This window comes from Rhododendron vialii, chromosome 6a, assembly GCF_030253575.1.
Source record: "Rhododendron vialii isolate Sample 1 chromosome 6a, ASM3025357v1".
NCBI lineage: Eukaryota > Viridiplantae > Streptophyta > Magnoliopsida > Ericales > Ericaceae > Rhododendron > Rhododendron vialii.
In genome coordinates, this window is record NC_080562.1 from 4,547,105 (window position 1) to 4,618,044 (window position 70,940).

At 38.1% G+C, this 70,940-nt stretch overlaps 6 protein-coding genes across 8 annotated transcripts; 3 read left to right on the forward strand and 3 right to left on the reverse strand.

Annotated features, from left to right (window-relative positions):
* Positions 1–3,628: 3,628 nt before the first annotated feature.
* LOC131331075 (calcium uniporter protein 4, mitochondrial-like) lies at positions 3,629–6,060 on the forward strand. Its single transcript, XM_058364898.1, has 2 exons — positions 3,629–4,326; positions 5,095–6,060. Exons 1-2 carry the CDS (start codon positions 3,751–3,753, stop codon positions 5,584–5,586), a joined length of 1,068 nt encoding a protein of 355 aa, XP_058220881.1. The 5' UTR covers positions 3,629–3,750; the 3' UTR covers positions 5,587–6,060.
* A 12,410-nt stretch (positions 6,061–18,470) lies between these two features.
* On the forward strand, positions 18,471–29,044 carry LOC131331077 (uncharacterized). The gene is made up of 17 exons (XM_058364900.1): positions 18,471–19,018; positions 21,619–21,972; positions 22,077–22,217; positions 22,753–22,885; positions 23,021–23,134; positions 23,691–23,764; positions 23,846–23,920; positions 24,093–24,185; positions 24,352–24,412; positions 24,740–25,072; positions 25,603–25,729; positions 25,813–25,912; positions 26,373–26,442; positions 26,528–26,680; positions 26,768–26,863; positions 27,446–27,765; positions 28,466–29,044. The coding sequence occupies exons 1-17, from the start codon at positions 18,926–18,928 to the stop codon at positions 28,676–28,678; spliced, it is 2,550 nt and encodes an 849-aa protein (XP_058220883.1). The 5' UTR covers positions 18,471–18,925; the 3' UTR covers positions 28,679–29,044.
* Positions 29,045–30,142: 1,098 nt separating this feature from the next.
* Positions 30,143–32,359, reverse strand: LOC131331076 (pathogenesis-related thaumatin-like protein 3.5). The gene is made up of 3 exons (XM_058364899.1): positions 32,165–32,359; positions 31,103–31,448; positions 30,143–30,653 (listed from the first exon to the last, which is right to left on the reverse strand). The coding sequence occupies exons 1-3, from the start codon at positions 32,229–32,231 to the stop codon at positions 30,314–30,316; spliced, it is 753 nt and encodes a 250-aa protein (XP_058220882.1). The 5' UTR covers positions 32,232–32,359; the 3' UTR covers positions 30,143–30,313.
* Positions 32,360–37,848: 5,489 nt separating this feature from the next.
* Positions 37,849–42,188, reverse strand: LOC131331078 (probable 1-acyl-sn-glycerol-3-phosphate acyltransferase 4). 3 transcript variants are annotated; one of them, XM_058364902.1, is made up of 4 exons: positions 42,071–42,188; positions 40,212–40,820; positions 39,752–39,882; positions 37,849–38,392 (listed from the first exon to the last, which is right to left on the reverse strand). In XM_058364902.1, exons 2-4 carry the CDS (start codon positions 40,781–40,783, stop codon positions 37,944–37,946), a joined length of 1,152 nt encoding a protein of 383 aa, XP_058220885.1. In that variant the 5' UTR covers positions 40,784–40,820; positions 42,071–42,188; the 3' UTR covers positions 37,849–37,943. The 3 variants fall into 3 exon arrangements, with proteins under 3 accessions (XP_058220885.1, XP_058220886.1, XP_058220884.1); XM_058364903.1 differs by lacking the exon at positions 42,071–42,188 and adding an exon at positions 41,859–41,970 and having other exon boundaries at positions 40,212–40,830; XM_058364901.1 differs by lacking the exon at positions 42,071–42,188 and adding an exon at positions 41,502–41,751 and having other exon boundaries at positions 40,212–40,830.
* Positions 42,189–51,853: 9,665 nt separating this feature from the next.
* On the forward strand, positions 51,854–53,461 carry LOC131331080 (probable galacturonosyltransferase-like 1). Its single transcript, XM_058364904.1, has one exon. It carries the CDS (start codon positions 51,918–51,920, stop codon positions 53,058–53,060), a length of 1,143 nt encoding a protein of 380 aa, XP_058220887.1. The 5' UTR covers positions 51,854–51,917; the 3' UTR covers positions 53,061–53,461.
* Positions 53,462–62,989: 9,528 nt separating this feature from the next.
* LOC131331082 (probable vacuolar amino acid transporter YPQ1) lies at positions 62,990–69,143 on the reverse strand. Its single transcript, XM_058364913.1, has 12 exons — positions 68,845–69,143; positions 68,591–68,633; positions 66,145–66,171; positions 65,743–65,838; positions 65,514–65,620; positions 65,066–65,231; positions 64,861–64,962; positions 64,467–64,565; positions 64,314–64,334; positions 63,917–63,975; positions 63,701–63,791; positions 62,990–63,242 (listed from the first exon to the last, which is right to left on the reverse strand). Exons 1-12 carry the CDS (start codon positions 69,072–69,074, stop codon positions 63,171–63,173), a joined length of 1,113 nt encoding a protein of 370 aa, XP_058220896.1. The 5' UTR covers positions 69,075–69,143; the 3' UTR covers positions 62,990–63,170.
* Between the last annotated feature and the right edge of the window lie 1,797 nt (positions 69,144–70,940).

Sequence of the window (70,940 nt, forward strand, 5' to 3'; positions counted from 1 at the left end):
GAAATATTGTAATACAAAATCATTAACAAAACTAGCTCGGACGACATTCTAAAACTTGTCGATGTTCATGTTCATTTAAAACATATTTTAAAAATTTTGTATGAGATTTTGTGCTCATTTTTACCTAATTTAACATAAAATGCGCGTTATAAACTTTTGTAATTAGTAATACACGCCTTAATTTTGTTTGATCTTATTGTGATTGACTATAAAAATAAATTTTTACCATTATAATTAACAAGTGCCCCCACTACACTACATTCCTGAATCCGTCCCGGCCTAAGAGGTACACCATTCCATATCACTCTACACTTGAGCTCTGTACTTTTTCCATCTCTTTCTTCTTCTTTTTTATCAGTGCTTTTCCATCTCTTTCAAGGACTTACTTAACTATCAAAGTGCCTCTCCGGTTGTCACCAGTCGGAAAGGTACCAACGGTGGTTCCTTGTCTTATAGGTCGAAGTTGTAATCAGGTCGAGATCAAGCGAAGACTCGAATCCAAGAGAAGCGAAGGAGATCCAATCAGACCAGACACCCCACCACAAAAACCAAACTTGGTTTCTATATTTGAAATTTTGAATCTTGAATTTGTGGTGAAACAGGAAAGAAAATGAGTTCAACATTGTCAAGTGGCTAAAATGGCCTATGACGACAGACAAATAAGACGGTAGAGTTCCAAATGGGATTGAAGAGAAGTAAGTAGTAGTTTATTCGAAATGCCATCCTTCCCTCTGTTTACAATTCCAATTCGATTGGATTGATGCTCCTAACGGTACATCTATATATAGAATCTATTCATCAACTGATCAAAGGTTCAGCAATCATGGTTTATAAAAAACTGTATAAATTGTGAGCCCGAGGTGCAGCAACGGACACATGGGGTGCCAGAGTGCACCTAGACCCCTGCACAACTCCAAAAATATTTGAATTACATGAAGTAGTTTTTCACGCTAATTTGGAAAAAGTTGTATGACCCTGTAAATCATTGGGAAAATATAAGGGAGATTACGTACAATTTTTTCCAAATATAGTGGAGATCATGTAATCTCACACTTGTTAGTCGATTATGTACAATTTCGTTTCTTCGTCAGAGTTAGCAAGCGATCTATAATTATAGAATGTACTTTTTGTTATAAAGTAGAAATACATGTGGTCCAAGTCCTCGTTAAGTCTGAATCCTTAATCCGCCACTGATGGGAGGGGTTGAGTGGTTATACAGAGAGAAGGTAAAGAAGAATTTGATCCGTGGAGAATTCTTGTTAACAAATTGTGATATAAATAGAAAAGATATTATCCTACTAGCGAATCATCAAAAGTGGGAGGGAATGTCTAAATAGACAGAACCCAATGGCCTCCACATCATTCGGCAAATCAGACAATGTTTTGTCTCTAAAAAATTCTCATCTTAGCCCCACGCAAAACAAAACAAAACAAAACAAAACAAAAAAAGCAATGTTACATGCACAGTTTTAAAACGCAATTTCGGACACAATTGTGTTTAGAACCATTAGATGCACACAAGTCCAACAGTTTTGGACACGATTATGTCTGAAATTGTGTTTGGAATAGGAATGGCAACGGGGCGGGGCAGGTTTTTGCATACCCCGACCCGAAAATCATTTCCTGACCCCGGCCCCGCCCCGACCCTGACCGGGTTTTTTTGGTACCCCCGTTCCCGCCCCGATCGAGGATCGGGTTTACCCACCCCGCCCTGCCATGTAAAAATTAAAAAAATTAAAGTATAAGTAAAAAAGTAAAAAAAAAATGCTAAATAAGAGTAAAAATTATCCAAAAAATAAAACTTTTGAAATTATTTTTGTGTCTTTTGGTATCGCGGTTTTATCTAAACTTTTAATTGCAATCAATGTTTTAGATACTTCATTCCATTTCTTTATGTGTAGAATTTATTATAAATATTCTAAGAAAGCTTTTTAAAAAATCCACTAAACACCAATAAATGTCAATTTTTATTTCTTTTTTAAATTTAATTAGGCGACTTGACAGTGAAGATAAATTATTTTTTGGATTAATGCTAAAAAAAATGAAAGGCTGTGTATATAAGTATATATACATATATAAATAAAATATATATAAATACGCCGGGTCGGGGTCGGGTTTATGGGTGGGGCACTTTCGCCCCGAATCCGGGCGGGTTTGGAAATTTTTACCCCGACCCGATACCCGAAAATGGGATGGAAAACCCGCTCTGTTCAGGGCGCGCGGGAAGGGTACGATTGCCATCCCTAGTTTAGAACCGTTGGATGCTCATGGATCCAACGGTTCCGGACAAAATTATGTTGTTACTAGACTTTTTTAATAAATAGTATTGCACTTATTTAGATTCAAAGGTTTGCTTTAACCTAGTAAGTGTAGATATGTAATTGTAGCTTACCTCTAGGCTATAATCTATGCAATTGTAGCTCATCAAAGGCATTTCCATAGTTAAGCTACAATTAGTCGGGCCCCGTTTCACTAAGAAAAATAGGTATTTATTTTTTGATTTAAATGTGATGTATTGTGAAAGAATGATCTGTCACGTAAAATGTAAAATAAGTACTTAAAAAATAATAATGTTAGCAGAATGAAGCCTCAATTACGTACCTTGCATTATCACTATGCCAACCAACATAAATTCCATGCATTTGTGAAATGATAATGAAAGGAAATGAAAAAGAAAATAAAGCTAAAAAGCCTAAATTCTTCTCCCTTTACCCAGTTGAGAATGAAAGAATAAGAAACCAAACGGTTCTGGATATTCTTATCCCTTGACGCGTTTAGTTTTACTAATGAAAAAGAATTTTACTAATGAAAAAGAATAACACGAGTTAAATACTGTAATACTAGTACTAGTAAATTTTCTGAGTTGTGATATGAGCAAGAGCCGTGCTAGAGGTACAGCAAAATTGGTACAAACAGCTTGCACAGATCCGTTTTGGATCCGTTTTGGGTCCCGCAAAAATGATCTGAGCCCCTCATTTTGTTCAAAATTTAATTTTTAGGATCCCTGTAAAAAATCATCTCAATCCGATATCGGTAAGGGTGTTTACGAATCACCCAACTTTGCTTCAGAATTTGGGCAGATTCTGAAGCAAAGTTGGGTGATTCATAAACACCCTTACCAATATCGGATTAAGATGATTTTTTACAGGAATCCTAAAAATTAAATTTTGAACAAAATGAGGGACTCCGATCATCTTTGCGGAACCCGAAACAGATCCAAAACGGATCTGTGCAAGCTGTTTGTACCAGTTTTGCTGTACTCATATCATTTCTGTATGAGCAAATACGAAGGACGACAGCTCATACACAGAATTTTTTGTGGAGTCCACCTCGAGTCCCTTAAAGATATTTTCGAATCACTCATTTTTCTTAAGATATTTTTCTATGAGTTTCGGTGAGGGTTTATTCAAAATTCATGGGGCGAAACAAATTGGTTTGCCCTAGGAATTCTAAAAAAGGCATTACCGATATCCTGTGAGCGATTCGGATCATCTTTGTAGGATTCGAGTTCATCCCCGCAAAAATGCGTGTGCATGATCTGTACCCCTTGTCAGTGCAAACCAACTTTTCCTAATTTTATTTCCGTTTGTCTGCGTTTACATTACACCCAAATCAGCGCATCTCTCGCATTTATGACGGAAATATTCTCTTTCTGAGTCTCTCTCCGTCACCCTATATATATAGAGAGAATTCAGCCTCCCCTGAATCATCGGAGCGCTCTCTCTCTCTCTCTCTCTCTCTCTCTCATCAATGGCGCTTCGAAGAGCACTATCCAAGCGTTTATTCAACAAAAACAGAGACTCCTCTCCACCCCTAGCCCTCAACCATTCCCCTAATCCGTCTCCAAATGCTGCTAAAACAAACTTCCACCGCGAGTTCCTCACCTCGCCGGAGCACTCCGCCGACACCGGCTTCTTCCGACGCTTCCTCCAGCGCCGGCGCATAAACCAATCGACGGCCCCACCACCGGTCTTCCTCTCCATCCCCGTCGGGGAAAAACTGAAGGAGACGCTGAGATCCATCAACGTGGCCGGCGAACGGCTCCGCCTCAACGGGCTGAGCCCTCCGCTGCCGTCGCCGGCGACGGATTCGGTTGATGGAGTGTCGGTGAAGGATGCAAAGAGGATTTTGATGTTTTCGAAGCTGGAGAGGTTGAGATCGGCGATTAGAGAGATGCCGACGAACTCGATTTCGTACGGGGAGTTTGTGAAGACTTGTGTGGATTTCTGTGAGAATCGAGAGGAAGGTTTGGAATTTGCGAGGATGCTGGATGAGGGAGGGAACGTCATCGTTTTGGGCGACGTCGTGTTCCTTCGGCCGGAACAGGTATATCGGAGGTTTCGCACGTCTTGCCCTTTACATTCTGGGCATGATAGGATAACATGATCCTCTTTTGACAAGAACACGAAAATGATTTTAACACGAACACGAAAATGACCGATATGCTCTAATAACATGAAAGTAAAATGAGACAAATAGGAGATGGACTTGCATAATTTGAAAAGGACGGCGATAATTTATCCGCTAGTTAACATTGTTGTGAATATGGGATTAGATTGTCCAAATGTTAAGTCACAAAATTTGCGTACGCGAGCGTAGAAACGTCTTTGCCATTACATAATTCTCTAATATGTAGCATTTCTCTCGTCAAAATCTTGCCCCAAAAAATGTATAGTTCCTGCATAATTTCGCGTAGAGCATCACAAATGGTTGTCCAAGCCATTTTTTCAAAACAAAAACCAACTTCTTGTTTTAGTATCCCTACATTTTAGCAAATTCTGATAAAATTTTATTCTACTGATGTCAAAACCATTTTTAGCTCAACACATCTTATTCATCAAGTTGTTTAAATCTTGGTTGGGAGATTTTTCTCAAATAGGGTTGTTTTTGAACTAAAGAATTAAGCCATTGGAGCATTTCTTAGACTTATTAAAGAAAAATGGCTTTAGCAACCGAAATGGCTATGTGCAAAAAAAAATATTTTGATCCTGCATTGGATTTTGATCCTGCATTGGATTATTATCTGAATATGAGATATTTCTAATTAATCCCATTGCTTTAATCTAACTTGTGAATCTGAACAATTGATTACAGGTCGCGAAATCAATGGACCAAATAATTTTCCAGTCCATAGCCATCCCAAACGATCCAAGAAGGGAAGAACTTGAACAGTTGGAGAAGCAAAAGGCTCAAATCGACAAGAAAGCCCAAGAACTTGTTCGAGCGGAACTCTACTGTGGGCTGGGCTTCATTATTTTACAGACGCTGGGCTTCATGAGACTAACCTTTTGGGAACTAAGTTGGGACGTGATGGAGCCCATTTGTTTCTTTGTCACCTCGGCCCACTTTGCCCTCGCGTATGGATTTTTCCTCAGGTCGTCGAAAGAGCCTTCTTTCGAAGGCTACTTTCAACGTCGTTTCAAGGTGAAGCAAGAAAAACTCATGAAGGTTCACAACTTTGATGTCGAAAAGTACAACGGGCTTTGCAGCGCCTTCTATCCTAATTATGTCAACGTTACCAACAACAGGCATTGTACGGGGTCAGATTGTGTGGAAGGCCCAATTTTTTATGGAGTGCATCGGTGATACTAGTAGTAGATGGAAAAACAAATCCTCGAGAATCAAACATAGAGAGCGAAAGAGACCTCGCGTGATTTTAGTAGCAGTTTGAAAGATTGACCGATTGGGACAATCTCCAGATCTATGCTTATTTTAACTTATTACTACTAGCCTAGTGTTTCTGTGAGGTGTCATGTTAATTTGGGCTATATGGCATCACTAGAAGAATAATACTATTATCAAATACTGTTAGGCCCGTTTGTCTTGACCCGATTTCTCATGGGTTGTTGGACATTAGGAGATGGGCCTAGTACCCAGGTGTTTTAAGACTACATTTTGCGGATTGGACAAATATTTTGGGACGGAAGAAGTATTTTTAACATGGGATGCGGACTAGATTTGAGCAAGAAAGTGTAATAAAATAACCAACAAAATTGGAGGGGTTGAGCCAAGAGCGTTTATATGGCGTCTTTAATGGAAAAAAAAATCAAGTTGGGGGAAGATGTATTTATCTACTATTACGACATATCATGTATTTCATTGCTTATCTTGCATGGAAACAACTTTATGAAATCATATCCCTCACTCCCTTCGTTCTTAAATGATAAGTTTACAATAAAAAAAACGTGTAATTTTTTAACCAAAAAATAAAGTACTTTTGGATATAAAATTTTAAATTACTTAACATTAAATACTATATGTCTTTTCGAAGCAGACTGCCATTTAGGAACATAGAGAATATAATTAATCACAGAAATCGATCAAATTGAATTTGCAATTAATAACTCCGTAAATTGATTTTGTGCCGCACAATTTGAGTGTGAATTCAACCATTGGGGGCGCAGAACTCCTGCATTATATTTTCTGTAATTTGGTGTCAAAAGATTTAAAAGATATACACAAAAGTTATTATTTTGGGACTAGATTTTTGTGATTTATAAGTGAAGTAAAAACTTCGTGACCTAAGAAGTTCATTTTTTTTTTTTTTTTTTGAACGGTCAAAGAATAAGAGGATAAAGGGAAATCATTCCATGTTCTTGGAGCATTACTGTGTGTGTGATAAGAGAGTGGATCAACGCTCCTAAGATTAAAATGGAAAAATGCACCTAGGGTTGCAAACGACTGTTCGCAAGCAACTCGGGACTTAGCTTATGGGCTCAACTCGGCTCGACACATTAGTAAATGAGTCGAGCTCGAGCTTTAAGCTTATTTAGTAAGAAAGAGTGAAGCTCGCGTTAATTATTTGTAACTCAACTCATTTACAAAAAAGCTCGACTCACTTATAAAGGCTTGTCTCATTTATAGAGATTCACTTAGCTCGGCCCGGCTTTTGTTAGCAGCCCTGCTCTTACTAATTTATACCGGGCTCTTATTCATGCCGGCCCGTTGATTGGAAATTGGTTCAAATTGGGCCTAATTTGAACAAAAGTCATCGTGGGCCAGTAGGTGGCAACCACTAACCCAAATCCGTAGTGAGAGAATGAAGTCTCAAAAATGTTCGAGTACTTAATAAGAGTACAAAAAATGCTTCAATACGCATCCTACTACTACTCGACTTGTTCGAAATATGATGTATAACGAATTCAAGATTTCAAATTAAGTTTGAACATGTTTTTGAAGTTCGTTAAGATTTCAAACCAAGTGAACAAACTAGCTATTACTCGACTTGTTCGACTTATTATATATAGCGAATTCAAGTTACTCGAGATAGACTCTTGTTTGGCCTGAGTAAAGCTCGTTTAAGATCGGCTCATCTTGTAAACAAGCCAGGCTTAAACATATTTTTAAATCTCGTTAAATTTTCAAATCAGGCTTGATCAATCACCTGCTCGGCTTGTTTGGCTTGTTTAGCACTCATAGTTACGCCTCTTGAGGTAAAATGTTACGCCTCTTTGTGATGAAATTTTTCGCCTGATCTTATTTCTCTTTGCGGTAAATGTGTACTTATCGTATACCCAAACCAAAAGGAGTTATTTTAGCTTTGCCCCAGACTACAGATATTTGCTTGCCTTAACAATTGCAATAATTCAGCAACTAAATTTTTATCCAACCCCAGTCTATAGTTTTCGTTTCGAATGAAAAACCCAACTATGATAAATTTTGTATAGGAGAGATTTCAATATGCACTTGTGAACTGTAGCCTCCTCTTTCTAAAAAACAGAAGCACCTCTCTCTAATCCTAAAACAGCTGCCACATTACTTCTTCTCATTTCCCTCATTTCCCTTGGGTTTATACCCAAATATGGGCGGCGGGAGGGGAGGGATCAATCATTGCCTTCAAATTTGGTTTAATTTCCCTTCCCCCTTCTCCACCAAAACCACTTGCTATTCGCCGCCGCTCCGCTTCTAGCCACGTTTGTAGTTGTATGGTCGCCGGTGGCTTCATGGGTCGCTGACTTGGAAGCTTGATCGATAGGGGACTAGCAAGGCAATAGAAGGGCTACTCAATAACGGAGGGGAGTGTATTTTTTTGCTTTATTTCATTTTTTGTCCGGACTTAGTCCGGTTTCTATCCGGATTTAGTCCGGTGGTTTGTTGGTCATGTGCTTGGTATGAGTTTTATTTTCTGTGAATTTGATCTCCCTAGGCGAGTTTGAAATAGGGCTGCACTAAGGGTCATCATTTGGCCCGAAGGCCCGCGGCCCGCCCTAAGCCCGCCCGGCCCATCGGGCTTTTCACGGGCTCGGGCTGGCCCAGCCCATAGTTTGTAATGGGCAGGCTCGGGCCTTTAAATTTTTACTCGGCCCGCCCGTAGGCCCGGCCCGTGAGCCCGGCCCGTGAGCCCGCCCGGTAGCCCGCCCGTGGTACCCGTCCAAAAGCCCGCCCACTAGCCCCAAATCCCACAAAATCCTTTCTTTTTTCCCTTTCCCAAGGAAATTTAAACCCGTCCGGTGGCCCGCCCGGTTTTTGGCCCGCTAGCCTGTCAATTGGGCTAGCCCGCGGGCCGGGCTTGGGCTTCAATTTATAGTAGGTAGTCCGGCCCGCAAAAAAGAAAAAGCCCGATCGGCCCAGCCCGTGGGTTGGCTTGGGTAGTACATTGGCGGCCGGGCCCGGCCCGATGATGACCCTTAGGCTGCACATACTGTGCTCTGACTGCCCTCTCTAATGGTTTGTCCGGTCTGTGGACACCCATTTACCTCCATGGGGTTCCTCTCTATTGTGTAGACTTTTGTCTTACAGTTGAATACAACTTCTCGCATTTGCCAAAAAAAAAAAAAACTTTAGCCTCAATTTCAAACTGGGTCTAGCATAATTTTTAGTCATGATTCACAATAATCTACTTATTGCCTTTTTTAATAATCGGCCAGGGTAGCTTGACCGCACCTCGACTAATTTCAAAACCTTAAAGTTAACGACCAAACAAATCCGTCAATGGCCACAAGTTTTGGAACGTTTGGTCTCTGCGGGAATACTTAACCTAATTATTAATTACGAGAAAAGTGTATGAAAAAAGTGTCTCAATGTTTAGCTAGCTAGGTCTTTGTTTGGTTTTTTATTTTTATTTTTTATCCTTAGGTCTTTGTTTGGTTGAAATTAAACTACGGAGAAACTTTAACTATTATTATTCATTTAATTCTTTAATTACTATAGAGCCGATTTCATAAAGGAGAAGTGGTGAATCTTTTTTGTTTTTTTTTTTTGGGTAATGGAGAATCTCCATATATATCCAACCTAGTAACCTCCTTTTCATGAACTATATTGTCTCCATCTACCAAAATGCCTTATTCCAACTATAGTGATATTACTGTGATACGACTTTATATAATATATTCGTGCATGCGTAGACACTTGATACAAATTCGAGAATCAAGTTGTACTCGCGGGCTTTATGTGGAGCTTAGAGTATGCACATAAACGGCGCCCTCAAATGAAAACATGTTAGTGGGAAAAAAAAAAATTATTAATGATTTAATATAGAATTGAGTACCCGAAAAATAATTGAACATCAATCTTTTGCTATTTAAACTCAAAGTGGATGATTTTTTTAAACACGCTTTACTTTATTGCTCCAACCACCAAATTTAAATTCAACCCATATATATATACCTAATTTTATAGTCCTTCGGACCTTCCCAACGCATAAGTATCTCAGAGCTCATTTGTTTTTTGTTTTGTTTTTTTTCCCCTCATTATTTCGGAATACTTGAATGTTCTAACACACATTAGTGGGACCCACTTTATGCAACAAAAGTTGGGGCGTGCGTAAACTGGCCCAGACGCTTGTATTGTCAAAAAGAAAACTATTTCTAAATATTAAAACTTGTTGAGTGGAATTATAAAAAATTTACACGTTTTCAATGTACTTAAATGAAGTTCACGATTGGAACATTTTAATGCAACCCTTCGTATATGGATATATCTAGTTTGCTATATTGATAACCCTGACAAATATTTCTGGAGTCGCCAATGTATATATGTCATGAGGTCGAAATCTTATTTTAGTCAGCAGTCGAAGTTCAGATTTGTATATTGTTCTACGTTTATGCAACTGTGATTCCCTTCAACATAATGGCCGGCCGCTTTAGGTTTATTTTCATCTTCTCCCCTTCTGAAATCTGACAAATGAAGGGTAAGGAAGCACCAAGAATGATTGATTTACATTCTCCTCACACCAGAAGTTCAAACAACCCCCAATTTCAAAATCATTAATTTCCTTGTGCTTATCCTCCTAAGAAAAGGTCATCTCTCTCTCTCTCTCTCTCTCTCTGTATGGAAGATATGCCAACTCCATATATACTCTGGGCCATTGCAATTGAGTAGGAAAGAAAATCATTGAGTGGTTAGGTGCCCACCCCCATAACCCACAAATAAAAATCCACGACAAATAGAGACCCACATGCAGATTTGGAAGTAGGAAGCTTCAGCGACATTTTTGGACCAACTGACCCACTTCCATCTGCTTTTGATTTTGGTATCCAAATCATTCTTTGATCAAGACTAGATTACCCCTAACATCCCTTTTATATATATTGGTGTGAAGTTCTGCCAAGAAATTGGAACAAAATATATTTGCTGCGAAAATTACTCAGAATGAATAATCCATGCATGTTATTGGGGGGAAAATTATTGGCGTCACATATGGCCGTGTCTCAAACCCCTTTTTCACCATACAGTAGGGTGGAGTCTGAGAAAAAATGTGTAGGCTTAACTCCAACGCATGTGTGGTGGTGCCGTATGAAGACTGAATAACGTTATCAAGTATGAAGCATGACAATGGTGTACGATAAGCTATTGACTTGTAACTCCGAAATGTTTATTGTAGCCATATGAAAAACGTGGATGCGACAACATGATTCCGTTTTGGAGGGAAATTGCAAAGTCTATGAACTAATTACTTCACATGGAGTGAACCATGTAATCTAGTATCCCGTTCACCTCATAATTTTAGTTTCTTACGAAATTAAAAGTCGCATCTTATTTAGACAAGAAAAAACTTCTGGGATAATAATTTAATTTGTTTGTACCAATTGAAGATTGAATTGGTTTTTCAAATAGTTTTGACATTACCAGCCTAGGTTCCTTTGCAAATTCCTAATGACGTGAGGCTCTTAGGAAATTTTGGACTGCAATATTGGGTGTTTCTTTTGATAATCGGATGCATGTTTGAATTAACTTGCATACACTTCGACTAATTTCGAGATTCTAATACTGACAGTCGGGCAAACTTCCTGTGGCCTCAAGATTTAAAATATTTGGTCTTCGAGGAATTCGAACTTACAAACTTTTTGGGAACCAAGCCCTCGAGTTGCTTTTCCATGTTCATTCGACCAAATCCATTATAATGAGTGTTTTTATTGAAAATGGAAAGAAAATAAATTCAAAATTGCTTTGGATTAAAAATTCCACTTTTGAACATGCGACCTTGTACCTTTCCCATGAACAAAAGTTATACCAAATAAAGAAATTTATTTTATTCAAGTGCCTACTGCGCACTCAACCACTCGTGGGTGATATGTGAAAAAAATTTCAGTGCCAAGCGGGTACCACGTGATGTCTATTCGCGCATTGAAACCGTCTATTGCGTGTTTGAACGTACGACTCAAATTTGGAGAGAGAAAATGTTGGGGTGAGAGGAGAGAGAGAATTTCAATTTGAATCGTCCAAAATGTATTGAACGGCTAAGATGCGCCGAACGAATACCACGCGGAATGTACCCGCACGGCACTGAAAAATCCCTCCAGTACTACAAGAGATACTTGCACGCAAATAGTGCGCAAGGGTCTGACGAGTTTAATCCAACTAAATCATCCACTGTTCCAACCACTTTCCCTTTTGCATGTCAGTGCTCTTAAACTAACAATCTCCACCAACTAAACAAGATTCAGATCTCGATGTATCCGTTATCGAATTTCAATGAAATTTTCATTTGCGATGCAGAAGAAAAAGTAGAGCGGGTTCGATTTGGATTAGGAACCTAACTCCCAAAATTTCCCAATCTAGACCAATCTGCATCTTTTTCCAATTTGAATATCCCGCAAACCGTACGCATCTGTCCACGACTGAATCTGTCATTGCGTACAAAGTCTTTAACATAGGTCACGTTTAGTTATCGGGCATGTCATTGCATACGAAGTCTTTTAACATAGGTCACGTTTAGTTAGCGGGTATGATGAGATCATATGGTCTATTTTAATACTTAAATAGGAATTACGTATCCCGTGGAATAACCTACCGTAATTATTTTAACCGATTATATCTGATATCTGTATGAAATGGTTATTCCATCTTCAAAGCATAAAACCTTTGACCGCATCACTCAATTCAATAGTTGATATATTACTCTCAAAATTGCATAATCGGGTTTCGAAGAAATAATTTAACTAGTTCCACATTTTTTTTATCTCCCAAATAATACTGTGATAGGAATTCGTACCACAATAGTACTTTTAAGTTAGTTGGGCCTGTCGAATTTCTTCAATCAAAATCCTAAACACGTATGAATAGATGGATAATACCCATACATCATTTGCGGTGATGCAATTGAAAAGTTAGGCCAAACTCATGATGATTTCATTTTGCTTTATGGGCGATTGAGGGCTAACAGAATTATGGAGAGAATTAGGACCATGCAGTATAAAAACTAAAAAGGGATTTGGAATCTATATTTCATAGGTCACTTCTAGAAATGATCATGCATGCTTATGCAATGTGCACTACTCTTGTTACCAGTTCTTCATGAGAAAGGATAGTGGATGCACCAAATCCATGTGAGTGTGATGTGATAACAAACTCTCTGAAGCGAACGAATGTTGGAAATGACTATTCAGTCCTTGATGGACAGACTCAGGATTTGGAACAAATTCATAGAATTCGGGACAAACGGATCCTTTTAATTCCTTAACTAATGTAAATCCTTTGTATTATAATGATTCTTTTTTTTTTTTTAAAGTTTTGCAGTTTGCCCCTTTATAATTTACATCTTTGGTTCGGTAGAAAAAAATGGATAACTTTTTATTCAAAGATTTTCAATGTCCGTGAAGTTATCTATGTAAGATGGATATGTTTGAGTAGATATTATCTTACTCTTTGTATATTCTGCAATGAATCGCAAAGTGCTAAAAGACCCACTTTTGTACGGATGGAATGTAACTCTTGATCAATCTTCTTAATTAAAATCATCATATCTACATGTAAGTTAACGTCTAAAGCTGGTATAGCATTGCATCAAAGATGAACTCTTTAATTATGACCCAGCCTTCCAAGTTGGGGTTCCCTAGACAAAGATGCTTGGCCTTAAGCTAGTGTTTGGTAGTAATATTGTAAAATTATTTAGAACCCTATGCGCAGCCGGTTGACTTTTCCTAAAGCCTAAAAGTAGTCCCCAAAGTATTCACAAAGATGAACTCTTTAATTATGACCCAGCCTTCCAAGTTGTGAACCTTACTTTTTTGGCCTGAAGACATGTCCCTTGCCTGGCCTAATTAATTAACATCTCTATCTCTAGCTAGTCTTTTTATATGAGTGCTACAAGACATATATTACTAGTAATTAAGGACACTTTCAAAGATTCTTTACTTGTTTAGATCCTATAGCTTGATTTATTTTACCATCCACTTTAGTCCAGAACCATAGAGGGTCATCTGCATATCTAAACCCTAACCACAGTAACAGTTTCTCAACTCCCCTCCCTCCCCTCGGGTTTCTACCTTAATCGGGGCGGCGGAGAAGGGGTTTCCCTCTCTCCCTCTCTCTGCGAGGGGTTCCCCTCTATGCCGCTTCTCTCTCCATCTCCGCCTCCCTCCCTCAACCGACTCCTCCCCGTCATGTCTATCGCTGAGGACCTCAATCCTGTAGCTTGGTTCTGCCGCTGTGGTTCTTAGTCCATGGAGTAGCTTGCGCCGTTGCAAATCTGCTTAGGACAACAAGGTTTCGATTTTGGCGAGTTGGTTTGGTTCTGATGGTTTTCCTTTTCTAGCTTTCTTGTTTGTTTTCGTTATATAGTTGTGTTTTCTTCCCTCTGGGGTCTTCCTCAACCCTCATGAGTGCATCTGGTTTAGTTGTTTGATGTGTTTGGTATGAGTGAGTTGGTGTGTGGAGTACTGCATCTCTACAGATTTGCGTATGAGGTTTGGAGTGTACATGTTTATGCCCTGCAGTCTATTCGCCTATTTGACTATTCTCTCCTTATCCAAGGAAGAATGTGTCCTTTATTGTAATCTCTTTGTTATCAATGAAACTTCTAAACTTTAGGCAAAAAAAAAATCTGCATATTTTCAAATGACAGTGATGAAGCGATTTACATAAACTATAGAAGAATGTAACAACAATTGATGAACACTTCAACTCTCAATAGGCACATGCACATTTAATTAATTCAAGTAACTCAAAAGGGAGAATATGTATTGATCTTACTTTAGTCGCAGAATTTGGTCGCCAAAGATGCATTTTAATTCTTGTATACATGGAGGAAAGATTTCGAGTTCTAAATCTTTCAATCCCAATAATTGCTGTTATTGATATCCTTAGCAATACAAGGGTGTCTAAATGCTCTACGCGTTCAACAAATTAGTATTGTTATAGTAAAAATACATTTTTCTTTTTTTTGCAATTGTACCTTATCACAAAGCGAGGCAAGCAATGTGCTTATATTTGAATTCGCAACTAGACGGGTGCAAATGTTGTACCCCTAAGTACCGCTGGAGGATGACGTAAAACTTTCAAAGAATAAAAAAAGTGAAATTTGGTACGGTAAATGACTCCCTAATTTTGAGATGATATTTTCCTTCACTGTAATTCCTTTAAATAACCTTTAGAGTTTTAAAATTTTTAGAATCTAAAAAAAAAAGGGAGTGGTAAAGTTGTAGTACTATTTTTTAGATGACCGTTATGATGTTGGGAACTGTATAATCAAAATCGCGGGAGGATCGAAGTCTAAATACACTAAACTAATCAGAATTCGAATCATTATCTTGATAATTACTCACTTAATTAGTATTTATTAGGAATGTAATTAATGCAACGGATATGGATAGATTAGAGATTTAAAATTTAAACGACTGTCGATTGTTCTTATGGGATAAACAAACTTGCCAATTCCAAAGTACTTTTGACTGTATGATATGGAATATTAGGCCATTAATTACGACATGATACGGTTATTATCACTCTTATTAATTATAGCTCTCCTCAATACAGAACTTTTTGTGCTAACACAAAAAGTAGATCAGGGTTTTAAATCGTCGTGGTGCCGAAGAAATGTTATGGCCTTTTATAGAGGGAAATGATATTGGCATTTCAAAAATTGATGCAAGCACTCCAAAAAACAAAGGAAAATAGCTTTGGAGTTACACTGATTTTGGAGTACCTACATCAATTTTTGGAGTGCCAATATCATTTTCCATGATATATATATATATATATATATATATATATATATATATATATATATATTGGTCGATATTGGACTGTGTCAGACCGTATTGGCGCCGATACGTAAGTAAATAACGATATCTGATGTTTGAAATTCCGTCGCGAAACGGTCGATACGATACGTAACGGTCTTTATTTGAAATCCTTGTATAGATAATTACCGCGTACGATTTGAACATGAGGCCCAACCAGTGATCTAGGCACTAGGGTGGTCAAACTCCGACCACCTCAGCCGAAAACTACGTACGACCATAAAAAAATTTAAAAATTCCTTGGAGGCAAAATAATCACAAAACTATTTGACTGTTGTGTCCATATAAACATAATAGCAATAGTATATTGTATAAAGGAGCCGTTGATCAACACAGGTGAGCTGTTTTCTAGCTAACGTTGTTAAACAAACACACTTGAAAAATATAGTACTAAAGAACAAGGAAATTAGAAGGTCAAAGTTGAAAGAAAATAGTGACCTAACTACCCAAAATGAATAAAATTTATTCACAGGGTTTGGTGTTTTGCTTGTTCTGGCTTCTAATATTCCTTCTTTGGTTTTTGTTTTTGGCTCTTATCGAATAGCTATTTTTCCTATCCAATTCTCCAAATGGAAACAATGCTCATTGTCACTGTTGTTTTCTATAGAATTTGACATGGGGAATACTATGGGGGCAAATGGCAATGTTCCATCTGGGTTGTCCTCGTCAAAAGCAAAATTTACCAAAAAAATCCAATACCGTCAATCAGAGAGCTGCCTCTGGCTAAACTCAAGGTGCGATCGGTTTTTTGACTTTCTTTTTTTGGTCCTTTGTGAATTTTTTTGGGTCTTTTCTTGTCATATTTTGGTACATTTTTCTTTTCTCCTGGAATGATTAATCCAAAAACTTGATGCCAGTTTGACAAAAATTCATACCAAAACGACCAAAAAAGACAATGACATCCAAAAAGTTATTCAAATCGTCCGGTATAATTACGGGAGAATTCAAATCAAAATATATAATTAGAGATTAAACACAAAGGCCTATGTTGTAGTGTCTGTGTAATATGTCCCAAGACTTTAATAATTTATGACAACGCTACATATGCATATGCAGCATGGTTGATTGTATTGTTTATTTGCTATCTGTAATATATCTTGGATGATCTTGTTTGTCAAAAAAATAAAAAATGTGCGGGTCGCAATAACTTGACTTTAAATCCTACTATCCCACAAACTAATTCAGAATATGCAAAAAAAAAACCCATGAAAATTAATTTCTCTGCAGACTTTGATTCGTTTATTTGCTTTGGTTTGTTTTCTAGGTTTTACTGAACAGTGATTATTGACTACTGATAATTTCGTGTGACGAAGATGATGATTTCTTAATTAAGTTAAAGCTATGATCAGCTTTGCTTTTTAAGATTGATGATTGATATTTTTATGTAGTATATACACGAATTTTTTTTTCAATTATAAGGACAACAGTTCCTATTCTTGCTAATTGTCGACGATGAGATTCGTTCATTTTATGGGTCTTTTGTGTTTATCGTTTGTGAAAAAAAATCAATTTAATTGGACAACTGTAAAGGTTTGGTCGAATTATTTTTTACAAGAGAGCAGCTAGAAAGCTGCAAAATGCATGGATTATAAATATGTTGAGACATACAAAATAATCAGTGAATTATCTCGTATATATAAAATCGCACGTATAATAAATTTTATTTGATGCGAGAATGTAATAATCTCAATAAGCACGCTTGTGTTTGAACTTCAAATTATTAAATCATAAATTGGCGTGGGTTTGCTAAGAATAAACAAAATACTAGGAAAATTAAAAAAAAAAAATGATATCTTTGGACGAAAATGATACACATCCATAAAATATTAACATCACGCATCGTAGTCTTAAATTAAACTCGATGACATTATATAAAGTGCCCAAAAAATTGACTAATTCATGACTACATACATCACCCTAATAATTCATACGCGTTAGTCCTTAAATATTACATCACCATACTTGAAAATGTAATTTAACATTGACATTAAAAATTACATCAAGTTTATCCAAATCCCTAGTGGGGTCCGATCTCTTCTGTACCGAAAATTCCTGTTCCTCCGTGCCGAAAGGTTGCCCCGGCCATCGAAGTGTGATTTTTCTTTATGTTTTTAAATCCAACAGTAAAAAATTTCTGGACGCTGGGGGGCTGCTGCTGTCCCGGGTTTTTCGGCCCACTCCGGTCTCGCTCCGATGATCTGAAACGTTCACTTCGTAGAGCTCGTCGAGTAGAACAACTATGCAAAAAATCAGCTTAATTGGATATCATTAAGCACTTGATCGGAACCTTTTTATCTTAAAAGGAATGGATCCGAAACACTGGATCAAATCCACAGTAACCCATGGACTAAGAGTTATATGGGCTCCGCTCAGGTACTTAATGATATCCAATTAAGCTGATTTTTCGCATAGCTGTTCTACTCGACGAGCTCTACAAAATGAACGATTCAGATCATCGGCGCGAGCCCGGAGTGAACCCCAAAATTGGGGCAGCAGCACGCTGCTGTCCCCGAGGGGACAGCAGCCCCCCGCGTCCAAAATTCCTCGGCACAGAAGCGCAATGATTTTCGGCACCGAGGAGTCCTGCCTGTAGTGGCAGCACAAAGTAGAACTCTTGGTCCTTTGGTAGTTTAGAAGCAAACTTAAGGCTATATACTTACCTTTCAAAGTTTCAATCACCCTGACATATATTTTATCCAAATTTCCAAAATTTCAGTATTTAGGGCCAGTTCCAGTTTCTTTTAAAAAGGAAGATAATTTTAAAATTTAAAATTATATGTTAACATAAATAATTTTTCTATCAATATAAATATTGTTTGATAGATTTTATTGAAATATTTTAAATGGTGTAAAAAAAATTTAAAAATTATTTTTCATTTTTATTATATATAAATTTAAAATTACCATATTTTAAAAAAAAAATTAAAAAGAAAGCGGAACGGATATTATATTCAGATCGAAAGTTTACACTTATATATAGTATTATCTTGTTTATTTTTAAAATCATAGAAAATCATCAGCTCTACCCACTCCACCTGTTCCTCTCGTTGTCTGTTCCATCTCCTTCGATATTTCCCTTTTTCTCTACCGCACAGCACAACTGTTCTCCATTTTCCATTTGCAAAGAAATCACTGTCAGAAATACTTCACTCGCACCTGAGATTTCAAACATAAATACTTTACTTCCCCAGTCGAAAGATCACTTCACAGAACTTCCTTCAGTACCCTGATAGCCAATAGGAGTATTTCGAAGACTGCGCCATTCTCTCTCTGACTCATCGAAACGGGTTCAAGGAGGGAGAAAGAGGGAGGGAAACCAATTGAACTTTCTCCGCCTGCATCTAACTGTCTGTTCGCGTGTGTGCATTCTTCGTTTGTTTGAAATGCGGGGAAGAACGGGCCGGATCGGGAAATCGGCGGCGATTTGATGGAATCGGTGGTGGTGGTGCTGGACACATTGCTTGATGGAGTTAAGGATTTGGTGTAGCCGATGTGCTGGGTCTTCGAAATCGTGGTTTTTGCGGACCAGGTTTCGCTGGGCCGTTGTTGTTTTCGAGGTAAGCTTCTCTTATTAGCTGTCGAATTTCGATTCACAGTAGGTTTTTGCTTTTAGAAATGGGTGATTTGGGGTTTTGGTTTTTTGGGTTTTTTGCTACTTGTTTGTAGCTGAATGCTGGATTTGGGGTTCTGAAGAGTGACACTGTACACATCCCTGAGCCAATTAGGTTTCCAAAATTATAAAATTTGAACCTTTAAATGATGTGCTAAGTGGGATTTAGGGCTTTATTTGTGGCTGGAATTGTGGTCAAAATTTGGAAATTGTTGTGGGAGTACTGTGCTCAGTTGATAGATGGATGTTTATAGTTTCTATATTTTGTTTTTTTGCTCAATTCCTTTCCTGCTCTCTCTCTTTCCCCCCTTTTCTGTATCTTCCTGTCTTCTTTTTGGGTTTTCCTTTTGTGCTACCATTGATAAATTCCTTGACTAAGTACTCCCATTTAGAAAGCTCGTTCTCTCTTTTTGTGTTTTTTTTGTTTTCTGCTTTGCCTTTGAAATAACTTGAATGGATTTGGGTGTAATTGAGCCATTGTTGGTAGGGTGAAAAGAATTTGGGTCAATGCGCTGTTGTTAGTTGTGTTTATTGGGTTTACGAGTTTGTATTCAAAGATGGCTTCTTTGCTTTGGTATGAGCGGCATGGATGTTTCTTTAGAGATCTTTAGCGATATTTAGAAGAAAGAAGGTAGTTTTTGGATCAGTTTTTGTTTTTGTTTTTGCTAAAACCTTTTCAGGTCAATGTACTATGAGCGGACACTTATGTGATATTTCCTTTACGTTTGTTTCTTGTTTTTCCCCCGTCTGTTCCAGATTTTATTGATATTATCGTGGTTTGATACTGGTTATTCTTTTTTTTGGTCAATTGGAATAGTTGAAACTGGTTATTCAAACTCTCAAGAACAACATATTTGGCAAGTCACAGAAAAGAGTGATGAAAACATTATATCACATCCCTTCATTCATGTTGAGATATACATACACATACTGAATACATCATAAAAATAAAAATTGCCGCCGATTTCCTGATGCACTTGTTCTTCCCCGCATTTCAAATACACAAAATTGTACATACATATATATAAATACAACCGACAAAGGTTTAGTAATATTCTTCTCTCTTTCTCCCTTCTTGAACTGTTCTGATGAGAGAGTATGGAGGGTAAATGCCGCAGTCTTTGAAATATCATAGTACTGAAGGAATTCTGTGAGGTGATTTTTCAGGTGGAGAAGTGTTGTGTTTGAATCTCAAGTATGAGTGAAGTATTACTAGTAATATTGTTCTTTGGAAATGGATATGAAGAACAATGGCGAAGTAAAGAAGAACAAATTATAGAAGAAGATAGACAAATACAAACGAAGAACATGTGCTCTACCCACCTTCACATGTTCCTTTTTGTATTTGTCTATCTTCTTATATAATTTGTTCTTTTTACTATACCACTGTTCTTCTTTTCCAAAGTGCAATATTACTAGTAATACTTCACTCACTTGAGATTCAAACACAACATTTCTCCACCTGAAAAATCACTTCACACAACTCCTTTAATATTCTGATATTTCAAAGACTACGCCATTCTCTCTCATTAGGATGATTCAAGGAGGGAGAAAGTGAGGGAAATTACTGAACTTTTGTTTGCAATATGTAAAAATTATGTGTAGTTGAAATGTGGGGAATAAGAAGTAAGAACGAGCAGATTGGAAATTAAGGGCAATTTGACTGAATCAGTGGTATCGTCGAACATATTGTTTGATAGAGTTAAGGATCAGTCTTCGAAATCGTGGTCGTTTAGGACCAAGTTTTGATTGGCCATTGTTGTTTTGAGGTAAATCTTTCTCTTATTAGCTGTCAATTTTGATTTACTGTAGGTATTTGATGTTTGGAATGAGGGATTTATGTTTTTGGTTTTTCACTATTTCAAAAAAATCGAATGGCTCCAGATGCATTTGTGTCCGGAGTTGTTTTCTAAAGTTGTGTTACTCGACTTTTTGTTATTTGTCGTGAAATTGTGGTCAAAATTGGGGAAGTTGTGTGGTAAGTACTGTGTTCAGCTGCTTCAGCACCTTGTATCTGTAGATGGATGTTTGGAGTATCCATATATAATATATCTCTCTCTTGTTCAATGCCTTTTCTGCTCTCACTCCCTCATTCCGGTCCTGTTCTGTATCTTCCTGTCTTCTTTTCTGCTATTCCTTATGTGCTACTATTGATAAATTCCTTGACTTAGAAGTCTCATTCAGAAAGCTCATTCTCTCTTTTTTGTATTTGTTAGGCCTTTGAAATTACTTGAATGGATTTGGGTGTAGTTGAGCCGTTGTTGGTTGGGGTAAAAGAAAAAAGGGTTAATACGCTGTAGTTAGTTGCTTTTTTGGGTTTATGAGTTTGGATTCAAAGATAAAGCTTCCTTGATTTGGTACAACTAGCATGATTGTTTTCTTTTCAGATCTTTGGTGATATTAAAGAAAAAATGAATGTGTTTTTCAACGACTGTATTTTTAGTTTTTGCTAGTTAAACTTTTCAGGTCAACAAACTATAATCAGACACTGATGTGGTGTTTCCTTTTCATTTGTTTCTTGTTGTTTTCCTCTCTCCTCTGGTCCAGATTGCACTGATATTAGTATGGTTTGAAGCTGGTTATTCAAATTCCCAAGAACACCAATTGTGGCAACCCACAGAAAAGGGCGATGAAAACATTATATCACATTCCTGCATTCATGATGAGATACTTGAACAAAGGAGGCGACCTGGTCGTAAGGTGTATTCTGTGACGCCACAGGTTTATGAGGGGTCTGCTATCTCAAAACCCCTTCACCGCAAGGGGAGGGCATTGCTCGGTATTTCTAAACATTCAGAGAAACAAATAAATGAGAAGCAACCTATTAGGATTTATTTAAATTATGATGCTGTTGGCCACTCGCATGATAGAGACTGTCGAAGTGTTGGGGACATTGTAAAGGCAAGTGGAATCACTGTGTTGGTAACTTAATAGCTTTGTACAAGGGTCGGGGATGTGGAAATAGTGTTAAAAAAGTTGTGTGGCTTATGTTTTCCGTTATGCAGCTTGGGGAACCTCCTCAGAAACCCAATCGGGGGGTGCCATCTTGTAGTCCTAATGGTGATCCTCCCATTCTTGGTGACTGCTGGTACAACTGCACTTCTGATGACATCTCTGTGGATGACAAAAAGCATCGCCTTCGAAAGGTATGATTTTTGCTTTGATTTCTCTCCTTAAGCTGGTCTTTATATCTTGTGACTGTTGTGCTTTACACACACAAATAAGAACATCTTTGTAATGTGTAAAATTTCTCAGACAAGGGTCGTGCTGCTTGAAAGTGAATGTCTGGCGGTTTATTGTTTTTGGTGACCATCACTGTCATTGTATTTCAATCAATGTTACATGGATTCAGGTCGGGTAAGGGTGTCAGTTGTGAGTATATGTCAAAATGCCGGATTCGTCTAACTCTCTTCTGAAGGATGTCGTGACACGCCAAATTTTTTAGATTTCTTTGTATAGTAGCTTTGCTTTATAGGGACTAAACAAGTCGGGACTCTGATCCCTACCCTTTTTTGAGTGTTGAGAGTCTAATGCAGGCACTTTGTACATTTAGAAAAGTCCATATAACATTGGTTTTTTAGTTTTTGAGCAATGTTCTGCATCAAATTGGCCTTGTGTCCTTATCTGACACTACCCCAGTTTCAGCAAATAGACACTAATTACAGGAATAGCTTAATACAGGCACTTGGGCGGACAGCAGACTGGTTCAGAAGAGCCTTAGCTGTTGAACCCGTGAAGGGGAGCTTGAGGTTAAGTGGATATTCTGCATGTGGACAAGATGGAGGTGTACAGCTTCCACGGGAATATGTAGAGGGTATATTTTTTGCTACAAATGCAAGCCTGCTTTGTCATTTGCTTCTCACAATTAAGTAATTGGGTTTTTTCTTCGCCCAAGTTATGAGAACGTCCTTCCTTATTTGCTCCTTTTCTTTTTTATTTTCTTGTCCAGATGGTGTTGCTGATGCAGACTTAGTTCTTCTGGTAACTACAAGACCTACAACAGGCAACACTCTTGCATGGGCAGTGGCATGCGAACGGGATCAATGGGGTCGTGCAATTGCTGGTAATGTTTCATGGAGCAATGCTTTCTTGTTGGTGCCAAACACTACCATCATGCTCAATTACTACGGATATGGACATGATACATAGACGTGCACGCATGTTATTTTAAATCAAAATTGGACATGGACCTTTGGGGCCATGCCAAGTTCACACACGCACACGTGTTGGGTTGTGTTATGAATATGTATGAAAATTTGGAATATTACTTCTATCATATTTGGCTTAGGAAACAGTGATTATGAAGGCATTGAAGAGTTAAGAACTGCAGTCTCGTAACAAATAATCATCTACTACTAGTTTTCTGTGGAAATTTTGATCATATCCCTAGTTTGTAAGATTACGCAACCTACTAATATGGCAGCGTGACCTAGCATGTTCCTATTGTGTCCAACCTAAAAACGTACAACAAAGACGTCGGACAACTATATTTAGTTGTATCGGACACGTGTCAAGAACTTGTCATGTCCTGTCTGTTTCCTGTCTCTTGTCCATGCTTGATTTGTGTTGGTCTCAATCACTGATGCCCGAGGCCACTCATAGTAACGTTCCATATGCAGGACATGTTAATGTTGCTCCTCGCCACTTGACTGCAGAAGCAGAAACCTTACTTTCGGCCACACTCATACATGAGGTTAGCTGGCTTCCTTTATGTTAACAATAAATGTATGAGAGGTGCTTTGTTTCTTTGGTCAATGAGTTTCACTCTGTCCAGGTCATGCATGTTCTTGGGTTCGATCCCCATGCCTTTGCACATTTTCGGGATGAGAGGAAAAGAAGGCGTAGTCAGGTAAATACGACCACTATATGCGACTACATTACTGCATTTGTTCCTCTGCAAACAAGATTGTTAAGGATATTGCCATAGTAGTACCACTTGACTTACACATTCTCGGCACACATAATGTTAGGTTATTCCATGGTCTATTTCGGGATGTTATTTAATATACATTGAATTGTAGGTTACTGAACAGGCTCTGGATGAAAAACTGGGACGGCAGGTTACACGTGTTGTGCTTCCCCGGGTTGTTTTGCATTCTCGCTACCATTATGGGGTACTTGATCTCTCCTTCATTTTGTGATTTTTCCTTTTGGTCACCATAACGTGGGTGCTCACTCTCTCTCTCTCTCTCTCTAGATGTTTGTGACCTTGAAATTCTGCTAAGCTAAGGAACCAATGCCAAAGAAACCACCAACATTCTGACAACTGTTTATTTGCAGGCATTCTCTGAAAATTTCACTGGTTTAGAGCTAGAAGATGGCGGTGGGCGTGGTACTTCAGGTAGTTTATCCTTATCTATTCCAAATTTCCAATCTGTGGTGAAGTCTGTCAATAATGCTGTTGTATTGTTCACCCACCCATACTTTTATTATCTACTGATACCATTATCTGACTGTTTAACTGCCCATTGCAACAATGATTGCAATCCTATGACTGGAAAAAGGAAAACCTAATATAATTATATGCGATGCTATGTAGATCTATACTTGTTGCATGTTCACTTTGTTCAACCATTTGTCCACTTCTGTCACGTATACTAATTGCTTCAGGTAAATTGTTAGTACTTTGACAGTGTCGTAAATTATAATGTTAGATAATGTGCTTCAGGATCCCACTGGGAGAAAAGGCTTCTGATGAATGAGATCATGACGGGATCAGTGGATACAAGATCGGTTGTTTCGAAAATGACACTGGCCTTGTTGGAGGATAGTGGATGGTACCAAGCGAATTATAGCATGGCTGACCGTCTTGACTGGGGAAGCAACCAAGGAACTGAATTTGTTACCACCCCTTGCAATCTTTGGAAGGGAGCATACCATTGCAACACGACGCAGTTGTCAGGCTGTACATATAACAGGGAGGCAGAAGGTTACTGCCCTATTGTAAGTTACAGCGGGGACCTTCCTCAGTGGGCCCGTTATTTTCCTCAAGCGAACAAAGGTGTGTTCTTGAGCTTCAATTTTCCTACTTTCTGTTAGTACTATCTATTTGTGCTCTTGATCCCATTATCATGAGTTTGAAAACGGTTGTGCTAACCACCACCTAATGGGCAGTGGGTTTATACACTCATAATGTCAAAAAATTTAGTACTCCAATTGCAAATTTAGTGCACTTTCACAGATTATATACTTCTTATAGATATCACTTGCATTTTTTGCGCATTAACAACCTTATTGAGGGTGGTCGCTAGCCTTTTCCTCTGAAATATTCATGTGCTGCTATATCAAAGTCAAAATTTGGATAGCCATGTGATAGGTAGTAGGTAGGTATTCTTCACCCCTAGCTCCCTCTATGTGAACTGGGGTGGATAACAGTTGCTATCAGGCAAATTGACGATCTAAAATCGTATTTGTTTGGATAGCCATTTATGGTTTTTAACATGCTCTCTAAGCCAATACGGAATTGGTAGTTATGGTCATGAGCTTAAGCTATTACTTAGGAGTACTAACTTTCATTTGTTGTGATCACAGGTGGGCAGTCATCGTTAGCTGATTATTGCACTTACTATGTAGCTTATTCGGATGGATCATGCACAGATATGAACAGTGCTCGAGCACCTGACAGAATGTTGGGTGAGGTGAGAGGAAGTAAATCAAGGTGAGATTTCCTAATGGAACCTGTTTGAAGTAACACATTTCTGAAAGTCCCACTGGCATCATTTATCTTCATTTCTACTGTAGGTGTATGGCTTCATCATTAGTACGAGTTGGGTTCGTAAGGGGTTCTACGAACCAAGGGAATGGCTGTTATCAGCACAGGTGTATAAATGACTCGCTAGAGGTATAATTTGAACCTTCAATATTTGTTTCGTTTGTTGGTTCTTTCTTGATATGATTCATACATGATAGTTACTGGTAAGCTGGCCTAGGAAGGACATGCATTGGAATTTCTTTTTGCCCGGCGAAAGTTAGCTTGGTTAGTTGTAGTTAGTGACATGCATTAGAATTAATAGCTCAGTTGTGTTTAAAGGTAGGACTCAATGACAATGAAGTCTTTTGCTTAAAAGGATGGTAGCCATACTATTTGTTGGAGGACAATAATTGTCAAAATCATATGTTCAATGACATGCCCTTAACCTTGGCAAATGTTTAATTTTCTTCTGTAATTTTTCCTCATGATGATTAATTTGGCTGCATCTTTGTTCATCACGGACAACAAGAACAAGTAGTTAGAGGACTTGCCTTTGAGTTGCATGTTCTCAATGTTTTTATGGTTATTCACTGCAAAATGTTCTTTTAAGGTTGCTGTGGATGGCATTTGGAAAGTGTGTCCTGAGGCTGGTGGACCAGTTCAGTTTCCTGGATTCAATGGTATGGTGCCCCCCCAACCATATCCACTGTATTATATCCATAGTTTCACCTGTTTCAATATTTTCTTCATTGTCCTGAACTGTAGGTGAGCTGATTTGCCCTGCATACCACGAATTATGCAACACATACTCAAACCCTCTGTCTAGGCAATGTCCCAATTCGTGTAACTTTAATGGAGACTGTGTTGATGGAAGGTGTCATTGCTTGCCAGGGTTTCATGGCCATGACTGTAGTAAACGTGAGCTCTTAATCTCTTTTCTTGATTCCGTATGATTTCTTACATTTATGATCCTTTGTGAGTTCCTAACGAGGGTTTTATATGCAGGCTTTTGCCCTAGCAATTGTAATGGGCATGGCAAGTGCCTTCAAAACGGTATTTGTGAATGTGCAAAAGGATACACTGGCATTGACTGCTCCACTGGTAAGGCTATATCTTTTCAAAGAGTTTTCATTTCTAGTTTTTGTTGTTTCTTTTTTTACTTTTTCAGTTCATGCATGTTTGTGATTAAAGAAAATTGATATTGAAAAATCATTGCCACATTGTTTCCAGAAACAGTTTTTGTGGAAAAATTCCCAAAAAATACCCCATTTTTGGAAGCAATTGTTAATTGTTCTTTAAATTCTTGATAAGTAGTGTCACACAGGATAAGATTGGCACGATAGGGGTAGACTTTTTATATTGGCGCGATAGGGGTAGACTTTTATAGGTCACATGATTAGAACTTATTTCTTTCAAGTGATTAACATCCAACAAAACAAATAAGTAGGTTAAAATTATTCAAGCAAAATGGATTTCTTTATACAAATTTTCCCTTGCCAAAACTCCACTCTTTTGATATTTGTAGTTTACTACATTGAAACTTGTGAAAAAGCTTTTGGGATTGAATTTGAGCGCTAAATTCACCATATTGTAATGAAGGTGTACAATATTCGGGGGCGTTTATACCAAAATGGAACTAATTATTTTTCTCCGCATAATATTGTGCTTTGGCATGATGTGCAGCTGTCTGTGACGAACAATGCAGCCTTCATGGAGGGGTGTGTGATAATGGACTATGTGAGTTCCGCTGCTCAGACTATGCTGGCTACACTTGCCAGGACAGCTCTCTGCTCATTGCCAATCTTTCAGTTTGCAAAGATGTGCTGAGTGGTGATGGACCTGGACAACATTGTGCACCTAGTGAAGGTATATTGCAGCAGCTAGAAGAAGTTGTTGTGCTTCCTAACTACAACCGATTGTTCCCAGTTGCTTCTCCTGGAAAGTTTTTGAATCTATTTAAGAGTACCAACTGCGATGCAGCTGCTAAGCGGCTAGCTTGCTGGGTAAGTTGCTTTGCCTTCACATATTTTCATGCAGCACTTATTTCATAAAGAAGTTATTTCGTTAAGGCATCTGTTCTCACTTTGCCAATATTTTCCTCTGTTTCCCCTTGCATCTCCATCTACTAAAGTTACTTTATATGTGTGCATTGTGATAGGTATGATTTTACTTGAAATGGTTTTGCCTCCTGTTCCTTTGATGAATGACTATGTTATGTTATGTAGTTGCAGATTTTAGCTGCCTTATTCAAGTATACCGCATATATTTTCTTAAGCTAAGCATAATTACTCGATTTTTTTTTCTTGATATCAATAACATGACAGCATCACCATTTTATGCTTCGAATACTTGATTATTTGCACACACATCGGCTGCTGTTCCCCTTCCTCCTAGAATATCCATCAATTTGGAATGCCTTGTTTGTCAGGTGGGTAAAGGTGGAAGGAATTCGACTCCTTTTAAGATCTACTAGAGAAACAACCCTACAAGTTGACAGTGTAATTCAAACTTGACTTTTAGTTAGTTTAGGTTTTCAGTGGATTAACGTTTCAGATACCTAAATCCTCCCCTGTATCAAAAAATACGGTGGAAGATAGATCATTAAATCAGTCTCACTGCATGAGCATGGTCATAATTCTTGATGATTAAGTTACGACAAGTTCGAAGATAAGAAAACTGATTTTGATTAATTTCTTTGTACAGATTTCGATCCAAAAGTGCGACAATGACGGTGACAATAGGCTTCGCGTGTGCCATTCAGCATGCCATTCATATAACTTAGCATGTGGGGCCTCACTTGACTGCTCAGACCAAACGCTGTTTAGTAATGTGGGTGAGGGCGAAGGTCAGTGCACGGGCTCTGTTGAGATTCCATTGCCCTGGTATAGTGGCTTTAGGAGCTGGTTTTTCTGGTAACAGTTCACAAGAACTAGTTCTGTAAATTCTAGGCAGCTTTTTCGATTTTCCCTTCCCTTGGGGGGTGGGTTAGTTTTTTATTTATAGGTTTTCTAGAGTAGGAAAATGGCACGAATTGCACGTGCAGTAGAAGTTAGGATTTTCCTTTCACCATTCCAAAGTTCATTTAGAAAGGAGTGGGTGGAAATGTTTACTAAATTTGGCTTTCACAATCGAAAGTCCAGATGTAGAGTAATTGCAACTGTATGGAAAATGGGGAAGGATCAAACAAAACAGAAAAAAGAAAAAAAGGGGTTTGTTGAGATGAGCAAACGATGAGTTTTGGCCCAAGGCCAAAATGAATGAAAAAAGGGCAGTTTCTGCTTTCTTTCTTTGTCTATAATGTTATGTTATGTTTGTTGTTCCTATTCCCTTTGAGGAGATATATGTAGCATTTTTGTCATTGCTATTTCTCACTGCATTTCAAATTTTGTTGTTCATCCAAGGAGAGGTGTTGTGTGCAGAAAGATGTATTAATGACTTGGACATTTCCCATCCGGACCCTGGAATTGGCAAAACTAGGGGGAGTTGAATCATGATGGTAGCCGTAGTTTAAAACTTCGAACAATGTATCCTAAGGTTTTGAGGTATTCTGAGATTGATGGTGCTGTCTGTTTCGTAAAATTATGTCCCGAAGGCTTTGCAATGAGCAAAGAACAGTCCTCGGCATCCATTCTCATTTCTAAGTCTCTCGTGGTGACCTTGATGTGAATGTCGTAGGCATACTGGGCCATGAAAGCATTGGCGATGTCATGAAAGGAACTGTTCATCTACTATGTGTTCAGAGGGCTTGTGCAGCACCGGCGGTTGTTCAGAGGCTTTGTTTTCAAGATTGGTCAGCACATGTATATATAGACTAACCTTCGCTTGGGGCTTTCTGTTTTGGATTGAAATGAGAAAGATACGAACATCTTGGTTGCATCGCATTGTTTTGTACAGGAATACTTTGTAAAGATAGCTCTTCTAGGCCTCGTTTGATACACGTAGGTTGAAAGGACTCGGTAGTGAGGAGAGGATTGGAATTGCCGAATTGGGATTGGTAGTGAAGAGGAATTGATAGCGAATTTGGGTCACGAAAACTCGCTTTGATGCCCACAATACTGTCTTGGACTCATGGGGACTCTTTTCCATCTCATATTACGTGTTGCCTGCACATTTTAGTAGCTGGTTTTTTGCCCTTATTAATTCGTATTAGTACAAAAATTCAATTCGGATGACGAATTATGGTGAATATCATCTTTAAAGCACCCAAGAAGCTATTTATTCTTCCTGGAACACGATCACGTAATGTGCTGAATAAATAGCGAGTGACACAATCACATATTTTGCGGAATGAAATAGTGAGTAGTCATTTAGCTTTGGGCACGTCCCGTGACCGTGTTCCGGGAAGGCTAACTAATTTCTTAGAACACGCAAACATTTTAATGCAAATATAGAGGTACTAATAAACGAATAGTGAGCATCTATTGTATGATGAACAACAAATCATCAAAACCCAAATCAATTGTAAACATCAAAACAACAATCTCACAAGTAATTAAGCATAACTAGGAGTTGACTCTAATTAAATGATGACATCATAATAACTCATAATTATTACCCGGTGGGACAAAATGTGATCAAATAATCGGACCCGGCACAAGTACAAGTACTTGAAGCATCGTCGTAAGCATAGCTATACGCTGTTGGGCATGCATTTTTGAACATCTCCGAATACCGAGTCGGCGAACAAGTGCCCGGCGTTGCGTGGTCGCCGGTGCAACAAAACTCCGGCGTGTCGAATGCTTCACACGCGCTCTTGCAAGCAACCACTGCGCCGGAGCTCATGACCTGCAGCTCTTGTGGGCAGTTTCCGTTCAGGTCAGCGACACAGCCGGCATACTGGCAGTCGCCGGCACCGTTGCTGGAGGGCCGTACGCCCATGCCCACGTTGTACCTGTTAGAGACATCAAGAACCGAATGCTGACCTTTTTAAAATAAATTTCCAGTGCGTTAGTAAGTTCTAATAAATATGAAGAGTTTGAACTACATTAATTATTCTTCGTATTTAGTAAATTTTTTGGTTAGAATAGGTTAAATATTGGTCTTGATGAAGAAAATAAACAGTGAACCTTCAAAAGACCGTAAAATTATTTCTTTTCCTCTTCACTGAACCTTTTTTTTAACTTCCGGTCATAATTTTAGTATAATTTTTAGATTCCTCTCGTCACGGGAATAATTAATTCAAAGGAGTCGATGAGAATTTAACTAAAATTTGAACAATAAAAACAAATAGACACTCGCCATAATAACGGAGTATATTTTTTAATCTTGTTGGGAGTAATGGAAAAACTACTAAACAACAAAACTAACAATAAAAACAAAAAACCCAACGAACTATCGTACCCGTCGACGAGGCTCACATCGTAGAAGTCCTTGTCGTTCTTGCCGCCGCTGGCGATGGTGAATTCCACCAGCGTAACCGGCGGAGCACCACCGCCGACGCACATTAGGCCGCCACAGTCGCCGGTGAGGCAACTACCGTTGCCCGAGCGGTCGAACTTGCAGCCAGTTCGAGCCCAGAACCGACCCGACCATCCGGGTGGGGCAGGAAACTCGCTTGACCCGCCGGGTGCCAATTGGAAGCCGCCGCCTCCAAGGACGGCGGCGCCATTGCCGGAAAGTGTGCCTGGCCAAACTGTGTAGGTGCAACGGTTCTGAAGCGTGAACACGGCGGCTGAAACTGTGGACCCTACAGATTTTGTCACAAAATGAAATGTGGGGTCAGAATCCAGCTAATTAAGCAATTAATTTTGAACGTTAAATAGCATTTAATCTTCGTTTTGATGCCAAGAAAATTTTAATGATTTCAACAGAGAGAAATTTTTTTCTGCTTTTAATTTTCAATAAAATGCCATAATCCATCCCCACTTTTAAATAACGACCATCGATTTATTAGGCATTCTGATACTGTTACACTCTATTATAATAATGGCATCAAAATGTTTCGCTCATCTATCGTGCTACGTATTACTATCTGAATGCTCATGCGCCAAACATAATTCTTAGAATTTACGAACGCTAAATCCGATTCCCATTACATCATTCGTACTACACCCGGACCTTTATGCCACTATTGTTATCGTTAGGCATCCCGCTGCCTCTATTTAAAATCTTCAACGAACCAAATGCGATTAATTAACGAGGAAAAATGTTCGATCGTCGAATCGTATTGTTAGAATTTCGATGCAGCTGTGACTTGGGTAGATGAAAAACTCAAAAAAGATAGAAAAATCGACAATGAAAAGCATGCATTTGAGAAAACTTGGGGAAAAAAGAAAGAAAGAAGCCATGATTAAAAACAGGGGATTCTCATAACATTCATCTGTCTGACTTTTCAATTTTCATAAATGTGTAAGGCAGGCAACATCAGTAAAAGAGAAAGGAAATTAAGGATGTGGGTAGTACCTAGGAAGAAGAATGCGAGGGGAACAAGGAGGAGGAGAGAGACACTGTGCTTAGACGCCATAGTCATTGAATTCACAGAGAGAGAGAGAGAGAGAGAGAGAGAGAGAGAGAGAATTCAGTTTTACAGCAGAGGGAGGAGAGACATGTGAGAGAGTGGGTTGTCGTGGCTGGGGTTGTGGGTAGTTAATAGTACCAAGCAACCAAATTTATAGATTCACGGTTGGGTCCCACCGCACTCTCACCGTTTCTTGTTTGCGGGTAGTGTGCAGTCCGCACTATAAGAGCCGGAGGACGGGCGATCAGGCCGTTTATTTCAACGCCGATTGTTTGATTTTAATTTAAACTTCTATTGATTTGAACTTTTCATTGCTTGAATTAAAATTTGAACTATTCAATGCCAAAATAAACGGCCGAATCGGCCATCCTACAACCCTGTAGGATACTCCGGAGGTTCGAGACTTCTTCATTTTCACGATTGAAAAATGTAATAGAATACTTATGTTTAGTTTAGGACCGGCTTTAGGCATACACGGTCCTCGAATTTTATCTGATGTCTGGTTACTTTAATTTTACACTCATATTATGCTTTTGCTGCTGAAAAAGCGAGAGGAGTGATATGTCTACGAAAGGTTTTCAAATTAATAGAATCACTATTCAGTTTTTTCTATATATATATATATATATATATATTTTGTGTGAATAATTGTAATATTCTCTTTAAAGTTAATTTTACGTTTTTAAATTTTAGTTGTAAATTATAAAGAGGACCCCAGTGAAAAAGCTCCCTTCGGACTCTTAAATATTTAGAGCCAAATCATTAAGTCTCAATTCTTGACAACCAGACCCCTCGCTTATCAAGTCGGTGAACATCAAAACGCTCCTATAAAGATTTTGAGTTTGGGGATGGTGCTATGTAGTGGTGTGAGTAGTATTGTATTGCGTACTTTCGAGCCATTGGATCGTGCATCCGACGGCTCGGATCTTATCTCGGCAATGAACGGCTCTCGATTGTAAAGATTTCTCACGATATATGGCTCGTGCATCCGACGGCTCGGATTTTATTTCGGCAATGAACGGCTCTCGATCGTAAAGATTTCTCATTGAATACTAACACTTACCAAGGTTATTGTTCACCATTATTAGGAAAGAAAGAGAGAAAGAAAAGTGCATATGCATATAACTGAGACCACATGTTCTTTCTCTTCTACTTCTTTCACTATGACTTCTTGAATCATCTTTCGTGTGTTTTTCAACTGTGGAATAGTTAAATTGCTTTCCTATACGAGTATTCTGTCAAAGCTCATCTTTCCATTTAAGGCAAAATCGGCAGTGAATCGAACAAGAAAAAATCAGGCAAGAACAATGCCAAGATTCCACTTACAATGCATGTGTTACCATACCAATTAAGAACTGAAACTCCACGGACGAGCACTTGTTATCACTAACTGCTGTATGGCTTAATTCGAATTTGGGTAATTTTTTTTTGGATGTCGTATGGCTTGTTTGAAAGAATTGAATATGTATGATTTTTCCGTTTGACCAAAAAAAAACTTGAGGGAATTATTGCTCTCTTTCAAGGAATATTTTTGCGTGGCATACACAGGCCATCTACAATAATAACACTAATTAGCCCGCAAGGTTTAGTTTGGTTGGTTGGTTAATCTGGTTAATTAGCCCACAAGGTTTATGAATTTTCTAGTCCCAATGTGAATGACTTACTTTTGATAGAGCCGGAGAGGGAACTAGTGAATACATAAAGAAAGTTCATTTCTATGCATTTTTTTCTTCTAGGAATATCCCTCTTGAGATCCATTGTAAATGAAAAAATAAAAAACCCACCAGTTAAAATCGATACTTTTGTATCTTCCTAGTTGTAGTGTAACACTGTCGAAATTATTTCTTAGAATTTTGATTATCTGTCGGTCTTGGTCTACAAAAGAAGTTTGTGCACTGCAACATTTCCCAATTATTTGATATAGTTGTGCTACAGGTACAGCAACCCATGTACAACAGTCGCGTACAGATTCATTTTGCGCCCATCTCGAGTCTCATAAAGATGATCAAAGCCGCTCATTTTGTTCTTAATATATTGTTTATGGTCTCTGTAAAAAATTGTCTCAATCCGATACCGGTAAAGGCGTTTAAGAATCATCCAACTTTGCTTCAGAAATTCAGGCCAAATTCTGAAGCAAAGTTGTATGATTCGTAAATGTCCTTACCGGTATCAGATTGAGATAAAATTTTACAGGGACCCTAAACAATATATATTGAACAAAATGAGCAGCTCCGATCATCTTTGTAATACCCGAGACGGGCGCAAAATAGATCTGTACGCGGCTGCTGTACAAGATTTGTTGCACCCTTAGCATTTCTGTATTTGATATAATATTTGTGGACTCAGGTGAAGGAAAGAGGAAAATGGCTTAATTCTGTGCCGTCTGTGTTTCGATTGCAGAGAGCGGTCTATGCAATTTCAGTTGTCCAGAAGTGTTTTCAATTGTTAGATTTGTTGAAAGACTTTTCGCGGGAAGAAATCATTCTCTCTGCGAATAATCTTTTTAAAATTTGAACCATTAATTACTGAGATGAATGAATGAGATGAGATTGCAGTCCTGTAGAAAAGCTGAATCCAATAAAAGAAATCAATTCATGACTCATCTATCGCGTTACCCGTCTTTCATTCTAGCTTCACAGCCCACCAATTGAACCTAAAACCTCTTCTTGATTCCGAATTAACCATCCAGAACGGAGCCAAATTGTGCCAATCCTTCTCGAGCGCGACGACGAATTCCCTTATCTTCTGTTAGAGCTGAATAAGAGGGGCCTAAACTAAACGGACCGAAAGGCGACAACGCCACGTTGCCGCACACGAGGATTATTAATTTTTCAACTACGCGACTCTTTTTGCGCATGTACAACTGAATATTACTAACAAGATTCGAGTGCAAAAATAGACTGAATAGCTAATGTTCGAGTGAATATTAACGTTGTTTGCTTGTGCCAAATGCAGTAAAGATATAAAGATATACCAAAACCAACTGCTTTAATTTAAATTCTCAGCAAAAGACCAAACAAACCTAACACACGTACGTAAGGATGAATTCACGCGGTTTTCACCAGAAATGTTTTCCCAGTAAAGCCTAACTGGCCTGCAGAGATGACACCCCTTAATTGCCCCAAGGTGACTGAGGAAGGGTTACCAACCACTTCTCTCATTGGGAGAATGACGTCAAGTTGGTTAGAATCCGAATAGCTTGGCGGGTTTGCTCTCCACACAATTTCTAGGGTTCGATCTTGGGATATCCGGTCGGCTTGGATGATCTGTTTTTGACTAGATAGAGGAGAGAATTAGTTGAGGTGCGCGTAAGCTGGTCCGAACACCCTGACGATCGAACGAGAAAAAGAGAGAGAAAATAATCCGTGCAGGATATAACCAAAACGCTGTCTGTTGTCAGTCATACACATGACATTTGCATATGGTAAGTTGGTAACCTAGCTTTTGCAAGCCTTCAAATTTCACCCGCATTTGACCACACAAAAACAAAAATTGAACAATCTTTTACACTAACAGAGAATAGGCAAACATTCGGCTCTATGAATGTCGTACTAGTCATTTGGATGCGTGCAGTGAGTTTTTTTACAACTGTGCTATTCACACATATGATATGTACACAGATCGAGCATAGATTTTTATGTGGGGCCCACTACGGGTCCCATGGAAACAATCCGAGCCGTTCATTACATGTAAAACATGTTTTTAAGGATTCCCTCAAAAAAATCAGCTTAATCCAATTCCTATAAGTGCTCGATCCAATTAATTAACTTTTCATTCGAATTTCAGGATAATGAAAAGTTAGATAATTGGATCGAGCACTTTTAGGTATTGGATTGACCTAATTTTTCGCGAGAGCCCTTGAAAAACTTTTTTACATTTAATGAACGGCTCGAATTTTTTGTATGGGATCCGTAATAAGCCCCACACAAAAATCTGTGTGCGATCTATATGCATATTATCTGTGTCAACAGACTTATTGATTTTTTTAATCTTGTAGCCTGGTTGGGTAACTCAATATCCTCTCATATAACGATCTCTGATATGATAATAATTTAATGCAAAATAAGACCATCACAATCTCATTGAGACTATCCAATCCGTTAATTATGTGCCTTAAGAAGTTACAAATCGAGTAAAACGAGTCTCATTTTACATCATATGAGGCCATGAGGGCTCATCACATGAATTGGATTCATTATCCGGTTAGGTATCCATGATCCAGGTCCAAGGGACAGTGCCACAGTACTTGATCCTACTGGACTACTACTCGAGGACAAAGTAATGACCTCAGCTATGGGTACCGATGACGATGCACATATCGGTGCGTGGAGCTCACTTCTAATTCCCACTTAAATTATCCATATCGTCTATTATTCTCATTTTTCATTCAAAATTGGAACATTAGATCAAGTACTTGCAGTTTTCCTATATACTCAATTTGAAAATTATTTTCAAATTAATGAATGAAAAAGTGGGTTCTACATATCGATCTATGCACCATCGATCAGTACCCGTTGAATTACGCAAAGTAATATAGTATTAGTACCAAATTGGCCGACAATGTGAGATCCCAAAGCAATCTCCATCGTCCTCCGACACTCATAGACACAATGTACTTCATTTTTTTCCGTTCAACAAGCAGCATATTTTAGCCAACTATTGTTGTAAAAAAAAAGAGCTCAGGAGCACGTAATTTTGAAATACTGAAGTCCTATGTACCAAGGAAGAGCTATCCAATATGTACCACCTGTAATGCTTGATTTCATAGGAAATGAACATGGAGAAAAACCACAGGCCTTTCAAACCCACTAAGCAAAGTTAAAAGAAATTCATAAGAAAATTCGAAAGGACAAAACAATCAACAGGCTGCGAAAAATGATGCAATGGGAAAAACATAATTAGATTTTAAGGTTTTGAAAATCAATACTCCAAAGGGTACATGTCAAAGGACAATTGATCAGTAATGCACGAGAAAAAAATTATGCTCGGAAACTATCATGAAAGAAAGTTATGCTCATTGGTATATGAGTATATAGGAACTCCAGGTCACCAAGTCCCCTTGAAAAATTTCCTTACCTACATTAGATTTTAGAGTTGCATGAATTTGAGTCCAAGGTATCAGTTTATCTGCCAAAAATGGTGGACGTAAGGCGGCCTAGTGCAGCGTAGTGTGTGGTGCACCTACTATCCCGCTTATTGCCCTCAAACCCAAAACAGGAGCCTTGGGCACTAAGTAAACACCTTTAAGTTACTCCGTATTATAAATCTGTAAAATCTCCCAAAAGATCATCAGGGATACAGGTATGCACCTTTGAAATGACCTAACGATTTCATAAAATGGTATAATCTCGTGAGAACCTAGGTGAGTAATCTTAGCAATGGTCTTGACTCTTGAGAGGCATGGGCCCATGGCAGTAATTGCAACAGGGGAGCCTAAAAACGAGACTGAATCCCAATTCGTTAGTGATGAAATATTACCCTGCAAAATAAAACTTAAACTTGATAGCCACGTATTGGGGCAAGCCTCATTCATTACTTGCATATCAGGAAAGAATTGACAAGAGTATAGAATCCCACAAGGCAAGAAATTTCAAATTAACATTAACCAACTGGGAAACTGGGCAATCAATGGTACAGAAACATTCAAAGATAATGATTTGCAGTAGTTATCAAGTCAAGGAGGTAAAAGTTATTCATTGTTTTCTCTAAGTGTTTCAGGACAAGTTATAACTTCTTGGGTTTTTCATTACATAGCATCGGTTTACCAATTCCAAGGACTGGCAATGGTCGGAAATTGAGATATGTAGCAAAAGAAAGATATGCACAAGCTAGGCTTATGTATATTTTGAACCAGATAGACGAGCAAAAGGTAAGAAATACAAAAATGCCAGTCAAGGCGACAACCACCGAGAAATTTACCAAGCCTTTCAAGGTTGATAGTTCTCCTTCGGTCCCTTGTTGGGGAAAATGACCTTCAGCAACAAACTGCGAGAGCAACTCATCTTTGTGCTGGAATGCATTTATCAACCAAGTAGCAACCTCACTTTCAGATAATGGCATATCCTTGATAGGAATACGCTGAACATGAATATGAACTTCTGAAGGATCCACGCCACATAGATTGTCCACAAAAGAAGGGCACCGATGTTTGTACGCAATAGTGATATCATAAACTGCAATAAAATGATAACAAGATCTTGATCAACTTTGGAGCTAATAAAAATACACTTACCAGAACAATCAAAAACCAAGGTCTGCTCCCTAGTCCCTTTTCATAGGAAATGCCAGCATATAACTTAATCAGGTTTCCTACTGGAAACTCAACCCCACACCGTTCCCATGTTACCATTGTGGATATAACTCTCGAGGTAACAGCTAGTGGTTTGTTGATGTTTTCATTCCCATGAATCCCATTAACCTCAAATTGTTTGGTTTCCTGCAAAATGCATTAGCATAGAAACAGATCTCTATACAACTACACATAAACCTACTAAATTCTATATAATACATTACTGAAATGTCCAATTTACAAAGTGAGTTGAACCATAGACAATGCCAATACTACTCTGAGAAGTAAATAGGAGTTCAGATTGGCAAGCAAAACAAACCAAGGAGTGCAGACTATGACAATGGTGGAGGTGCTACAAGCAGTGGTGGTAGTGACAATGGTCCAGATAATACAGAAGATGAAATCTCATGTTACTATATCAACTGGACAGAGATAAATGGCTTATGCAACTTTAATTGGCCTAATCCTATTTTTTCAAAGACATACATAGTGGCTTTTCAGTCACAATTTTTTTTAAACTGAATGTTATATAACGAAAGTAATTCCTTACAGGGCCACCCAATGATAGTTCCTAAACTTAGTTTCCAAGGTACTGACACCATCACTGAAACTATTCAGGGGAAAGGAGACCCTATTTCCACAACATCTGCCAACTAAGGATGTACGACTGATGGAGTGAATTATAGTAAGTTGAGAGAGCGTTATAAGTAACACAAATTTGGTTTCGCAGACATGCTACAAAGGCAAAAGCATGACATACTTAGGACTTAAGGTCTCAAATATCAGCACAATGTGCTCAAACCAATGCATGACACATTTTGATGAACGAAAGAGTCCGTGAAAAATCTGAAACAATAGATGAGCCAGATCTAAATGAAAGTCGTGAAACAGAAACCTGGCAAAAAATTGGTCACGTAAGTACGTATCAAGGTCCACAAAACTGATTGAACAGTGCTTGAATCCTCAAATATTTTCGGCACTATTTCACATTGTAATAAGTAAAGGGAATGATTTTCACACTCCCTTTTCTTATATCCACACTCTTTTTTTTAAGTGAAAAAATACATACACTTTCTGGTAACTAGAATAATAAGCAAACTTCCTCCTGAACAGCAATGGGAGAAGGATATCTGCCCAATTAGCAGAAAATACATGGCAAGTGGCGGCAACACTTCAAACTAAACCTAGGCCCTAGAATGAATGCAATGAATCATACTAACAACATTAAAGACAGAATAACAACCTGCATCCAAGGACCCCCTCAGAATTTCCAAACATGTGTAGAAACCCTTAGTTTTAGGAAGCAAAACATTCTTCAATACAGGTAATCCATTTTCAGCTGCAAACTTTTGATTCCTTTTGCACTTTTGTTCACTGAGAAAAGGCAAGAAATTTCATTAGATACAAGTATGACGATGGTCCATTGTATTTACAATTCAACTGTACCAACAAACCATGCTAAGGGTTAAAAGATGTAGATAGCATTCGTCAAACATAATCAATAAATGGACGCCATGACTTCCACATATCTTTCACAATTCTGTATTTGCTATCCAAAATCTGGTGTAATATCAGTTGCATCAATCAGGATATAAGGTTGCTTAAAAATAATAAAACAAAAGGTAACATTTGCTTTTAGAAGGATGCATATACAAAGAACAAGGTACATAACTCGAGTAAGAGAACAGGGAATAAGAACTCACGTAAAATCAGTTCCTTCTGGGAAAACAGCAAGCCACAAGGGATCCAAAGGATTAGCAAAAGTCGAAAGCATTTCACGCAAAATTGGCTCATCAATTTCCCACTTTCTCTCCACTGGGATGAACTCCAGAATATGAAAACCCCAACCAAAGATGGGTAGTTTCATTAAACTGCTCTTCAGGACATATTTGATGTAGCCCAAGCACCCCTTTCGCAAAGCAAGATCCCACATATACATCCAATCAACCTCAGTTCTATGGTTGGCAATAAGTACAACACGTTCCATTGGTGGAACAGTTTCCCCAGAAAAGATAACTTTTGTTTTGTTAACCTTCTCAAATAGGAAGGGCCACAAAGACAGCCAAAGACCAAAAAGGAGAGATGTTGTCTTTCTACTCAAATGTATGCTTAAAAAGCGCAACAAGACTGCTGCAATAGGCCCAAAATATACTAGAAACATAAAAGCTGTAGAAAGAAGAAGCACTAAACATATCAAACCCCTAAAAATCCTAAAAGGAGTCAACTTGCGATGCTTTAAACCATCATTAGAATTGAGGGCTGGGCAAACTTCCATATTCGCCAACAAACACTTCAAGCTTCAAAGCTTACTCCTCGTAGCTCCTACAAAACATTAAGCAAGATGATACATATCTTAGTTATTTGGGTAAAAAGGTGATGTTTCTTGGTATGAAAACCAAGAAGGAATGAAACCCTCCACCCCCCAAGTATGCAGGATTCTCCACAACTAGCTATATTAAACCAGAGATATGATGTGATGAGTGTTACCGACAGACAAAAAATGGCCATTAATGACCATTGGGAATAGTCGTATGTCTGTACTATTCTAAACATAGACAAGCGGCTTGAAATAACAATAGTTGAGGTAATACTATAAGTATCGCAAACAGGACAGATTGTGGCCGTCATAAGAACACAAACTTATACAACAACAACAGAACCCATGTAGTCCCCAATCATTGGGGGTATGGGCGGGGGAGGATGTGAGACAGACCTAATCTTTGGCAATATGCACAAAGTGGATGCTTTCAAAACATCATTGAAACAGTGGCCCCCCTATACCTGTTTTACTGCGGAACCATGCCCTCAAATGAAAGAACACAAACTTATGCCAAACAGAATTTAGCTGGTCTAAATATTTCAATTTTAACAAAGCTATACAGTAGACTCTGTAATGACCACCAATATGAGAGATCTTGGCCCAATAAAGGAATAAATAATCCTTTGCCAACTGAGACACACAGTAATCACATGTTAAGCCCCTGTAAAGCTACCTGATTGGAAAGAGTCAATGATAGAATGGCCAGTCCACACAACCTAGAAATTTCTCGACCTCCTAGAGAATAGATTTCCAAAAAAATTCCAGCAATTTCTATAAGCAACCAAACACACAAAACTTCAAGAAAACAAAAGCAGAATCAAATCGACGGCACTTGGGTCCCACATGGATGGAGCCCACACATCGATGTATGGATCTGCGCACATTTTTTCATATCATTATTGTGCACAATATTCCTCATCAACAGATTCATTACTATCTACTAATCAATTTCAAAAGTCAAGACCAGAATTAACCTCCTCTTTCTGAATGAGACATTGCACATTAAAAAAGCAACAAAAATACACCCAACCGAATGATACATTCTCGGTACGCCAGCCGATTCATTTCTCAACCTCTCAGATTCAAAAAAAAAAAAAAAGAAGAAGAAGAAGAAGAAGAAGAAAAAAAGAATGACGGCAATATCTAAGCAACCAAACAGAGAAGGCAGCGTGGAATCAGGTTTAACAAATCCAGACAAAAATACATAAGCATGTATAGATACATTTGCAGGAGGAAAACAACGTCATTTGTACCTGTATTTGAAGTCGGAGTCTAATCTCGTAAATCTGGAGAGAGAGAGAGAGAGAGAGAGAGAGAGAGAGAGAGAGAGCGGTTACATTTCCAAAAGAAGGCCAATAGAACAGTTGTTGTAGTTATCGGAGAAGCCGACAGGAGTAATGGTTGCGTGCGCTGAAGCCCACCGGATCGAATCATGTTCTTTGTCTGTTAGTGGGACCCACCGACCGAGGAGATTGGGACCACAAAGTTCTGCTGTAACTTTATTGGTTGATGTCAATCTGATTTGGGCATTAATCGGCAAGTGGAGTTGTTTAAGAGCGGACACGACTACACCGAATAAGACGGGTTTGAGTTTGCTTTAAATTGGAATGTACTCGTCTCGTGTCGAGCTGGACCTTCCCCAAACCCCACCACTGAATAGAATATGCTGCGGAGCATCTGTGTAGACGGTAGAGCGATGTTGAACGGTTGATTCGGTCATTCATCTCGATAATCAATCTCAATAATCACTGGCTCAGATCTTAATCGAGTAATAAACGATTGAGATTTGTATTTACTTAGATTCGATCCTAGCCATACGTGCCGAGATGAACGGCCAGATCGACATTTCTTCACCTACTTGGCAAGGAGCTGCTCGGCAGCATTCCCATGCCCTTCTTATCAACCAATTGTTGGGTGACCCGAGTACCACGTGGTATTGCTCCGGGATATTTTTTGAAAATGAAAGATCGTAATCAGCAATCACACAGTGAGGTTCAATCTTTATTTCTTAATTATACAGCAAAATAATGTTCCGATCGTATAATCTGTTACTGCATAAATGGTTTTGAGTTCTATGTAAGTAACACAAGACGTGGTACTTCGGGAACACTAAATAATTACTTCTTTATTTTTTTTAATCGGTCTTAAGCTACGATATAAACCGCAAAAATTAATACCTTAATCTACGATTGGATTTGGCAAATTGAGTAAAGTTAAATATACTATAATCTCGTTTGACCTTGAGTATTAAAATGGTAACAAGAACTAAATCTCGGGTGGAATCATAGAATACTATTCCGCGTGGCGATGGCGGAATCTACAGCCGGCAAAGACGCCAGCTCCACCAAACTTGGCGAGAATATTTTAGAAGAAATATGTACATGATTGTTCTTATACTGTTAATAAATTTTATTTTAAAAGTAAAGTTATATCACATTGTCTACTAATAATATCTCAATTTCTGTCATAGACAATAAAATTAAGTGCATGGATATTTTAATTGGCTAAAGGAAAAGAACACATAAAGCTGGCTATCATCGGTACTATAATTGTTATGACATTTATTCGGGTCCATTTATAATTATGGATCACTTTCACAAACGCAGCGCGCGCATCAGATTTGCACGTGGGCGCATACAAACTCCGCACTCCCTGGCGAAAATTTGTTGGACAGTCCTTGTTAAGGGTTATTGTCGGGTAGGCCCAATCTGCTAAGTCACTCTCCAAATCCGCCCGTGGATTGAGCTGAGTGGGTTTTTTTCTTTTTGTGGCCGGGTAGGCCAGATTGTGTTTCTTAAGTTGAAGCCCAAGCCCGCCCACGGGTTAGCTCAATTGCCAGGTTGGCGGGCCAAAGTTCGGGTGGGCTACGGGCCGGGTCTCATAAAAAAATGTATATTATATTAGTGCGATAAAAAATGTTCTCTGTCTATAATATTAGCACCCAACACTTAATACAGTCATACACATTATATATTGTTGTATTTATTATATATTATAGCATTGAGAGCATAAAAAGAACTTCTCCAGCTGACAAGGCTTCTACAGCCAATCACAAATGCATAGGGCACCCCACGCACATCTCTAGTCTTTCAAGATCAGACTTTTGTTTCTCTTTCTCGGTAAATGAACTTCTTCTTTTCTTTATTTGCTTAGTGAAGCATAATAAATTAGTATAGTTGGTGGTAGTGGACTAAAGTAAAGCATAATAAATTAGTATAATGGGCTGGCTGTCGGGCAGGTCAAGAAAAAATACTTAGGCCTAAGCCCGCCCATTGAAAACTATGGGCTGGGCTAGTCAGCCCAACGGGCGGGCTCTAACCAGGTAAAAGCTTGGCTGATCGCGGCCTCCGAGCTAAATGATGACCATTAGTCCTTGTATGTTCACCACCCGGCAACACCACACATTTCTGCAACTCGGGTTTGTTACTTATTTTGTTATAACAACGTAGTTTTCACTAGCTAGATGCCTAGATGTATATCTCTGTTGCATAGATTCTGAAGGAGAAACAATGGAGATTTCGCTGGAAGAAGAAAATCAATACGCGTACTGATTCGGGTAATGCCTTCACCTCATCCAGCATCTTATTCGCTAGCTTAATTATAAAGTTTCTTTTGAGCATGTATTTTTTTTTTATTTTTAACAAAGGAACAACCCTATAGTTAGGCCACTAAATGGATCCGATTACGCAACTCAAATTAATATCCGGGGAAACTAGAGCGGTGACACCAGTCACGGCCCCCCACTTACTTCAGGGTACTTACCCGGTGGAGAATCAAATCTCAAACCTTGAAGAGTACTCCCAAAGCCTAAATATCCGTCCGAACCCCTGGATCAACCCCGGGTGTGTTCTTTTGAGCATGTTATATTTCCTTAAATATAAATGATTCGGGTTATTAGAGTTGTGCAGTAGACAAGCATGCATTTGAGACTTGAGTTAGTGTCTATCTTGTTCTCAGTTTGGCATCCTTGGTAATCGCTAACAATTGTTTTTTTTCTTTTTTTATCGGCAATTGCTCACATTGTTTTGTACATGTTCTCGTGTGCATTAGTTGTTTATTTGTCTAGATGAAATCTGAGCCGTCAGATAAGGCAAAGGGGTAAGTTTCTTGTAGTTAAAAAATTTAAGCCGAAAAAGTGTGGGCTTGTCTTGTAAGAGTCCAATCTAAAGGCCCGCTACAATTAGGTTGGTAGGCTGGTGTTTGATATCAGCAAGATCAATTGAGATGGGTTTGGGCTGGGTAAGTCCATGATGAGTTTGAATAGAGTTGGGCTGAATTTTTTCCACTAGAGTTCGCGTTATATTTTCTGGTATTTTTGTTCGTCTATTTTAAAATTATATATGTCAAATTCAAATTTTATTTTTTGGATGAATCACTCCTCTCAACTAGAGAAGTCTAAAAAATAAAAAGTGATGACGAAAAGCAAAAAAAAAGTTTACTAAAGACAAAAAATACCAAAGAGCCAGTAAATTTTTTTTTTTTTACAGTGTCATCTTTCAACTTCGATCCACATTTGTATACTTTTCAGATTGTTCTTGTCAAGACAAACATTTAATCCAAAAAATTACGACGAAGAGCTAAACAAAAACAACTAAAGCAAGTTTTGTTTAAAAAAAAATACCGAACACAAAAATGTTAGCGTGAAATAGGATTTAACGCAAACTAAATCCATGATTAGGATTTAATGCAAAAGCCCAAACTTGTTTCGGATAATTTGTTTAAAGTCCAGGTAATGGGTTAATTATAGGGGTCAGTGTAGTCACCAATTTTAATTGATCTTCATTATATCCTGCTCAATATGAAATTTTGAATTGTGGGCAATGTAAGTCTGCCAATTGGTTTATATAGCCACTCTCTCTCTCTCTCTCTCTCTCTCTCTCTCTCTCTCTCTCTCTCAAAAGCACAAGATTCACCCATGGACGCAAAAAAGGGTGTTTGCATGTCTTATTGGCTTACTTTGGGTATGAATTTGGACACAATTCTAATAGGCATGAGACACATAAGAACTCGTGAATGGACGTGGAAATGTCCTTCGAAAATGGTAAGATCTTTGGTGAAAAAGCCAAAAGTAAGTAGTAATGGGAAAATTCTAGCGATAAAATTTCACCCTGAAAGAAGATGTTTCGAGGGCCGATTAAAGTTGGCGGAAATATTCCTACCATTATGTCCGGTTTCCGATTCAAATATGATAATATGACACAACAAAAGAATTGGACGAAATAAATAAACGACCATCTTGAAGGGGATTGAAAGTCATGCCGATTGCACAATCAGAAGAAAAAGAAAAAAAGTCATGACACAAGGTTGGCAGGCTAAAAATGAGTAAATTACAATCTGGAGTCCAACTGGGGAACGTGGGATGTTGCCGAGCATCTTCCTATGGAGCAGGTGCATATCGATCGATTCGGTCTTTCATCTCGGCAATCGACGTTTAGATCTTAACCAAGTAATAAATCATTCAAATTTGTATGCGCTTATATTCAGTCTGAGCCATCCGTGCCTGCATGAACAGCTGCTCGGTACTACTCTATAGAAAGATGCTCGCCAACATCCCGATCCGGACTGGGGTATCCCTATTTATTACGTTTGAAAAGGATTTGGAGAAAAGTCATATTTGGTATGCTGAGATCCAGAGCCTGCTTTAAACTCTAGTCGTTGCATTAATTTTCTACACAATTTGACCGTTCTTGCACGGACAACCGTGTACTGAAAACCCAAGCTGTACGGACTTATCCAATAATGCAAGACTTTGACTGTTGCCGACTAGCCGGGCAAAATTATTCGACAGCGGGATCGGATCCTCCGATCCTCTCCCGAGTTTTGGACCGAAGAAAACAGTATAAATCTGGAAATTAATAATGCGGATCTACTTTAAAATTCTTTCTGCTAAGAATTCAATTTTTTCTAGCGAAGAGTCATAGAACTTGTATTTATAGCCAATATATCGTTAAAAAAAAAAAATTTGGGTTCTCTTCATACAAAATGAAATGAAACGGGGAAGTATGATGGTTTATTTAGAAAAAAGAAAAGCTGTAAAAAAGAGGGAGAATAGACCATGTGTTGGGGGTTGCCGACTATTACCGAAATTTTTTTGGTTGCAAATCGGATATCACGTGGTATTCGTGTAACACATTTGAGCTGTCTAAACAATGTAACCGATGGCTCGGTTGAAACAATCTTGTCCTTTTCTTTTTTAAATTCGTTCAGTACCTTTCAATACGAGTAGTTGGTTGTATTTTTAGACGGCTTGAATATGCTACACAAGTACCACGTTAGTCCGTATCGTATCTGCACTCAAAAATTTCTCGACTTTTACCACCCTTGTGGCCCAGTCCATTTGGGTTGTTGCATGGCCCATCTGTCGGTGACCATTTAAAAAAAGAGAAAGAAATTTACACTATTTTCAAAAGGAAGGATGGGAGTAAAAGAATAGGAAGTGTCGATAAGAGAGGATTCAGTAGTCATATAAGTCCAACTGAATCACTTCAAAATAATACTGTCAATATCAAATAATTCGTTAACCACGTCTCGTGCCCGGCTCATTGCGGTACGATGGGTCTAGCGGTCGCATAAAATTAACTATATATGATCCCGTACACTAGTCGAACTTATCCCCTGAGCTCGGTCGAGCTTGTTAATGAACCAATCGAATCCATGGTTGCTGGCCTGTATCACGATTTTTGAACAAAAGTTTATTTTCTCTCTCTCCTATTCGTGAATGCTGTAAGCATGACAGAATGTGGCATGGCACTGTGATGGTTTGAGGAGAGAGAAAATAGTGAGAGTAATCCATGCGCGTTTCTAGTACAGATAATCATATGGCTATGCTAGATTTCTTATGTGCATTGATTTTGGCGCTCTCTACACGGAACTTTCCTCCTCCAGCTACCAACATGATCATAGTAGAAGCCATCAATTAATGTTTCTTTCCCCCCACCCCCCCCCCCCCCCCTTTTTTTTTAAAAACCCGGATGTCGATCGAAAGTTCCTTTAGTCGCACAAATATTGTGTTATATTATGTCAAATGAAGAAGTTACATCGTCGTACTAATAAGAATATTGTTCTTCTGATAATATCTTAGTTCTTGGATTGATCGAGTACTAGATCTCTCAAACTAATAGATTGACAATACCCGAACCCTAGGATGACGATGATCCTATATTCGGATAAAATAAATGAATGACTATTTTATGAATGAGGATTGTACTCGTAAAGTCACACTAGGGATCTTGAGTGTTGTCTATGCCCAAGTTCTATCTCAGATGCATGTAACATGTTAACATGTTTTATTTACATTATTGAGATTTTGATTTGATTTGATCCGTATAATTAAAGTTTTCTTTCATATTTTTTTTTCATATGTAGGTTTCTCCGTATAAGGTTTTCTTCGATAATTTTTTTTTGGTGTGTGTATTGTTTCATACTCTGGTTGAAGAAATAGTTTTCTTGATTAGTAAGCATGAATTAATGTCTTTACACTTTTCGGGTCTTTGAAGGTTCTTTGGTTTGGTTGCTCTAGTGTTATTATCATGGAGTTTGATATGTCAACATTGAGAGAGAGAGAGAGAGAGAGAGAGAGAGAGAGAGAGAGAGAGAGAGAGAGAGAGAGAGAGAGAGAGAGAGAGAGAGAGAGAGAGAGACGCATTAATCATACGTTTGATTAATTAAATTCCCCATTCATGTCTCAGGTTTAGGGCTAATAAACGGACGAAACTAGCTACTCGAGTTTGAGTTTGTGTGCTTGCTAAAGTCGTTTTGATATCGATCTCTCACATAACTAAACAAAGCTTGAACTTTTTTCTAAAACTCCTTTAAATTTCAAAGCACGTTCGAACAAGGTACGATTCGGCTCATTTAGTTTTTCATGTTTAAAATATTCAAATTACTTGAAATCGACTCGTGATTATCTCGAGCTTATTGGAGATATATGGAGTTGCATGATAAATTAAATTACGTTTGAACATATTTTATAGCTCTTTAAGTTTTTAAATTGAATCTTAATAATCCACTATTTGCTCATTCATCGCCCTACCCGGGGCCGGCCATGATGTTTTAGGGGCCTTTTGGCGAATTCTGAAGAAGGGGCTCCAAAATTATTTTGGGTTATTAAATTTTTTTTGGAACTTATATGTTGGGTACTAAAAATATATAGTTGGAACCTAATTTTTACACCTTAATTTTTGAGTCCTGCTACGAGCAGGGACAAACGCGTTTGGCCCCATTTGGATCCCGAAAAAATCTAAAAAAATATCCATAAATTTTTGAATATTATTTTATGGGGCCCTGTAAAAAATCAGCTCCAGTGGATATCGGTAAATATTACTTTTGGATAAGTAGGGGTTAGATTTTTTCGAGATCCAAATGGGACCAAAATCAGCTCCAAAAGTAATACTTACCGATATCCACTGGAGCTGATTTTTTACAGGGCCTCATAAAATAATATTCAAAAATTTATGGATATTTTTTTAAATTTTTTCGGAATCCAAATGGGATCAAACGCGTTTGTCCCTGCGGATTGTCCCTGCTCTTAGTTTTTTTGTTAATTTTTAGGGGCTAAGGGGGCCGCCTCTTGTGCCTTTAGCTCAAGGCCGGCTCTGCCCTGCAGACCGACCCAACACTTATCATGTGTGCCCTAGTCTGTCTATATTATAAAAAACGAGTATGGTAAATTTGTTCACTTTTAGGATTTCTTAATTCGGTCGACAGAAAACTAAAGCTACCCACCTGTTTTTAGACTGCTGACTTTACAGTAATTTAATTTAAAAACTTTGTTAGGTTAATTAATCCTCACTTTTCTAATTTCGGTTGATAAATATTTTGTTAGGTTAATTATCACTTCTCGTACCCGTTGACAAAATGATCCAATACAGCTGGACTTGGTGGATTAAAGGGGAAGGAAGCTGTGTGCATACATGAGTCATTTATGATCCCCCTTGAATTTCTAAATTTGTAAAAGTCGATCAATTTGATTTAAAATCATTTACGGAGCAATATTATTCCAAAATATATATATTTGTGCACTGATTTATTTTTAGGGTTGGGATCCTCTCCCGTATTTTCAAACGATATCCGATTAGCATGATTTTTTATGTGCTTAATTTTCTTGACAATGTTTAAAATATCAACGATCCCAATCACCAAAAGACCCAGGAAGGGGCCCGAAAACAACCTGGACAGAACCGTGTAGGGAAGAGATATCCGTTCGTTATTTTTAGGGAAGGAGGGTAGTAATCAAATTATTTTTGGGGAAGGAGGGTAGATATCTTTATAATTTTGCATCTAAGCTAGTTCCAATACACAATAAATACTACCCAAATAAGCAAACACCAAACAAGCTCTGAATTAAGGTATTTGTTACTTCCTCTGTCCGATTTGTTTGTCCTCTTTTTGATTTTTTGAGAGCGTTTGACCTCTAAAGAAATTGTCTATAATTTTCAATTCGTTATGTTTTTAATATACAATATGAATCTTGTATGGTAGATTTCAATTAGTTTTATTATACAAAATCTTCAAAATCATAAAAAATATTATAAAATTTAAGATATAAGTACATTTTTAAAAGACACGAATTTCGACAATTTGACAAATAAATTGAGACGAGGGAGTACTTAATTTGATCATTAAAATCAAAATCTACTCATTCCAAATTCATAATTTCACATGCCTCTTAATGAGTTCGTACGAAAGCCAGTGCCGCAAAAGCCAAAGCAAACCACTTTAATGTCACGACACTTCTTTAATCCCCATGCAATCCGGTTCCTCCTCTACATAATTTGAAAACCTACGCATAAGAAAGGAAAAACCCCATGGGGTAGTCGGGTCGGTTGAGAGGTTTGTTTCCTACACAACTGATTAAGGTTCGATTTTTAAGATCAGGCTGCAAGAAAGTAATTTTTTATTAATTTTCTAGTCTCGGAGTGGAAGGTCTGCGTTTAACCGAACGAGAGAAAGGATTAATTGAGGTGCATCGTGGGCGTAACCTGGCCCAAACACATCCGTCCAAAAAAAAAGGGAAATTAAGAAAAGTTTAAGGGGGTCCCAGCAAATAAAAAGGCTAGCTACTAGAACAACATGGGTGGGTCTAAGAAAACTAAAGTATGATAAATGATGAATCCAACAAAACTTGTCTCTGAATTTTGTTGACTTATAACCACCTCTTTGTCTCTGAAGATCTTCAGCCTGGCCAACCAGCTAAGGAGACTATGCACAATCCCCTTGCTTTATTACCAAACAATGAATTCGTATCTTAGAAGTACCATCGGCAATAATTTAGATTTTACGTACAGTGTTTGACATTCTGAAAATTCATTTTCTTTTAAGAAGATCGTTGTCATTGATAATATAAATTAAAGAAGATCAGATGATTGAGTTATAGAGATACAATACACCGAAAAACACATATGGGTATGCGTCCGACTCAACCTATTAACTTCGTAAACAATCCCAAAAATACGACTAAAGCATACTAAAAAACAACAGAAGGGATTGTCTACACGATGGTAAATGTTCGTAAACCGTTACGGACCAATTGCCATTTTTGGTCTAAAAATATCAAAACTAAGGAGACATCCCTAGTGTGCCTTGGGTCACAACAAACTAACGCGCCCTCCATACAGGTCTCCTCTTCAAGTAAAAAATATGATTCGAAGCGTTAATTTTGTAGATCTCAATGCCTAGACGAGTTCCGTAAAAAATCAAGTCATTCGGACATCGATAATCAATAAATGGATCACGTTTGTCTTTAATAAATGCACGACAAGTGCAATTTTCAAATCACAACTCAAACTAATTTGAGTTGACTACTCAAATATCCATGTCTGATCAATTTGATTTTTTCCAAAACTATTTCACGTATCGAGATCTATAAAGTAATAAAAGGTTCTAAACACATGCTCAGAGTCTTTGGACTCATTATGAGACCCATATGGAGGAAATTATTTTCCATATTTATTTTGTAATCAATTTTTGTGTTTGCAAAATCATTGGTAGCCTTTTATGCTTCCAACCCTATGGACCAACCCTGGCTCCCTATTTAAACCCAACATACCCTTTTCTCCCACTACCAAATCTTACACCACCTCCACATGGGATGATGCTTAAACAAGTACTCCTCCAATTCCTCCTCCTCCTCCTCTCCCTCTTTGTTTCTTCCTTCGCTACCACCATTACCGTGGTCGCCGCCGCCACCGCCACCACTTCAACTCTAAATTCAGAAACCAATCTCTCTCCTCAATTTAGAGAAGCCCCGGAATTCTACAACTCCCCAAGCTGTCCCTCTATAACCGACGGCAATACTAACGTCGTCGATATCGAGGAAAATGAAAAAAATTCTACCATTATTTGCTCTGAAAAGGCCGTCCACGTGGCAATGACACTGGACGCCGCCTACCTCCGCGGCTCGATGGCAGCGATCCTCTCGGTCCTCCAACACTCCTCCTGCCCCCAAAACATAATCTTCCACTTCGTCGTCTCTGCCTCTGCCGTGGCCTCGCCCACCGCGTCCCACCCACGCGCCATCATCTCCTCCTCCTTCCCCTACCTGAAATTCCAAATATACCCCTTCGACGATTCCGCGGCTGCAGGTCTCATCTCCACCTCCATCCGCTCTGCCCTCGACTGCCCGTTAAACTACGCCCGCTCGTACCTCCCGGCCCTCCTCCCCACATGCGTCCGCAAGGTCGTCTACCTCGACTCCGACCTTGTCCTCGTCGACGACATCGCCCACCTCGCCGCCACCCCACTCCCCGGCGCCGCCGTCCTCGCCGCGCCGGAATACTGCGACGCGAATTTCACCGCCTACTTCACCCCCACATTCTGGTCCAACCCATCTCTCTCAGTCACATTCGCCAACCGCAAGGCATGTTACTTCAACACCGGAGTAATGGTGATCGACCTCGCGCGGTGGCGCGACGGTGGTTACACAACGGAGATCGAGGAATGGATGGAGCTTCAGAAGAGGATGAGGATTTACGAGCTGGGTTCGCTGCCGCCGTTCTTGCTTGTGTTCGCCGGAAACATAGCGCCGGTGGACCACCGGTGGAACCAGCACGGGTTGGGAGGGGATAACTTTCGTGGGCTTTGCAGGGATTTGCATCCCGGTCCGGTTAGCCTTTTGCATTGGAGCGGGAAAGGGAAGCCGTGGGTGAGGCTGGACTCGAACCGGCCGTGCCCGTTGGATGCTCTGTGGGCACCTTATGATCTGTTGAAAACACCATATTCGTTCGAATCTTGATGGAATTGGAATTCGAATTGAATTGGGTGAGGGCAAATGATGAAGCAAAAATTGGTGAGGACACAGATTCGGATACTTACTGTGTCTAGAGCCGTTAGATGCATGTAAGTTTTACTTGGATGTATCGGTGCGGAATTCAAGTGCACGAATGCCCAACGCTATTGTATGTGAATCAAAAAAACTAAGAGCAGGGACGAATCCAGGCACACGATGCAGAGCACAACTGTATTTGAATCTGTGGCCGAAGACAAATATATAGGAAGGTGCGAAGTGTATAGATTTTGTGGATGATTATAACAGTTACTCCACTAATATACTGTTGATTAGGAAGATGACTAAAAATACAGAGGTTTTTTACTCTGTAAATTACTTAGATGGATGAAAAAAGAAGGTATTTGGTATTTTTGCGAATATTTTTCATTTAGTAAGCATGGATTCGTTACCCAAAAAGTAGTTACCGTGAAATATACTTGATCAAAATATTTGGACTACCGGATCAAAAAAAATAAATAAATTTTGGACTATAATTTTCTGTGTTTATCAATAGTATTGTTTTCATTGCCAACCTTGTAATCTTTCGGTCGTGGGTGTCAGATGATTGTCAAGGGAACGCGATGTCAATATCGTTGGGATGTCATTTTCTTCTTGTGATATTTTTTGCTCTTGTCCCGTTTTATCTTTCTACAACGTTAATTTACAATTGATTAATAAAATTTATTGTTTGTTGTTCAAAGAAATTATTACGTATTGTCTTCATATGTTAGGGAGAATTTTATCGACCATAAACTCTGATTTTGTTGTTTTTAATGTTGCATTGTTTGGTGGATAATTATTGTTTTCCAAAGAATGACAAATTTTTCACAAAATACTTGATACGCCGTTTTCATGAACAAAAAACACTTAAAATTTATTGCATTTTACTATCTCGTTTCTATTAACAAAAAAGTTTTAGTATTTTACCATCTCATTTTCACTGACAAAAAATATTTTACTCTACTTATAAACCCATCAACAACTTATTCACTACCGGAAATATTTGACATTTCTGAACAACTTATTCACTACCGAAAACACCTAACAATTTCTAAACTACAAATAAAAATCTACAAAATTTTCATTTTCGCAACACCCCCTTAGTATGAGAAATTGTTGGTTGAAATTTTTTATTTTTTATTTGGTTGCTTTCGTGAAATGAATTCGAAAGTTGAGTAATAAAACTCAACTTGGAGTATAAGTAAAATGCATGAAAGTAGTGTTTGGGTACAAGAGAAGTGGCTGGAAAGCTGCTAGCTTGCCAGCTGATTAGATTTCTTTTAGAAAAAGGAACAATCCTTAAAGTAAAAATTTTAAAAGCCAAAAATCAGGGTTTGAACTTTGAACAATACGAAAGTGAAACGAATTACTCTCTCCGTCCTTTTTTAAATGTCCATCACGATTTTGCATAATATTTTCAATTACTTATATTTCTCAATGTATGATATTAAAAATATGCACCACCGCCTTTCTACATTAGAGAACCATCACCACCACCACTGTTCGAATTTGAACGGACAGGGGAAGCCAAGGGAAAGGGAAACATGGGATAACACAAAGAAATTATCATATCAAAAATCGGGAGAGAAAATTATTACTAAAAATGAGGGGTTATTGAAAGCAAGAAAAGCCATAGTTGTGGAGAAAATGAAACACTCAGCAAAGGCATAGCTCTCCCCTCCCGCTACCTTGTAAAGGTGGTGAAAACTTAAAACCCTAATGGCCTATTTGTCAAGTGGAGAAGGAAGGGGTATAAGAGCTTGAGAGAGATAAGCTAATATGGGCCTATCCAAATTTGGTGTTTGGTTTTCATTTTGCACCCGAATTGCTTATCCACCTGAATTGCTAGGACCCTTGTATGATTCTTAGCTTACCCCACCCCACCCTACCGGCCTACCCTCTAGGATAAGCTTATCCGGATAGGTATAGTGACCCTTTTGCCCTTCAAATCTCTTCAACTCTTTTTGTACTCTAAGGCTCCGTTCCAGAAACCTTCTTAAAAAATAAGTATTTATTTTGAAACTTCTCAAAGAAAAATAAGAATGGTTGTTCCAGAAAACTCAAATAAGCAGCTTATTTCACATTTTCAAACTAAAAAATAACGTAAATGAAAAATAATTTTTCAATTTTTTTTGCACCGTATTAAAAATCTCAATGAGATCTATCAAATAAGATCCATATTGATAGGAAAATTATTTGCGTAAACACATGATTTTTGAGCTTAAAGTTGCCTTAACCAAAAAATAAGTACTTACTTCTTATTTGTGGAACAAGCCTTATTATTGAATAAAAAATAAGAACTTATTCAAGTTCTGGAACGGGGCCTAACTACAAGGGACTATTAAGTAAAATTTCACACTATTTCTTGCTCTTGTCTATTTATTTCAACTACCAAACAGATTTCTTTTTAACTTATTCATTTTTTTTTAATCCACTCAAAACTTTATCCGCCCAACAAACAAACAGGGAGAGAGGGAGAGGATGAGGCGGTTGTGATTTTTTTTAGAGAGAGATGCCCCGGGTTTAGAGAGAGAAAGAAATTGGCGCTTTTTTGATTGGCTATTCAAAATTTCAAATACCACTTTTTGATGCTTTGATTGGGGTGTTCTTCTTCTTTTGTGTGTAGTGCAATAGTCCACGTGTAAGAGTGGAGGTATTCTGTGTACTGCTTTCACAACTTTTCGTATTGTTCTGAGAAATTATTCGTTGCCCAAAGGCAACAGATCATGTTTGACAGGTGGCGCCTCCCAACCAATTAAAATTTATCCCACTAATTTTGTGTCAAACTTTTGCCACCTCAATTGACAGAGAAACTCGGCAAACAAAAATGCACCAGGAGTTAGAGTCACCTACTCCTTGTCTTTTCAGTTTTAATTTGGAAAATGATTTTGTCACTTCCTTTTTTGTTAACGCAACTCTCCTGTAAGTATATTTTTGATGCAAAAATACACTTGGAGAGAAATAATATTAACAAAAAAATGAGTGGCAAAATCAGCATCCATTAATTTATGGCTTTTCTCTCTTTTACTTTACTTTTCCCTCCCATGTTTTCTCATCATTTTTGTCAAATGACCTTTTGTCCTTGTGCAATCCCTAAATTAATTATGTATTAAGTTTTATATGTAATTACAAATTTAATTATTCTTTCATAATTTAAGCCGTAATATTTATTTCTACTAACAAATTAACGAATTTAGTATTATTATTAAACAATTTTTTTTTATAAAATTTGGTTTTTTTATAAAAATTAAGTGTTCCAAATTTCAATCCATTTGAACTAGTGGAAAGATTTTAGTTTTTTGATAATTTTATCCTGAATAGTCATAATTAAATTTTGATTCTAAGGCTCTCGTTGATTAGTCCTAAGAAAGTCGTAAAATCATACTATATCTCTTTGGGCTAATCAACGAGAGTCATAGATTCAAAATTTAATTATGACCATTTAGGATAAAATGATCAAAAAATTAAGATCTTCGCACCGGTTCAAACGGATTGAAAATTGAAACACTTATTTTTTTACACTGTTTATATATTAAAAAAAACATAGTTAAAAATTAAGTATTCCAATTTTTAATCTGTTTGAATCAGTGCGAATATTTTAAGTATTCCAATTCTAAAAAGTGAAAATTTCATATTAGCACCTGACATTTCATGCAAATTACACATAGGCACCTGACCTTAACAAAATATCACATAAGCACCTGACGTATCAAAGAACTCATCAATTACACCCCTGCCGTCAACTTCCGTCCAAAAACAAACGGAAAACATGTTTCTCTCTCCAATTTTGCTACCAAATAGATTTTTTTTGCACAGATATTTTGTGGGGCCTATTTTTGGGTCCCACACAAATGATCTGATCTGTTCATTAGTTCTAAAATATTTTTTCGAGCGACTTTTCTAAAATCAGCTCCATCCAATAAAGGTAAGTGTTTGATCCAAACTTACAACTTTTTATTCAAAATTTCGGATTAAAATGCTGATTTTTTACATGTGATTAGTCGTGATTCTAAATGAGTACCTATGGTGTAGGTCCGTTGACACTGTGAAATTCATGGTTAATCCAAAGGACAGTTTTGTATATGCCTCTAACAGTCTAACATTGTGATAGTGATAGTCGATTAGCAGTTAGTAATAGTTACTAACACTAGATGTTGCTCCATCGATTCAAACCCGAGACCTCTCTCATGGGCCCTTACGCCCCCCTCCATGATCACTTGGGCTAGAAGACCCTTGCGTTTGAGTTTAGCGTTACTGATTTTTTTCTATTTAAGACAAGTAATAACACATCTTCCTAATTATTCTGAAAAAATACTAGAAAAGGTCGCAGCAATATCGAATTTATTAGACGCGTTTTAGCTACATGCCTACATATATGGATTGATTTAAAGTCTATGAGAAGACCTGTCAAAAGAAATCCTTTTTCTGGTTTTAGCAAAAAAGCATTAATTACTACTATTTTCCAACTTTTAGATATGGTAATTGAAAACAACTCAGAGCAAGATTGTCTGTGCGAGAATATGCTGTCGGTGGCCTGTGACGTAGGTGTGAGGGAAGGCCGGGGGGATCGGTGTGGTCACCGACACTGCAGCTTCTCCCCGCAAATAATAATGCTTGGGACGTAAATTTGAAACACAAATTCGAACACAAACGAACGAGATCACGTGTATCAAACGTGTGTGAATCAAAGTTAAATTAAGATGATGTGTCCAACGTTCGAACCATCGTTTGGATGTCTCGCTCTCAGTCGGTATTTTGAATTGTCCGACCAAGAGTGATACGATTGATACTAGAAGGAGAATATTGTTTAAAACATCAACTATTTATTTTACTAAATGAACTATGAAATGTTCAAATACTCATTGATGTCTGATCGATCATTTCAAATACTCATTGATGTCTGATCGATCAAACTGATTTTTAAAGAGACGCACACTTTTTCATCGGCTCCTATATGGATTTTATCACTATCGTGAAATCAAAAAAAGAGGGAAAAAATCTAACAATGATGCAGAGGAATGTGAAAACTGCAAAAGATAATTGGCTTTTGGAGTGGAGCTGATGGGGCTTGATTGTACGGTATATTTGATTAGGAGCGTTTTTACTCCTTAAATAGGGATCCTCTAACAGACGGTGAGATTGATTCTTCAAGATTAGTTAAGTTGCGTATAAACTGACTAACACAATAGCTATTTTTACTATTAAAAATGAGTATTTCAATATCGCATCAAACGATATCCGATCATTTTAATAAGCCCGAAAAAGACGATCCATAGCTGATCCAAACTGATTGTAACCACACTTGAGTACTGGACCCTTGCCCGTAGTTTAGGGGCATCATTCTTTTAGCCTAGGGTCCCCCTTTCATTTATGCCATTTGGTACGTTCTAGCTAGTACTTGTCACATATAATTATGTGGTTATGCATATTGAATACAGTACTTTATATACTCACCAACTTCCCTTCACTCGGTGCTCAAAAGCAGTTAGAAATAAAAACTTTAGTTTTAATTAATTGGTTTGGATTCGGGTTCTGAATTTGACAAGATAGTTCACATATAGATCATACATATGTATAACAAATAATAAGAGTCTTTGAGCAAATTTGAACCTTTAATTTTAGTGATGGACGATCTAGATTTGGATTGTTCCGTCCAATCCCGTCCAACTTAAGGACCGGAGAGGATCTAGTTTCTTAACTAATATATAGAAAAATATATAATTAAGACAATTTAAAAATGACCATTCACAACAAGCTAGTAGTATGCCATCCAGGATTTTGAGTGTGTGTGTATATATATATGAAGAAGTGTGATTGTTCCTTACAAATGAACAAATTCCCATTTCATTAACAAATCCAAGGTGTGTGTGTATATATATAAAGAAGTGTGATTGTTCCTTACAAATGAACAAATTCCCATTTCATTAACAAATCCAAGGTGTGTGTGTGTATATATATATATATATATATATATATATATATATATATATAAAGAAGTGTGATTGTTCCTTACAAATGAACAAATTCCCATTTCATTAACAAATCCAAGGTAAAAGATCGACTCTCAAGAAATAGAGGAAGTCATATTAATATATATATATATACAAACACAATTTTTTTTAGGTTCACATCTCTTACGGTCCACACCGTCCGGACCTCCCATTTCCCGATCGATTTGCAATGATCCGAGCCGCTCAATGTGATCAGAACGTGATTTTAAGGGTACTGCAAGAAATCAAAAAAAAAATGATAGGGAATGGCTTATTCCGAGCAACTTTTTACTAAACCGCTCAATAAAAAACTGTTCGGATCAAGCCATTTTCGATCATTTTTTTGCTGATTTCTTGGTTAGTACCCTTAAAATCACGTTCTGATCATATTGAGCGGCTCGGATCATCGAAATTCGATCGGAAAATGAGAGGTCCAGACGGTCCAGACCATAAGGCGTCCAGACTATATATATATGACATTTAACAATAATGCTACGTAAACTCTTACTGATCTCTCTTCGACCACTCATCTCTTACATATGTGTTGGCCATACACATATGTGAGAGAGAAGTGGCCGGAAAGTGATCGATAGAAGTGTACATAGACTTATTGTTTTTCAAATTATATCGTATCCCTTGACCAGACCAAAGAGGTGATTAATTGAGCAAGAAAGTAATTTCTTGTGAATTCCCTAACTAATCCTGACATATGAATGGCATGCCTTGACCGGACCAAAGATATGATTAATTGAGGTACACGTAAATTAGCCCAAACACTCCTGACCGTCAATAAATAAAAATAGTACAACATCATTAAGGATGACTACTAATAGTCTTCTAATAATGACATGTGGGAGACTCTACTTTGATTGAAACAGCTCCAATAATCCGGCAAATGTTTTTTGGAGCCATATATATGTTTGATTAATAATTCAGACGATTCTTGCCACAGAGGGACGTACCCCACTGTTTAGACCATTGAGAGTTGACGATCGTGTTCAAGACTTCAAGTCGTCACTATACACTGAGGTTTATTAATTCACGATGAAATTAGAATTTGGCCGATAGATTTGAGTGCTTTTTAATTTGAAAGATTTTTGCAAAACAAGTTCAAGAACTGGTAGTACTGCTGTTGAACAAACGTAGAGACCCTCCGATTAACTGGGGAGCCTAACGGATCTAGAATGTTCGGATTATAGTCATAGTTGACCTGGCCGGGGTAGGAAGTATTGATCCAGCACCATGTCGCGAGCTAGCTACGTCACCAAATCCCCACCGAAGTGAAAGTTAAATTGGTCCCAATCATTTGTTCCCAAGTATCCAGCTCAAGAACCGATGGGAAAAGAGCAACCTTATGTTAGCTACTCCAACAACTTGAACTGCCACCACGGTGGGGTAACTGGTATCATTACGTTCTCTCTACGTAAATGCTTGAGCTTCTACATACCTTTTCGTCTTTTAAATATTTTACATCTAAAACGACAAAAATATATTCTGTTATTCTTTTTTGGTGTTTAGCCACACATTGAAAGCTAGCTACAAGTTTAGTCCAGTTTAGACCTTGCCATATCAAGGGTGACGTGCATTATAGGGTACACTAACTCATTCATGCTATGCAGCTTTCAGGTGTGTTAGTAAGATTTATTCCCTCTAACCATTCAGCTCTTGTTGCTGTTGCTGTTGCTTTTTCGCTTTCATTAATTAGGAAAAATTAAAACTTCGAGAGGTGGAGAGTTAGGTTGAGATTTTGTGAGCAGCAGTAGTAAGAGGGTATCGTGCACTCTTCAAAGCTCTTTCAATGCTTTTCTTGGCTTATGTTCTGATTTTATTTTTCTCCTTGTGATGAATGAAATTCCTTTACCGATAAAAAAAAAAAGGGAAAATGACGGCTCAGGACGTGTTTTGATTAATACCCGTCAAAAACATTTTCAGCATTAACAAATGTATTCTCAGCATGTATTTGGCGGGTATTAATTATCAAAACACATCTTTGGCCGTCATTTTCCCTTACTCTCCATAGGTGGTTGCTTCGACATTTTGTTAGGCCAAAGTTAACTGTTGCTTCGAACCTACTCCAGCATTTTATGTTAGGATGTCCTCAAGGCATGGAAATTAAGTCCAGCCAACAAATGGAGGGTTCAAAAATTCCAAAAACAAAAAAAGAGGAAAAAACAGAGAAAATGAAAAAGGAGATGGAGTTATCGGATGATTTGTTGTTTTCATCTACACATGCAAGGTTTGTTGACAGTTCTTAATCTCACTTTCATGGGGTCGATCGAATGTCTTTTTAACATTTTGAAAACCGACTAGACTCTAGTAAAATATAGCGATTTGTCCGTCTGTGGCCTTAAATAAACTACAACAATCTCTACCCACGTTTTCCTTAGGTTGCTTTTGGCGTTTTATTCGGTTTTTGGCTGTAGATTACAGGTTCTTTTTTGGTGCGGTTGGCTTCTTGCCTTCTTTTTCTTTTGGCTTTGGTTCTCGGGTGGTGTTTTGCCGATGTGCCTGAGATCCTTTTAATCTTTGTTCTCTTCTCCAAAGATTAGTAAAATCTTTTTGCTTAAAAAAGAAAAAAAAAAACCCCTTCATTACTCTCATAGCTTTTTGGTAAATGTCAATTTCGGAATGTTTTAGCTGGTGGCTGTGAAAATCACTCCCCTTAACTTAAATAATTAATCTGATCAATGAGACTCAAATCTGTATGCAATTTTTTTGAAAGGTCAATTTGAATCTTTTAGATGCAATACTATGCTAATCATAAACTTATAACTAAATATTCCGAAGTACTAAAAAGGAAAAAAAATAAACTTATAACTCAATTTAAATCTTCGATTTGAGTTTTTCCGCTAGAGTATTTCCTATTAGATCAAGCTTTTACTTCAATTTTGCCAAGAGGCCTTCGGCTCGGCCCAACAACATCAGGGGTGCCTTAATTAGGTGCCATGAGAAAGTAGGTTAGAAATTAACTTCACTTTCAAGGTACTAATTTAACAATTCTAACAATACCAACTTTCGTCGATTAAAAAAGGGTGCTGCTATTCGTAACCCTCTATTTTCTCCTATAGCTCGTTAAAAATTTTCAATTATACTCGATAGTTAGTTATCGAAATTGAGATATATTTTTAGCATCCAATTACCGAAATATAATATTTTGTTCAACAGCTATTTACCGAAAATATATGTTCGGCAGTTATTTACTGAAAGTTGAACATATTTTCGACATGTAGTTACCGAAATATAATCTTATTTTCAACAGCAATTTACCGAAATGTTATTTATGATTTTCAACAACCATTTACCGAAATGTAATGGGTTATGAGAGAAAATAAAGGGCTGCGAATAGCAGCGCCCTTAAAAAAGGAGAGGCTTACTTCAACTTTTAGTAGAATTTAGCAATGTGGGCCCCCAAGCAGCCTGGGCCAGATTTCTGTTCAGACCTACAGAACGGGCCCCTGTTTTTGGAGTTGGACTGTCCTCTTGCTTTCCTTTCGTGGGCCCAACGGCCTGCTAATCTTCAGTACACTTAACCCATAATAATTTAGAGTGGGCTATGAGTATGTTTCGGCCCATTGGTCCTGTGGACCATCATATGATTCCAATCGTGACCCATACACAAATTCAGTTTGATCGAATCTCGGTGGCTGCTTCATCGAATGCAAGAGAAATGGTATTCGATTGACTAGCTACCAAAGCCCAATCAAAAAGAATTCTTTGGAATCCACGATTCGTTGTGTTCAGAAAAAGAAAGGCAAAAAAGAATACGTGATTTGCTCGGCTACTCCTCCACTAATGGATGATTCAGATCATCGAAGAAGATGGTGATAAGCCCACTTTACCCCAACTAAATGGTGCAATCCTATTTAAGAGCAGCAGAGAAAATTCAATTGCAATTGCACATTCAAATAGTTCAATCACGCAATAATTGTCGCCATTCGATCTTCTCTTCGAAAATTCGCTCAGACAAACCAATAATACTACAAATTATTAAACTTCTACAAATACGTACCCGAGGGAGAAAAAAACAGAAAAGAAAGGGAAATGAAAAAAGTCTTAAAAGTCAAGAATACGTTACACAAAAGCTTAATTAGATATGTCCATAATATGACTGAACCTTCTTAGCCTTGATGTACCTGTAGTAAACATATTGAAGGATGATCTGCGTTGTTGCTTGTTAAGGTGAAACAGTTTACAGCAAGTGATGATCTGTTTTTGGGTGCCTAGCGGGTACCACGTGGCAGTACCCATCGGCGATCCCAACTGTTCCAACGTGTTTTGGCCGGCCCAGATTTATTCTCTTTCTCCACTCACCCCACCACTCTCTTTTCTCTTTTTCTCTCTCTAAAATCCGGACCGTTTGGACAGCTGGGATCGCTGACACGTGGTACCCGCCGACACCCAAAAACTTGTCCTTCTTTTCACTATTTTCACCTTTCTTTCATTCATCTGAAATTACAACAGTGCCTTTTAATGCATAAAATCAAGTTGGACATGTAAAATGGCAATGTTGTAGTTTTATGTGTATAACGAAACAAATTTAAGAGTGAGAATATAGTACTACCCTTTGATTAATTTTTTGTTAATGACTAATTGATTAATAGTAAGAGCAAAGGATACAAAGAGATCAAGCACCACGCAAACTACAGCATCCAGCAACCAAGGCATGTTAGTTTCTATCTTCTCCCATTCAGTGCTTCGCACTAGGATACTGCATTCAAGATACATATGAGAGAGAGAGAGAGAGAGAGAGAGAGAGAGAGAGAGAGAGAGAGAGAGAGAGAGAGAGAGAGAGAGAGAGAGAGAGAGAGAGAGAGAGAGAGAGAGAGAGAGGACCTTCCAGTGTAAGCGGCATTGGCAATGAGGGCAAGGATGAACATGAGAGGATTCATTCCCTATAAAATCCGAAAAAGGTAATGAGGAAAAAGAGATTAACACTACTCCAATCTGCAATTGTTGGTCATTTTTCACTAATCATGCCAATATTTGGATCAAAATATAGCACATAAATTCGTAAATAATTATCCAAAATGTTTACACCATTAAAACGTTTTAAGAAAAAAAAAAATCGTACATTCATGAATGACGTTTTCAAACTTTTTTACACCGTTCAAAAGTTCTAAGTTTCCAAAAAATCCATCTACTTATGGTTAAAGGAAAGACAGTAATTAGGCAAGGTATATTCTTGTTCATAATTTGATATATAGAAGAATAAGGGAAAATGACTTTTTACCTCCACACTCCCTCTTTTGATCTGGCCATCCAGTACCATATACATGCAATTCAATTCGTCAAAAAAAAAAAAGCCAAATCAAACTCCACTCGTGGTGATCGACATACGTATTTCGAACATAAAACATTCCCAATTGAGAAAATGTAAACTCACATTCAACCAAATCTGCGGGATTCGGCCGCCCATGTATATAGCAGCCATCAACCATCCCAGCCATTCCCCCAATGCTTTTTCTTGATCAGAATCATACTCCTGTTAAATGAATATTATTTGCAAGCTAAATGAAGGCCAATAACATTCGCTATGCACACAATCTCTAGCCCCATATACTCCTAGTTCCCAGTTGCGATTCTCGAAATTTACTATGTGTTTTGAGATTCCAATCACATCCATTGTGTCACGGGACAAGAAGACATAATTTGGGGGACACATAGCATTTTTAGCTAAAATCTTGAGTCCGCCCATGATTTGGATCACCGTGTACATATATAAGAGCTGGGATGCTTGCGAATGATGGAGTAATTTCAAGAGTAAAGCGCGAAAGTACCTGCAATAATCTCCTGCCAGATGATTTCAAGTATGCTCCTGTCAAGGCCCTGCTTAGGAAAGGCAAGTTGGCTGAAGTACCCAGAAACGTTCCATAGCCCACCTAATAAGCAATACTCCATAATGTTAATGTTACATGAGAGATATATAGGCAGTGCTTGTGCTCATAGTTAATCAACTCTGTATTTTGTACTACGAAATATTACCGAACGGGGAATTCTCCAAGGCTGAGAGTATTTCTTGGAGGGAGCTAGCATCGTTTCGTCTTCCGATGATGAATCGCTGTTAACCTCCAGAGCAGAAGGACCACTTTTAGGCTTTATGTACGATTTGAACGGCGGTGTATCGCTTCCGGCCATTGATCTTGCTGACCTGATCAACCATCCAAATTGAAAATTGTATCAATTTTATTTAATTAGTTTCGGTACTTTAAAGTTCAATTTCATTGATTTAAGACGATCTTTTCGTTCATTAAAGTATAATTTTTTTTATAACCGGATGTCTGAACCAATCTTATGTGCACGACGACTAATTCTGGGTCACCAGCATTTGAATTTAGATTTTGTTTCAAATTATAAATTACGAATTCAATAAAAATGTGTAAATTTATTCATTATAGATGTGAAATTTATGGCATACCAGGTTGCAACTTACGTATAGTAGAACTTCCTCTGATGAGGCACTTGAACAGGGGAGTTTCCTGCAGCTCTGCTCGGATCCACAGAATTGAATTTCAAAGGTGTTGGCTCTTCTTTAACGTCCTAACAAGTTTTCAAAGCCCATGTCAATATTTGATTTCCTAAGTGCATTGCATACGAGAGAGAGAGAGAGAGAGAGAGAGAGAGAGAGAGAGAGAGAGAGAGAGAGAGAGATGTTGTGTAACCAGATTGGCTTCTTTGTTTCGGAAATTCCACCACTGGAGAAGGTGATCGTAATATATGCACTGCAACACCAATACTACTGTGGTGGCTGTGTATAGCTGCAGTCAAAGATGGTAAGATAACTCAAATTTAATCAATATGCTGCAGCAGTAATTCTGATTTTGTAAAAGGCTAGTTTTCCTAATATAGCCGAGGGCAGAACCAGGATTATTCCGAATACCTAATAAGCATTATATGGAAAAATGACAAATGTTATAATCTTGGCGAGTTCCTTGGTGCAATTATTTAGTATCTGTGGCGTCAATTTCATGGAAGTAATTAAAACGTATATCAATACTTGGAAAAAAAATTCGCATACGAATGAGAGAGAGAGAGAGAGAGAGAGAGAGAGAGAGAGGATTTACCAAAGCAGTGTAGAATTGGGTCGGTAGCTGCATCAAAACAAGGATTTCTTTCAGCTATAATATGAACGAGTAGTAGTGATAGTACTGAACTGGAGTAATATGCTTTCATATTTTTATTTAAAAAACTAATTCTGGTAATTTACTTTTTGATCGATAATCACACTTCAAAACTTGATCTTTTACTGAAGTATTCAAGATTACACTAGCAGAATTTTGAAAGCACATCGACAGATAATAGTATTTGAAATGCATTCATTACAATGAGTCTCAAAGTCATTTCTTTTTATTAATTTTTGTACTAAAGCTCGACATATATTTTTTCAGGGTACAATTTTAGGAGGTGTTCCAGTTTTGCTTCTGTTTGCCAAAGCACCTTTTCGCGTAATGAACAGTACCAAAACCGAAGCTCCGTTCCACTTTCCCCTAAACAGTTGTTCTTTTTTAAAATGATTATTATTGTAATGACCATATTGCCCCTTCTACCAATTAAATTCCCCAGAAGCCCTCCCTCTTCTTTCCCTCTTCGTTGACACAGAGAGAGCAGTCGCACGCCCTCCCTCCCTCTTCTTCCCCAGAAGCCCTCCCTCTTCTTTCCCTCTTCGTTGACGCACAGAGCAGACGCCCTCCCTCTTCTCTCTCTCTCTCTCTCTCTCTCTCTCTCTCTCCAATCTTCTTCAGGTTCGACCGAAGCTCGTAAGAAACATACGGTCTCAAAAAATTGTGTCCACAATCTGTCAAGGGGGAAGAGAGAGAGGGGAACTCCCTGGGAGCGAGTGATACAGTCGTACGGCAGGACCAGTGAGCTACAGTAGCGGCTGCTACGATTGACGGCCCGTTCCGACTTCTGGAGAGGGGGAGAGAGAAGGCGGCGAGGGGGACGGGGACTTCTGGAAAGGAGATGAGGGAGGGCCGCAATAGCGGCTGATTTGCTTCTATTGTGGCCCTACACTGAAGCCGTAGGAGAGAAAAATGGGGCAAGGACAGTATTGTCATTTCACTCGGGGATTATGGAGACCTTCGACCAAAACCACGTCGTTTTGGCTGAACATTTTTTTAAAAACTTGAACATATATTTTTGTGAATATATGGAACCAGCCTTCGACCAAAACGACCAAATCTGGAACCAGCCTTCTTTTTGGACAAAAAAAAGTCACTTTTTCTAAAAGTGGAACGACCCCTTATATATATTTTTGTGAATCTTTTTGTTCATCAATATTGCATCCATTAGTGAAAATATATAAGTAGATTAACAGCCGAAGAGTATTTTTAATTCATTCTATTTCTGCACTCAGGAAAATACTGATTTGGAGTCAATTATGGTGACACGAACAGAAAATCTAGTACTAATGGGGTAGGCCCACCATCAGTATCGATCCACAGAGCTCAAACCAGATAGCTAGCTAGGAAGCAAACTAGTGGATCTGTCACTCACACGGTCAATCTCCGTTTTCCACGTCCCAGGGTTAGGCCCATTCTGAAAGATAAATAAATACTTAATTTTTAAAAAAGTAATTTTAAGCTTAAAAATTTTGTATTTGCACAAATAATTTTTTATCAATATGGATTTTATTTGATAGATCTCATTGAGATTTTTAATACAGTGTAAAAAAAATTGAAAAATTATTTTTCATTTGCATTATTTTTGAGCTTGAAAATATGAAATAAGTACTTATATTTTAAAAATGTGTTAAAAATCTCTCGTAGAGCACTGTCACGTGATGCTCCAGAGGCCTCTATCATTACACATTTACGTGGAATCCATATCTACACACATTCACGTAGAGTCTTGAACTAAGTGTATGAATTCTGTGTCAAAATGTGGTGGTAGTTAGAGGCCCTAAAACACTGCATGACGGTGCTCCAAGAGCGAGTAATAATCCCCCCACCCAAATGTGATTGACAGTGTTGTTTCACTGTAAATTAATAAAATATGCGTGCCACTTAAAAAAAATGAGTATAAAATATAAAGTGAACCTTAGCAACACTTTAAAAGTACCATGGTATATGTAGGACTATAAAATTGGTCAGTTTACTCAAATAAATTTGATTTTAAAACTTGGCATGGTGAAATTTTATTCAAATTAACTTATTTTGTCATTAAAAGTTAACCCATAAATTTTTTTTTTTTTGCTCGGCAGTTAACCCATAATTATTAACAAACTGTACTCGAGTTAAGCTCGAGCAGCTTCAATTCTTGTACCACAGAAGTTAACGACACGTGTTCAAGCCAAGTTAAGGAAAATTAATACTAAGTTTTAGAATATACCTATATAGACGCTTGGTTCTTTTAGATTTCACATATCAAACAAATATTCAGCCAAGTAGTGCATACACGAGTCGAGCTCAAATGATTTAAAGTATAATGAACCCTCATGATTTGGAAGCAGAATGTACATATGGGCCTCAAAACGGCTATTTTGCCTAGTCAAATGTGCAAATTTTTTACCGTGGCTGGCTCAAGAACGCAGCCCACGAGGTTGAAGATGTCTCTGCATAGCATAATCAACGTTACAGGTTAATTGAGATATTGTAAAACGTAAGGAAAAGTCTGCGTACAAAGACTTATGTGAACAGTTCCAGATATATATAGATATGTTCGGAGCAATCCAATGCACGAGAATCTCTCACTTTTCGTGAGGCTCACGTACATTGGACGACTCCGGACGTAGATGTTTTTCGAAACTGCTCATATATACGTACCCAACAATCCAAGTGAAGAGAAATGCCAGAGACACTCCGCTGCCTGATTTGTTACCGAAGTTGGTGATTATTTGAGGTATTTCAGCCACTCCCCAGCTGACTAAACTCACTAAGCCCAGACCAAATGAAATCTCGTCGTTGAGATTACACAGGCAGTCCTTGAAGTACTTCTCAACCCATCCAATGCAACCCCTTCTCTCTTTGGGACAGTAGGAAATGAATTCTTCCATGGGCTCTCTCTCTCTCTCTCTCTCTCTCTCTCTCTCTCTCTCAAAATTTGGACGATGCTAATAAGTGATATGGAAAGTGTGAGAGTGCTCTCAAAGCTTTTATAGCCAAGGGTGAGGGGGTGACCGTGACCCACGATCAATTTTTTAATACGAAATCAAAGGAAATAAGATAAACTCAAAGGGTTGGCCAGGAGGCGAAGGTCTAATATTTAAGAGATTTGTTTTCTTCTGAGATCTTAGGTTTGAAACCTTTCAAGTATTATCAATTTCTTTAGAGCCAATCCATACGGAGTTTTGATTTGACTTTAATTGGAGGTGGGCGGTGGAATTTGTTGAGCCCGGAGTGCCTCAATAGATTTAGTTACACAATGTGATCACTACATGCGATCGCTTTAAAAATAAACTTGCGGATGTGATATCGGATGTCATAAAAACTTAATTGAAAGCCTCTCTAACACCAATTAATTTTATAAGAGATTATGGAAAAACGATCCAACAGAATTGAGCTCTCGAAGTGCTTAAACAAATCCCGACATATAAAAAATGACAATATAGGGAAAATTAATCCATTTTATTCCCCCCAAAGTATTACTACTACTTGATCCCCATTTTGAACAATAATTATCATTATAATGACTAGAGCGGACAAAATGCTCATTGGATATTCCTAGTGAATTCTCCTTCAAAGAGTTTATTATGTCCGTGGGAGAAAAAACAAATAACAAAAAAAACCGAAGCAGGTGTGTAGTGCGCATATTCTATTACCAGATGCTTTTTCTTCCTCGACAGTACAATTATTGGAAGCCAGCGCAACATAGTACATACCAAGGTTTTTATAGCGGTAGCGCAAGTATCGAATGATACAAAGCGGAAATCGAGTGTAGCGATCGTGAATTTTTTAAAATTAATTTTTGACGACAAAACACTTGAAGCGGCTGTGACGATCATATAGCAACTGTGAAGCGAACAAAATTGGATAAAAAGTGGTACATATCAAAAATCGGCCGATACAATTGTGAATTTTGGATAATACGGGTATAACAAAGTGTAGCAGTACCAGAGGGCCAAAAAACTAGTACATGACAATCGATTCGATATGTGGTGGTTGATAAATATAAGATTTATCCAAAGTCTACATACGTACATTCACGCGGACAGATTTTTTTTTTTTGATCCGCTCGAAAGTCATTCATAATTAAAAACGCCATACGGCATCTACAGATTTCAATCAAAACCACAAAAGGGTAATACAGGAAAAACCAGAAGGACTAATTGAATTCTGGGAGCAGGGACATCTTCACACCGCCACATACTCAAAGGCATGGTCGGGACATGTGGAGTATGCAACCAGACAAGCAATTTCCTTCAAAAATCAAAACCCTAATCGCAATAATCAAAGCAGCACAGAGAAATCTGTCTTCCCCAATACAGCAATCCAAAGCCAAAACGCCGGCTAAACCGCAAAATAAAAACACAAAGTGTTTTTCCTTTGCCAGTGAGGACGCCACTCCAAAGAGCAAACTCCTGCTGGCACGCGGAGTTCTGGCCACAGAAGGGCAACCGTTGACAGTCCAACGCAGCTCCGAAGCCATAGCGGGCAGACCACTGATCAGAGGCAACAACCAAACCAAACCAGACACAGAAAAACTATACTTTACTTCACATGGACAGATTGGGTCTAAAATTTAGAAAAAATTATAGTTACCCCCCTCTAACTTTTTTTTTTGGCACTTAACCCCCTCAAACTAACTGAAATTCAAACGGTCATAACTTCAAACGGTCATAGCTTCTTCGTCCAAAATCCAAAATATGCAAATTATATATCGATTTCGAGGTCTTGAAGTCAGCTTTCTAATGACACCAAAA

Coding starts and splice junctions, on each gene's coding strand:
- LOC131331075 (XM_058364898.1), top strand. CDS start 3,751: ATGGCGCTTCGAAGAGCACTATCCAAGCGTTTATTCAACAAAAACAGA. Junction 4,327..5,094: donor TGTTCCTTCGGCCGGAACAG/GTATATCGGAGG, acceptor AATTGATTACAG/GTCGCGAAATCAATGGACCA.
- LOC131331077 (XM_058364900.1), top strand. CDS start 18,926: ATGGAGTTAAGGATTTGGTGTAGCCGATGTGCTGGGTCTTCGAAATCG. Junction 24,186..24,351: donor ATTCTCGCTACCATTATGGG/GTACTTGATCTC, acceptor GTTTATTTGCAG/GCATTCTCTGAAAATTTCAC. Junction 26,681..26,767: donor TGGCCATGACTGTAGTAAAC/GTGAGCTCTTAA, acceptor TTTTATATGCAG/GCTTTTGCCCTAGCAATTGT.
- LOC131331076 (XM_058364899.1), bottom strand. CDS start 32,231: ATGACTATGGCGTCTAAGCACAGTGTCTCTCTCCTCCTCCTTGTTCCC. Junction 31,449..32,164: donor CCTCGCATTCTTCTTCCTAG/GTACTACCCACA, acceptor CAAAATCTGTAG/GGTCCACAGTTTCAGCCGCC. Junction 30,654..31,102: donor GATGTGAGCCTCGTCGACGG/GTACGATAGTTC, acceptor TGTCTCTAACAG/GTACAACGTGGGCATGGGCG.
- LOC131331078 (XM_058364902.1), bottom strand. CDS start 40,783: ATGGAAGTTTGCCCAGCCCTCAATTCTAATGATGGTTTAAAGCATCGC. Junction 39,883..40,211: donor CCAGAAGGAACTGATTTTAC/GTGAGTTCTTAT, acceptor GCCTTTTCTCAG/TGAACAAAAGTGCAAAAGGA. Junction 38,393..39,751: donor GAGGGGGTCCTTGGATGCAG/GTTGTTATTCTG, acceptor ATTTTATTGCAG/TTTATGATATCACTATTGCG.
- LOC131331080 (XM_058364904.1), top strand. CDS start 51,918: ATGATGCTTAAACAAGTACTCCTCCAATTCCTCCTCCTCCTCCTCTCC.
- LOC131331082 (XM_058364913.1), bottom strand. CDS start 69,074: ATGGAAGAATTCATTTCCTACTGTCCCAAAGAGAGAAGGGGTTGCATT. Junction 65,621..65,742: donor GAAACAAAGAAGCCAATCTG/GTTACACAACAT, acceptor AAAACTTGTTAG/GACGTTAAAGAAGAGCCAAC. Junction 64,566..64,860: donor CTGGCAGGAGATTATTGCAG/GTACTTTCGCGC, acceptor TTCATTTAACAG/GAGTATGATTCTGATCAAGA.